The 72089-nt window shown below is 36.6% G+C and overlaps 3 protein-coding genes, 1 non-coding gene and 1 pseudogene across 7 annotated transcripts; all 5 read left to right on the forward strand.

Annotated features, from left to right (window-relative positions):
* Window positions 1-11997: 11997 nt before the first annotated feature.
* LOC113308967 (cytadherence high molecular weight protein 2-like) lies at window positions 11998-20449 on the forward strand. Of its 4 annotated transcripts, none has more exons than XM_026557407.1 (5): window positions 11998-12140; window positions 14574-19220; window positions 19344-19801; window positions 19910-20072; window positions 20144-20449. In XM_026557407.1, the coding sequence occupies exons 1-3, from the start codon at window positions 12111-12113 to the stop codon at window positions 19494-19496; spliced, it is 4830 nt and encodes a 1609-aa protein (XP_026413192.1). In that variant the 5' UTR covers window positions 11998-12110; the 3' UTR covers window positions 19497-19801; window positions 19910-20072; window positions 20144-20449. The 4 variants fall into 4 exon arrangements, with proteins under 4 accessions (XP_026413192.1, XP_026413190.1, XP_026413189.1 ...); XM_026557405.1 differs by having other exon boundaries at window positions 19910-20066; XM_026557404.1 differs by having other exon boundaries at window positions 19910-20449.
* Window positions 20450-28036: 7587 nt separating this feature from the next.
* On the forward strand, window positions 28037-34004 carry LOC113310596 (M protein, serotype 24-like). The gene is made up of 3 exons (XM_026559322.1): window positions 28037-28201; window positions 30936-33314; window positions 33426-34004. Exons 1-3 carry the CDS (start codon window positions 28172-28174, stop codon window positions 33576-33578), a joined length of 2562 nt encoding a protein of 853 aa, XP_026415107.1. The 5' UTR covers window positions 28037-28171; the 3' UTR covers window positions 33579-34004.
* Window positions 34005-42336: 8332 nt separating this feature from the next.
* LOC113311164 (wall-associated receptor kinase 2-like) lies at window positions 42337-44870 on the forward strand. The gene is made up of 3 exons (XM_026560014.1): window positions 42337-43264; window positions 43370-43537; window positions 43636-44870. Exons 1-3 carry the CDS (start codon window positions 42337-42339, stop codon window positions 44856-44858), a joined length of 2319 nt encoding a protein of 772 aa, XP_026415799.1. The 3' UTR covers window positions 44859-44870.
* Window positions 44871-51739: 6869 nt separating this feature from the next.
* On the forward strand, window positions 51740-54211 carry LOC113311165 (annotated as a pseudogene).
* Window positions 54212-66046: 11835 nt separating this feature from the next.
* On the forward strand, window positions 66047-66119 carry TRNAF-GAA. The gene has a single exon. It is a non-coding gene; the product is annotated as a tRNA-Phe (tRNA).
* Window positions 66120-72089: the final 5970 nt, after the last annotated feature.

Below are 72089 nucleotides of genomic sequence, written 5' to 3' on the forward strand. Positions count from 1 at the left end.
CTTAACTTTATTAACAACAACAACAACAATAGCAGCTGTAATTCTCAGAAACCCTAATCTCTTCATGAATCGATCAAAGCCTAAATTCTTGATTCAAAACAGTTCAAACCCCTCATATAAACCCACCTCCGATTTTATCACAGAACTTCATTTCCTATGATTTATCCACCTTCTTCAGTTCATCTCGATTTCATTAGACTCAACCAAAATCGCCTTCACTGCTTGATTTCACTTAGCAGTGTAATGAAATTAAAACCCTAACTCTCTGTATGGATTGGAGAAGAAGAAGATTAGAAGAAGAAGAAGAAGAAGAAGAAGAAGAAGAAGAAATAACTGGTGATTTTGGTGGTCATGAGAATGAGATGATGGCTGCCTCCTGTGAGTTAAGAAAAAAGAAGACTGCCAAATTTTTTAGATTTTTAGGGTTATAAAATGGGTAACATCGAATATATATCATTCACATGGGTATATGGGTTGAACCCGCAGGTTTACGGGACGGGCCGGGTTAACCCGTTTTTCAACAAGCCGACATTTCTCCAACCCTAACCCGACTTGTTTAGACAACCAGCCAAACCGGGTACGTGTTTTTACGGTCCAGTCCTGGTAAACCCGCGGGTTTCAGCTTGTTTGCCAGCTCTAGTCATTAGACTTTCAATAAAGAAAATGAAAAAACAAAGACTGATTAGATTACAAGTTAACGTGATCTAAAGGTGGCAGAATGCTTTTGTCACCATCCATGGTGCATCTAATAAATACTAATATCGAATCGCTCCAAAAACCGCCTTCTCCATATTTTGCACTCCATAGTGTGTTACATCTAATTCACCGGGGTTTCAAATCTCCACAATAACTCCCTTATATTTAATTCTCATGGAAGTTTATCGAATCATTAACAGCTCAAAACAACACTGACAGAAGAGGAAAACAAACCCCATTAACTACTTAGTTGACTTGCCTCTTTACAGAAAGAGAACAACATATTTGATTTGATTTTCTTGGTGTTGCAAACAGTGAGATGTTCTCAAGCAGTAACTAGATATCAACCAAAAATGGTACTTAATCGATTTAGGTACACTCACTATAATCGGCCATGTTCTTACTGCTGATAGAATTGTGTTCGATGATAAATATATTGTAAACAAACCGTTGTATTGAAACTTTTTCTATATGATGCTTACGTGTAAGAGTCGCAAAAAATGTATCTGGTGATCTTCAAATAAAAGTTTATAATCTTGGAATCAAATATTAGCTTGACCTTTTCAACATTAATTTTCTTCTTTCCGCCACCACTATACACAACATGACAATAATTTATTAAAAAGACCATTTGAAAGTAATCCTATGATGTGTGATTAGTGAAGAACCCTTTCTCCAATTTTCACTTATCTCTTATTCAAAGCAGCAAATATTTGTTTTCAGCTTTCTCCATCATCTCGTATTTGAATTATTTATTTTTTTGTTTTGTTTTTTTACTAAAGAAATTTTCAATTAACCATATTACGCTAGTTTTAGCAGGTGTAGGATGCTAGTTGAGTAATAATTTTGACTAGAGAATACAATAAACTTTTTACTATGGGTAGACTAATTAAATACAAAAACATCCTCATGAATCAATATATAGGTTAAGAAAACATCTAAGATTTGCTAGTCTTCTCCATGCTCACATATAAAATATTTATTTGCATGGAAATTGCACATGTAGGGAGAAAGCGACATGTCATTTCTGTAATAACATAGGTTACTTTCTTTCATCGACAATTTTAAAAGACGGAAAAGAGTGTAAGGGTAATTGCAGTGGTGCGAGTATAACTAAAGATTAAAGACCAAAAAAAACGACCAAATTTGAGTTTAGTCTGGTGTGTGACGCTACGGGTAGAAGACTAAATTTGATCGACCGTACACTATACGTTCGCCTGGTGTGGGGCGTAAACTATACGTACGCCCGATGAGAATCCAAAAAAAAAAAAATGGGGCAGAGGTATAAAACCCGCCCCATATTAAAGTGAATTAAAAAAAAGAGTGGGGCGGAGGTATAAACCCCGCCCCACCCAAAAGAAAATAAAAAAAATAAAAAAATAATGGGGCGGAGATATAAAACACGCCTGGTGTGGGGCGGGGACTTTATGCACGCCTGGTGTGGGGCGGGGACTTTATGCACGCCTGGTGTGGGGCGTTAATTATACACCCACCTGGTGGTGGGGCGTTAGCTATACGTTCGCTCGACTATATTTGGTTTTGGTCTTGGTCTTGGACCAAATATAATCTCAGATTTGGTCTTTGGTCCCGATTTTAATAAATAGTCTGTCCGTTGTGTCTCGTTTTTTGACCAAATATTTGGTTATACTCGCCCACTGTGGTTGCTCTAAGAAGCCCAAGCTCCCCGTTGAGATGCATCAAAATATAAAGTTCATAGGGAAGTCATTTGGTTATCCATTGACAAACCGTTTGTGTAGTAGATTCGCATCGTCTTTCCAAAAATATACTCTCAATGTTTCATGATGTAATAGTTCTACGACGATAGTAACATGTAATATCAATGAAAAAAAAAAGTATTCCCGAAAATTTTAGTATTATAACATGTAATATCAAACCGATCAATAAAAAAAAAGTACAGTAAGATACAATATGAAAGAAAAAAAAGTATTTATGAAAATTTTAGTTTTGATACCATGAATTCGGTAACCAGTGGTCATGAATAGTTTGTTTTTTTTTCTTTGTGAAAAAGAAAGTTATATTAAAAAGAAAAAATAGTTTACAAAGATAAGGACAAGCCAACACACGTTACATGTGAAAGACTCTATCCCAATGAAAAAGAATTTGACTCGGTGTCAAAAATCCATAAAATAATTGTATGTTTCACAATCGTAACCAATTCATTACAGTCATTTCTCTGCCTCTAAACACTCTCTAATTTTTTTCTTTCCGGATGTGCCATATAACAACATAAATGACATTCCACCAAACATCCGTGCATCTATCAAACAAATTATCAACCTCCATGCTTCAGAAAGACCTCTCAATGAATTGGGAGTCACCTAGGAAACCTTGAAAACATTTAGAATGTGAGACCAAACTTCAAACGTATAAGAGAAACTGACAAGCAAGTGCCCTACAATTTTCTCCTTCTTTTTATACTCCCCTCTGTTTCAAAAATATAGGTGTGTTTGATTTTGCACAAAATAAGAAAATCAATCATCTAATCCACTTTTTCATGTTTTTTCAAAGTTGTCCTTAGAAAAAAAAATGTTCCCTTGATATTTTAAAGAGCAAAATAGGAGAGACAAATAGTCCCTAAATTTGTTAAGAGATAGAGACAGGGCCGACCGTAGAGGTGTAAATTGGGTTGTGCCAGCACGAGCACAGCCCAACACAACACGCTAAAATCTGAGCCCAGCACAGCCCAACACGTGATTTAACCCAACACGGCCTAGCACGTTAGTTTCGTGGGCTGTGCTGGGTTAGCCTAATCGGCACAATAGCACAACACGCGGTACAGATAAGCACGTGGCCCATCCCAGCACAACACGTTAAGAAAGCACGTCATAACATGTACAAGTACACCATATAACAAGGCATAATACGTCACATTTTGTGTATATTTCACAAAAGAGTCACTATTCTCGCTAATTTTTGACATTTTATGTTGGCTTATTTTTATAATGACACATAAAATACCTAAATATTTGGAAAATATATTCCGATATCGTTGTTATAATATCGTCACCTATATTTGATGAGAACATTAATTTACATGGAAATGATCCAATTTCATATATTTGATGAGTTATTTCTTTTCATTGAATAAACTTGTTAATTTTACTTGAAACAATTTCAAATGATATGTTGTCTATTTAAATTCTTGTGATAATGTCCGACTTAATATATATTGTGTTAAGAATCTGTGTATATTATTTCATATCTTTCAAAACTTATTACAAGCATATATATATATATGTGCGGCCACCTCTTAGAGTCCTACTAGAAATACATTCCATATCAGTCTCAGTTTCCTAGAATAAGTCTTTCCTAGACTTTCCTAGTATAAACACATTCCATATCAGTCTCAAACTTTCCTAGTTTAAGTTCTAAGAGACATGTACGTCTGAGACCTTCCATATCAGTCTCAGACTTTCCTAATACCCCCCTCAAGACGGAGCATGTAGGTCACAAATGCCCATCTTGGACAATAGACCATGAAACTGAGCTTTCCCCAACGACTTTGTGAATATATCCGCCAACTGTATTGTGGTAGGAGTATAAGAAGGTGAAATAATCTTCCTTATTATCGCATCCCTGACTAGATGACAGTCCACTTCAATGTGTTTCGTTCTTTCATGAAACACAGGGTTCTTCGCAATATATAACGCTGATTGACTATCACAAAGAAGACTCATTGCTTGTGTATGGTAAACTCCCAAATCTCGGAGTAATTGTTTCAACCATTTTAATTCACATGTAGCCGCCGCCATGGAACGATATTCTGCTTCAGCCGAGCTACGAGACACAGTTTGTTGCTTCTTAGTCTTCCAAGATACTGGTGAATCACCAAAAAGAACAAACCAACCCGTCAGTGAGCGTCTAGTTATAGGACAACTTGCCCAATCCGAATCACACCAACCTCTCAATTTGAAATTACTATCAGAGCGCAACAGAATTCCTTGTCCATGATTCTTTTTCAAATATCGAACCACACGTAGTGCTGCTTCCCAATGCTCCAGTCTAGGTCGCTGCATAAACTGAGATAAGATATGCACTGAGTAAGCAAGATCTGGTCTGGTGACGGACAAATATATCAAACGCCCAACCAATCTTCTATATTTCTCTACATCACTAAGCAAATCTCCTGTTGCTAAGGCAAGACGATGATTTGTCTCCATAGGAAATTCTGCAGGTTTCGCACCCAATAAACCTGTTTCCATTATAATATCCAACGCATATTTTCTTTGGCATATGTAGAAACCCTTTTTACTACGTGCCACTTCCAATCCTAGGAAGTATTTCAACTTTCCTAAATCTTTCATCTTAAAACATTGACCCAAGTATGCTTTAAATTGTGTAAGCGCAACTAGATCATTTCCTGCAATAATCAAATTATCAACATACACCAGCACATTAAGTTGCATCTTTCCCTTTAACATAGTAAAGAGAGAATAATCTGAGTACGATTGCCGAAACCCATAATTCTTCAATGCAGTGGACAGCTTCGCAAACCAACACCGCGGTGCTTGTTTTAGTCCATACAATGATTTCTTCATTTTACACACCATATTAGGATTACCCTTAGCAAATCCAGGTGGTATTCTCATATATACTTCCTCTTCCAAATCTCCATGTAGGAATGCATTATGCACATCCATCTGATGCACATCCCATTGCTTAGCCGCAGCAACAGCCAAAAACATACGAACAGTTGTCATCTTTGCCACTGGTGCAAACGTCTCATTGTAATCCAAACCTTCAACTTGATGATTTCCAAAAATCACAAGTCTTGCTTTTAAACGTACCAAAGTACCATTTTCATCATATTTTTCCGTATATATCCACTTACTTCCTAGAGCCTTCTTACCAGGTGGCAATTCGGTTATATCCCATGTGCCTTGTTCTTCTAAGGCCCGTATTTCTTCCGCCATTGCTTTCCTCCAACCTGGATGTGTCATTGCCTCTCTGAAATTTTTCGGCTCACTTTGCCGACAATGCAGCAATATAATTTTTATGCATGTCAGAAAACCTGTCACAACAACATAATATGTCAAAGGATAAGGTGTACCTGAGGATGATGACTGTGATGATTGAGAGTGAGATGGACTATTTTCTCGAATGGTGTGCGTCACAAAACCTTTCAGCCTACTTGATGGGATCTTCTGACGCTTGCCCTTACCCAAATCGTTGTTCACAACAACGGTATTTGTGGGTTGTCCATCACCATTTACATCTGCCTTAATTTCTGATGCCGTAGACTTGTGCTAACAGCGTTATCTTCAGCATATGTCGCAGTCTGTTCTGCTGCAGTTTCTGCAGATGTCGCAGTCTGTTTGCTGCAGTTTCTGCAGATGTCGCAGTCTGTACTGCAACATTTCACCAGGCGCTGCAGTCTGTACAACGACATCTGCATCTGTCTGTCGTTGTATTTCTGCACCTTCTTCTCCGCCAGCTATGACTGAATCTTCATCACTATCATCACTCCATTCTTCACCAACACGATCTGTCTCATGTGTAGTGCCAACACATCGTTATATGAGTTCTAGTTCCATCCAACTCGGTCTTATATGGAAATTGTGTCTCATAGAATTTTACATCTCTAGACACTATAAACCTTCTTGTGTCGAGATCGTACACTTGCCATGCCTTCTTACCGAATGGATATCCTAGAAACACACACCTTCGTCCTCGACTAGCAAACTTATCTCCTTTGCTACTTTGATCATATACATAACACAAACATCCAAAGACCTTCAACTGTTTATATAGAGGTGGTTTTCCAAACAATACTTCATATGGTGTTTTTTATTTAGGATAGGTGTAGGAGTACGATTGATCAAGTACGCCGCTGTCAATGCACACTCTCCCCAAAACCGTTTCGGCAAGCTTGCTTGAAATCTCAAAGCCCGTGCCACATTCATTATATGTTGATGTTTTCTCTCAACTCTTCCATTCTGTTGTGGAGTACCTACACAAGACGTCTCAAAGACTATTCCACTAGTCTTAAAATACCCACGTAATGCATTAAATTCCGTTCCATTATCACTTCTAACAATTTTAATATCCTTGTTAAATTGACGCTTCACAAGAGCAACAAATTCACGAAATATTGATTCAACTTCTGTTTTATTCCGAATTAAATAAATCCAAACACCTCTTGAAAAATCATCAACTATTGTTAGAAAATATTGTGCTCCACATGATGAATGGATCTTATAAGGACCCCATAAATCTATATGAACTAAATCAAAAATACAATTCGATTTACTCAAACTACTAGAAAACTGCTTCTACGATGCTTTGCCCGGGGACAAATATCACAAGCATCATTATTCTTCTTAATTAATCTACTCACACCTTGCAATTTCTGCAAACTTTTTCTGAGGATGTCCCATACGCTGATGCCACAACTCATATGAATCTTCATGCACAGCCATAACTTCAACATGCGGCACACCACAGAAAATATATAGTCCACCTTGTCTCCAGCCACTCCAATCATCCTCCTCGTAGACCGGTCCTGTATAAGACATAATTTGTTAGTACATTGAATAATACAACTCATCTCATCAATAAGTTGTGTGACTGAAATTAGGTTACAGGTTATCTGTGGTACATAAAGCACGTTTTCAAGTTTCAATCCACCAGGGAGAATCACGGTTCCAATTTTCTCAGAGTATGCATATTTTCCATTAGGCAATCCAACTGAACATGCCCTAATATCTCGTACACTCCTCATGTTAAGAAGTTCATACGTAACATGATTTGTTGCACCTGTGTCAACAATCCAGGATGTTTTATTCTTTTTACCTTGTAGATGAGAACCAGACTTTCTTGAGTTTAAAAACTCCATCACCTCTTGAACTTGTGCTGCTGTAACTCCTACTAGACCCGTTCCATCAGCTGATGACGTACCAGCACCAGCACTCTCCTTTGCTGCCGAAATATGCAGGTTATGAGCACGAACAGGATTTCCTCCTTGTCCTCTACCTTCTCTTCCAGTACGTCCTCTTCCTCCAGTTCTTCCTCCTCTTCCATTCTTTGGTCTGTCTCCCCACCATTCTGGATATCCAATGATCTTAAAACAGCCATCATCAGAGTGTCCTTGTCTGCTGCAAGTTTTGCAGTACTTGTTGGGATCATAAGCACTATTAAGTAGGCGTTGATCAGATTGCACCTTAAAAGCCATAACATTCTCTTGCATCTCTGTAGTCACAACTCCATCTCCAATTTTCAGGCGTTCCGAGTTCACAATTGTTTGATATGCAACATCCACAGACGGCAATGGTTCTCTTGCAAGCAATTGTTCACGCAAAGAGCTGTATACAGAATCTAACCCAATCAGAAAATAATGCAATAAATCTTCTTCTCTCAACAAACTTACCTGAGATGCAATATTACAGGTGCACTTTCCACACTTGCATTGGGGTATCTTCATATAAGTCACCATCTCATCCCATATTTTGTTCAATCTTCCAAAATATATAACAACTTCCTCCGTTTTCTTCTGTTTGCAGTCACTTAAAGATGCTTTTAGTTGGCATATTCTTGTTCCACTAACAACACAAAATCTTCTCTTCAAGTGTGCCCATAATAGACTTGCATCCTCATAATCTCCCAGAGTTGATCTCACTGATAACTCCAGCGTGTTACTGATCCATGAGACCAGCATTGATTGCACTGCTATCCATTCTTCCAACTGATCCGGATCTTCAGGTCTTGTAACTGTTCCATCAATAAAACCAAATTTTCTTTTGGCTATTAACGATCTTCGTATGGCTCTAGCCCATTCATCATAATTATTTCCTCTCAAAGTTATTGGCGTGATGATATTTCCTGGTCCATCACTCGAACCTAGGTAATATACGGGGTTCTTCTTTTGTACATCATATTCCACCGTCTTTCCTTTGGATGATTCAATTTCGTTAACCATCTTTCGTTTTTTTTTTTTTTTTTAGGTTTCGAAACTGGCTCTTGATGCCATGTTAAGAATCTGTGTATATTATTTCATATCTTTCAAAACTTATTACAAGCATATATATATATGTGCGACCACCTCTTATTGTCCTACTAGAAATACATTCCATATCAGTCTCAGTTTCCTAGAATAAGTCTTTCCTAGACTTTCCTAGTATAAACACATTCCATATCAGTCTCAAACTTTCCTAGTTTATGTTCTAAGAGACATGTACGTCTGAGACCTTCCATATCAGTCTCAGACTTTCCTAATATATTGTACATTAAGTGATTTCAAATTGTTTATACCACGTGTGCCAGCACGGCACATCACGTTTATTCGTGTGTTGTGCCCGTGGACTGTGCCGTGCCTATTTTTTGACTAGTAAAGCACACACGACGCAACACATTTAAATCAGTGACACATCACAATACATGACACGTGAAACACGCGATTTCGTATGCCGGACCGGAACATTTTACACCTCTAGCCGACCCTGACACAAAGTACCCAAAGTTGAACTTTGGGCAGCAAGATTTTGAGGGCATCAAATTTATTTTTATTTTTTATTCTTTTGTCGGTGGTTTGTTACGAGTCTATACGCAAAAGTCCGAATACTTCAATTAAGTTCGGTGGTAATTTTGGTAAGCTAATAAAAAAGGATTTTCTACAATCTAGTTTAAGAACGAAATTACAACATGTGTCCTTTACCTATTTTTGCAACCCATTCTTTCTAGTTTTTATCTTTCTTCTCTTCTTCTAGCTAAGGTGAAAAGCATAAAGGATTAGGGCCTTACTGCTCCTCTTAGAAAAATACTAGGGAACTCATTACTTTTTTTAAAATTCAATTCTTAATTCACTAACTATCATATTTTGATTAACCAATATTTACTTGTTTTTTTTTGTTGTGAATAAAATTTAGGACATAAAATTGAATCATTAGTTATATACTCATTTCTTTGTGTAAAGTGAACCCCTCACGCTCTTCTCATCCATTTCTTCCACCTATGTTTCGTAAAATACCCGAAGATAATTTTTACACCTTATATGTAGGGGCATCATTTCTTTGATTAACTTTAGGGCATGAATATCTCAAGACTGGCCCTAGATAGAGATGTGGTCCTTATATGGGTCAAGTAGTAAAATTATACTAATATTTGACTTCCGTTAAAGGAAACTAACCTATCTTTTTTTTAACATATCCGAAGAAAGAAACAAAACCTATCATTTTGAAACAAAGGATGTAACTAGGGACGGAGCTCTTAAGGGTTTAGTGTGCCCACTAGATTTTGTGATATTACCTAAATAGTTTTAGTAATTTGCTGATTTTAGTACTTAAGCGGTCGAATTCGTATTTTTACTAATTTAAATTCAAAACATGTAAAAGCTATGCTCGCAATCGTGTTTACAGACAACAAATGGTGAATTTTTTTTTGTGACCTTCGACTGCTTAACCGGATTTACATCATGACTTTTAATGTGAACACGTAAATCACGAAGGCATCTATATGTTCACAAACAATGTTCGCATTCTATACACATGCTCGCACTGATGAGACAATTGCATTGATTCCTTGGCTCAAAACATTCGGGTTTATCATTGCCTCGTCTAATATCATCATCAGAGGCGTTCACATAGAGGAATATAAAGAAAACGAAATGTAAAAGTAAAACTCGTGGAGTGTTAAATGGATGTAAAGTGCTGAAATGTAAATAAGACTGGGATTTACGTGGTTCAGCACTAAGGCCTACATCCACGGGGTTGTCATTTTCACTATGCATTTGATGATTACAGAGGTAGTCGAATGACTTTGGAGTTTACATAGGTCTGCGAATTGTAAAAGGTAAACTTACACTAACAATTCTTCTCTCTCGACTTCTCTCTCAACCTCTCTCCTTTCCGATCCCCCTCTCTCTTGGTGGAGAGGGGGTATTTATAGGGTTAGAGTGTGGGACCCGTTTCTGAGAGCCGTTGGAACCTTATCTTCTTGTGCTTTGTGTCCATCACGCAGGGGTCTACGTTCATTGCTTGAACACGCAGAGTCATCCTCGTTCGTTTCACGGATTGATCGACACGTACACTGCTCAGAGTGTTTAATGCAGGTACGTGACTTTTAATGTGAACACGTAAATCACGAAGGCATCTATATGTTCACAAACAATGTTCGCATTCTATACACATGCTCGCACTGATGAGACAATTGCATTGATTCCTTGGCTCAAAACCTTCGGGTTTATCATTGTCTCGTCTAATATCATCACCAGAGGCGTTCACATAGAGGAATATAAAGAAAACGAAATGTAAAAGTAAAACTCGTGGAGTGTTAAATGGATGTAAAGTGCTGAAATGTAAATAAGACTGGGATTTACGTGGTTCAGCACTAAGGCCTACATCCACGTGGTTGTCGTTTTCACTATGCATTTGATGATTACAAAGGTAGTCGAATGACTTTGGAGTTTACATAGGTCTGCGAATTGTAAAAGGTAAACTTACACTAACAATTCTTCTCTCTCGACTTCTCTCTCAACCTCTCTCCTTTCCGATCCCTCTCTCTCTTGGTGGAGAGGGGGTATTTATAAGGTTAGAGTGTGGGACCCGTTTCTGAGAGCCGTTGGAACCTTATCTTCTTGTGCTTTGTCTCCATCACGCAACGCAGAGTCATCCTCGTTCGTTTCACGGGTTGATCGACACGTACGCTGCTCAGAGTGTTTAATGCAGGTACTTGAGACGCATGCTCGTGTCAGACAAGTGTCTTCTGCCCCTGTCACGTCCATGTCAGTCAACCTTCTCTTCACCGTTGATCTTGGCTTCTTTTGGGGATGAGATAAAGTAACTCTTCGGGAGTTATTTGGTGCCCCGCAGTACACCGTGCTTTTGGTACATCTTTTAACTTCTGCCCTTGGATTTGTTCGGGCGAAGATCCGACGTCGACGGGATGGGCTTTTTGGCTGTGGGCGTGTGTCATCATGTTTTGATGACTTGGTCCGCATGCTCTCCACGTATCTTCTCACATACACGTGTTTGATGATGAAATATGTACACACATTTAACATATAAATTTGTCCCCCCTAAACAAAAGTTCTGGCTCTGTCCCTGGGTGTAACAAATGAGCTTAACTTAACTCTACACATAGGATTAACTCTGCACATAAGAATAGTTTTGTTTAACAAAACCAACTTGTGCCTCAACTCAGCAAGAACGTGAAAAACATTTTTTTTTTTTTTTTTGAAGTTGGAGCCGAGCCCATAAAATTCGAACGACTGGTCAAAGTCAAGTCAAGCGTGAAAATCTATATAAATTGTGTATTTATTATCATGACTTCATTTTATTAACTCTCGAATTGGAACCCTAACCAGAACAAGACCAAGAAACAAGAAGCAGATTCATTTTTGTTTGAGAAAATCTGAACCAGGAGTTTTTCAATCAGACAGTATTGGAACTAGTAATTCAATCATGAATTCTCATAAACGCTCTAGAAAAGAGGTAATTTCATTTCACTATTAATCATTTCATTTCTCATTTTGGAAAAATAAAAAATCAACAAAATGTCTTTTAAATTATCGAATCGATTTGATATGAAATCAGCTTGATTGATTTGTTTTTGAGTTTGCATGGTGGAAATGTTGTTGGATTTGGTTGTCTAGTTCATAATTATGATGAAGTTTTGAATTAATTTCAGGTTTTAGATTCTGTTTTTTTTTTAGTTGAGATTTGTTGTTGTGAGTACTTGGAACATGGATTTCAAAGAATACTCTACATCTTTTTGGTTTATGTCCACCTAAGTTTTTCCTTATCTTGCTGGAATTCTGATTCGGATGGATTATGAGTAGATGCATTTTCTAATTGTTGGGAAGGATGGTGATTGAGGAGATGACTAACTGGGATTGGAGGTGGAAGTTTGATGTTTATATTTGGTGGATGATTTATGATTTTGCATGTTCCAGATTCCGATATAAACATTTTTGTGGTTGAGATTTTTTTGTTGTGTCTTGCTGTTTTGTGTTGTGTGCGGCTTATATCGATTCTCAGAATTTACTCCCCAAATTTGGTTAATGTCCTCTGAATTTTTCTTCCTCTTGCTGGAAATCTGATTTTGGTGGATTGTGAGTAGATGCATTTTCCAATTGTTGGAATGTTGATGTTTGGATGGAATTTGACTAACTAGAATTGGATGCTGAAACTTGATGTTTATATTTGGTTAATGGTTTATGATTTGCATGCTCTGAGATTCCATTATTAACATTTTTGTGGTTGAAATTTGTTTCTATATCTTGCTATTATATGTGCCGTGTACATTGATTTTCACATTTGCTCTCCGGGTTTGGTTAATGTCCATCTGAGTATATTTTTCCACTACTTGAGCTGGAATTTTGATTCAGATGATTTTTTTCTTTTTCTTTTACTGTTTGTTCAATTAGACCACTAACTGGAGTTGGAATTGGATCCGCAAAGTCACTGTTAATGTTAGGTGAATGATTTATGCTTGGTATCCACCTGTCAAATTAGACAAGATGTTGGTTCACCATTGCCGATCTTCCTAATTAAGCAATATGGTTTGATTGTGTTTATGCTGGGGATGCAATATGGTTTCACTGTGCTTATCTCGTCTATCATTGAGTTTCAAAATTCATGTACCTGTAAACTTCAACATTTGGTATAACTTAAATCTTGAACACCCTTAATTCAGGGATATTAAGACACCATCTAATCCTGATCCACTTGCACCCTAACAAGATTAGCAAGTCTAAAATACTATGTGGATTGCTGTTTCCGTGCATGCATCCCACGTGGAATCCCTATACCTATTGAATATGTGGTTATTACCATAAAGGGGCTGCCCCATTTATTTGGATATCGGGCTTCCACGTGGAATGTGTGCACGAGAACAGTGATCAACAGGTCAGCTCTCCTGAATTATGGATTTGCTTCTCACTGCACATTCATAATTAGGTTACTGATCATAAAAGCATTACTGCAAGCAGTTTCAGTTAGTTATCTGCGAAGATATTTAGAGATGATGGGCTTCTTCGGTTCAGTTTTGAGTATGTGTTATAGGATTGATTCAATCTCTAGCTTCAGCAGAAATAACCTCAGGTTTTGGCTTTTTGTTATTGAAAAATAAGATTGTACTTTCCATAACACAGCAGCTGTTACAGCATTCCAAAGAAGTAACAATGTTATTATGTTGAGTCTCGAAGATCAATGACTTCAGCCAACATCTGAAGTTCTCTACTACTAAATAACCCCAGGATTAGAAAACCAAACACCCATAGAAAAAAAGAAATTCACAATAAGATGCATAAAGTCTTCCTTGCACGGTTATATAGACTGTAACATCCATCCAAATCAGGAAAAATAGAAGCTCACACCTAATAATTGCTTATACACTTCCAGATGAATTTTGGCGCTATTTAGAGGTCCAATATTCCCTAGTACTCCTTCTCTAATTGAGATTTACTTCTTGTCTGATGCTATTATGAGTGCCCTGTACATAGACTTCAGAGAATTCTCCCCATCTTCACTTAACCTCAACTTGGTATTTTACTCCGTGATTCAAATGTATTTTTTTACCTTTTTTGTCCAAAAGACTCGTGAGAAGAGTATGTTGAATAACGTGACCACTAGTTGGACTTGGAATTGAACCCAGAAACTCACTGTTCATTTTTGGTGGATGATTTCTGTTTGGTTCCACTTGTCAGACCAAATAGATGTAGATTCACGAATATCCCAGAGCAATATGGTTTTACTGTGCTTATGCCATCAGCTGTTGAGTTCTGAATCCTTGTACCTGTTTTGTGCATTACCCTATCTGCAGCTGTGGTTCAATTGTGCTTATGAAAACAATTTCTTTTAGTAACATAATTGCTTAAAATTCCATTGTGACTATGTGACTAACATTATATGTTGAATTATCAGTCAGAAGGTGACACCAATGTTCAGAAAAAGGTCAAGGAAGGACACAGTAGAGCTGCTTCAAACGGAAAACTTGCCAAAACAGAAGTATTGCCAGACGATACGTTATTGGCAGTGGTGAAAGCTAAATTGAAACCAGTATTGGGTGGCATGGTAAAAGCAGATGCAAAAGCAAAACCAGTATCCAAAGCTAGGATGAAGTCTAGGGCGAAAGCAAAACGAGCATCTGTCGAGGCGAAGAAGGGTGAAGTGTTTGCAACGAAAATACGCTTTTTTTGGAAGGAAACATTAGAAGGATTAAAGGAAGAACTGAGAGAGAAGGAGCTGGAACTTGTGTTGCTTGATAATATTTCGACAAAAGAGAAACTGAAGTACTGTATTGATCTACTTGCTGAACGGGTTAGTGAGTCATTATTTGAGTCTTTTGTATCCGATTATGAGGATTTTGCTCGTAATGGCGCAGAGGAATTAACCGCCAGAATGGTAAACAAGCAGCTCGAGTTTAATAATATCGAAAATGATATAAAGCTTCTGAACGAAACTAGAACATCACTCCTGGAACTGACTGATAAGTTATGTAAACAAAAAGCAGATAAAGAAGTTGAACTACAGAAAGATATTGAAAGACTGAATCAAGAGAAGATTACACTCAGAAGTCATGTTGCAGCACTCGAGAAACAGGATTCGGAGATGGGAACTCAAATTCATTCACTGAGCAAAGAGAAGAATAAACTGGAAAGTGATAATGAATTACTTAATAAACTAAAGACGAACCTGGGTAGTTATGTTGAAGATCTTAAAAAGGAGAAGTTTGAATTGGTAATTGATGTATGTGCGCTCAAGAAAGAAAAGGAAACACTGGAAAATGAGAAGACAGAATTGGGTGGCGATATTGAAATATATAATAAAGAAAAGTCTTCATTGCAAAGTGATATTTGTTTGCTCACCGAAAGGAAGATAATCTTGGAAAATGAAATTGAGTCGAGTAACAATAAGAAGATGGAACTTGAAAGTGACAGTGAGTTACTTAACAACAAGAAGGATAAAATGGTAAATGATATTGAAGTTCTTAAACTTATTATCAAAGAAAAGTTGGCAGTCCAGAGTGATATTCGTTTGCTCGATGAAAAGATGACTATCCTGGAGAATAAATTTGAGTCGCATAATTATGAGAAGAAGAAATTGCAAGATGATTTGGAGATTCTCAACAAAGAGAAGTTTGCAGTACAAGGTGATATTCGTTCTCTCAATGAAAAGAAGACTGTTCTGGAAAGTGAAACTGAATCCCTTACCAATGAGAAGACTAGCTTGGGAAATGAAACTGAGTTACTCAACATGGAGAAGACGAAATTGGTTAGTGATTTGGAGTTGCTCAACAAGGAGAAGACTAGATTGGGAGCTGATACTGAGTTACTTAACGAGAAAAATTTTACAGTACAAGATGTTATTTGTTCGCTCAACCAAAGGAAGACTGTTCTGGAAAGTGAAATTGAATCGCTTAGCAATGAGAAGACTAGCTTGGGAAATGAGACTGTGTTACTCAACACGGACAAGACGAAATTGCTTAGTGATTTGGAGTTGCTCAACAAGGAGAAGACTAGATTGGGAGCTGATACCGAGTTACTTAACAAGAAAAATTCTACAGTACAAGATGTTATTTGTTCGCTCGAGCAAAGGAAGTCTGTTCTGGAAAGTGAAATTGAATCGCTTAGCAGTGAGAAGACTAGCTTGGGAAATGACACTGAGTTACTCAACATGGAGAAGACTAAATTGGCAAGTGATTTGGAGTTGCTCAACAAGGAGAAGACTAGATTGGGAGCTGATACTGAGTTACTTAACGAGAAAAATTCTACAGTACAAGATGTTATTTGTTCGCTCGACCAAAGGAAGTCTGTTCTGGAAAGTGAAATTGAATCGCTTAGCAATGAGAAGACTAGCTTGGGAAATGAGACTGAGTTACTGAACATGGAGAAGACGAAATTGGTAAGTGATTTGGAGTTGCTCAACAAGGAGAAGACTAGGTTGGGAGCTGATACCGAATTACTTAACAAGAAACATTCTACAGTACAAGATGTTATTTGTTCACTCGACCAAAGGAAGTCTGTTCTGGAAAGTGAAATTGAATCGCTTAGCAATGAGAAGACTAGCTTGGGAAATGAGACTGAGTTACTGAACATGGAGAAGACGAAATTGGTAAGTGATTTGGAGTTGCTCAACAAGGAGAAGACTAGGTTGGGAGCTGATACCGAATTACTTAACAAGAAACATTCTACAGTACAAGATGTTATTTGTTCACTCGACCAAAGGAAGTCTGTTCTGGAAAGCGAAATTGAATCGCTTAGCAATGGGAAGACTTGCTTGGGAACTGAGACCGAGTTGCTCAATAAGGAGAAGTCGAAATTGGTTAGTGATCTTGAATTTTTCAAGAAAGAGCAGTTGGCAGTGCAGAGTGATATTTGTTCGCTCAACCAAAGGAAGACTGTTCTGGCAAGTGAAATTGAATCGCTTAGCAGTGAGAAGACTGGCTTGGGAACTGAGACCGAGTTGCTCAACAAGGAGAAGTCGAAAATGGTTAGTGATCTTGAATTTTTCAAGAAAGAGCAGTCGGCAGTGCGGACTGATATTTGTTCGCTAGAGGAAAAAAAGACGATCCTGGAAAATAAAATTGAATCGCTTAACAATGAGATGACACAGTTGGGAAGTGATGCCGAGTTACTTAACAAGGAGAAGACAATATTGCTGAGTGATTTTGAAATACTTAACAAAGAAAAGTGTGTAGTGCAAGGTGATATTTGTTCGCTCATTGAAAAGAAGATTATACTGGAAAGTGAAACCGAATCACTTAACAAAGAGAAGACTAAGTTGGGAAATGACACTGACTTTCTCAACCAGCAGAAGAAGAAATTGAGAAGTGATTTTGAATTTCTCATCAGTGAAAAGTGTAATGTACAAGCTGATATTTGTTCGCTTAATGGAAAGAAGATTACTCTGGAATGTGAAATTGGATCGCTTTGCAGTGAGAAGACTCAATTGGGAACTGATACGGAGTTACTCAACAAGGAGAAGAAGATATTGGTAAGTGATATGGAGTTACTCAACAGGGAGAAGACGGAATTGCAAGCCGATTTTGAAATTCTCGACAGCAAAAAATCTGCAGTACAAGGTGATATTTTGTCTCTCAATGAAAAGAAGTCTCTGTTGGAAAGTGAAATTACTTCACTTATTTGTGAGAAGACTCACTTGACAAGTGATACCGAGTTACTCAGCAAAGAAATGTCTTCGGTGCAAAGTGATGTTTGTTCGCTGAACGAAGAGAAGACTCTGTTGGAAAGTGAAATTATTTCACTTAGCAGTGAGAAGACTCAATTAAGAAGTGATACCGAGTTACTCAACAAAGAAATGTCTACAGTGCAAAGTGATGTTTGTTCGCTGAATGAGAAGAAGACTCTGTTGGAAAGTGACATTATTTCACTTAGCGGTGAGAAGACTCAATTGAGAAGTGATACCGAGTTACTCAACAAAGAATTGTCTACAGTGCAAAGTGATGTCTGTTCGCTGAATGAAAAGAAAACTCTGTTGGAAAGTGAAATTATTTCACTTAGCAGTGATACCGAGTTACTCAACAAAGAAATGTCTACAGTGAAAAGTGATGTTTGTTCGCTGAATGAAAAGAAGACTATCTTGGAAAGTGAAATCGAATCACTTGACAAGGAGAAGACTAAATTACGAAGCGATTTTGAAGTTCTAAACAAAGAAAAGCTGGCAGTGCAGAGTGGTATTTGTTCGCTAGAGGAAAAGAAGACTATTCTGGAAGATGAGGTTGAATGGCTTCACAATAAGAAGACTCAATTGGGAAGTGATACCGAGCTACTCAACAAGGAGAAGACGAAATTGCAAACCGATTTTGAATTTCTAAGCAAAGAAATGTCTGCAGTGAAGGGTGATATATGTTCGCTCAATGAAAAGAAGACTAATCTGGAAAGTGAATTTGAATCGCTTAGCAATGAGAAGACTAACTTGGGAAATGATATTGAGGTGCTCAATGAGGAGAAGACAAAACTGCAAAGTGATTTCGAATTTCTCAACAAAGAAAAGTCCACAGTGGAAAGTGTTATTTCTTCACTTAACGAAAAGAAGACTCTCCTGGAAAGTGAAATTGAATTGCTTAAAAATGTGAAGACTAAATTGGGAACTGAAACTGAGTTTCTTAACAAGGAGAAGACAGAACTGCGTAGTGATTTTGAATCTCTCAACCATGAGAAAACTAATCTGGGAATGGATGTTGTGCTACTCAAGAAAAGAAAATCTGAATTAGAAACTGATTTTGGTTTCCTCCAAGATGAGAAGAATACACTGCATAATGAGATTGACTCTATGAACAAAGAGAAGGCTACATTGCATTCTGATATTCAATTTCTCACCAAGGAGAAGGATAAATTGCAGTCTGATGTCGAATTTCTCAACGAGGAGAAGGCTGAATTTATTCGTTCAGCTACGTCTGAAGTTAATGAATGTTTTTATGAACGTGAGAAAACACTGGCGGCAAATGAAAATCTGTTCATAGAACTTAAAGAGATGAACCAAACATTGGTTGCCAAGGAAAGGTTTTACACCGAAGAACTTCAGGAAGCTCGCCAAGAATTTATCAAGGTAGATTTGTCTAAATGTGTTCTTATTTCCAATGCTTTTCTCTTTTTTCGATTTTTTTTTTTAAACCTTAGGTTCATCTAAACACACGATTTTGATTGATGTTAATGTATGTGATTACTATAGGTAATGGCTTCAGAGAAGGTAAATACCAGACATACAGGGATTGGAGTCAAGACAATGAGAAAGGGAGAACAGGTGCTCTGGAACTTCAGAGAGGGAAAGAGAGCGGCGCTGAAAGAAGTAATTAGATTTCAGTTTAACCGTATGAAAAAGTAAAACAGATCAACATTCTACATCAGCCTTCGTCTGTTAATTGTGCTGAGGATTTTTTCAGCTGGACATTATGAATGTCTACTTCCTCCAATTTTCTGACATGATTGAAGACTGTAGAGATGTTGTTGTTGTTATTTAATGAAGACGGTGGAGATGTTATCGGATGGCTGCCAACGTAAAGCTAAACCTGTAAATGTTTAACATTTGAATGTAAAGCTGTTACCAAAGCTACATGTTTCAGACGAAGTCGGGGGTATAACTCAGTTTGGTTGATCAAGGTCAGATTCACTCCATTTCCTCTCCAAGAGGTACTATTGCTCCTTCCAACATTTTCATATGCTGATGACATTGTGATATTTTGTAGAGGTACTAAAAAAGATGTTAGTGGCCTAATGAATTTATTCGAATTATTACAGAAATGGAGCTAGCGAATATTCACAATCTAGTGGATGACAGCTGAGATATCCCAGATTAATGTGCCAGAGTTGCAGGAACTGATGCAACAATATATCAAAGAGGTTCAGTTCGCTGTGCATATGGAAGATAGGTTAATTTGGACCTAAAGCAATACAGGTGAAGGTACAACAAAGATTGCTTATGAATGCTGCAGACCTAGTAAGCCAACTGACATCAACTTGTCGAAATTGTAGGATTCCAGAACGGCTCCCAGAAGAGCCTGGACCGTGTAGAAGTTGCTACATAATCCAGTGCCTACTGACGATGTAGTTCTTTTTCCTGGAATTAGCTCGGCATCTTGCTGTAATTTGTATACGGTTCTGTGTTGCTTTGAAACACAACACCATCTATTCTTTGAATGCGTTTATGCAACTGCGCTTTGGAATTGGTTAGGCAGTCTTCAATGTGGCTTTAACTGCAACTTCTATTTGCAGAATGTTCACTATTATTGGTATAGCTTTGTTGGCAGCTATCGGATCAAGAAGCTTTTATGGGTGGCAGTGGTTAATTTGGCATCTCAGTTGCGCTTCCACCACAAAGTAGTCAGCATCCAGCAAGCTTCCGCGAAGCTAAAGTTGTTGATTAATCTGGTGCTTTGTATAATTTCCAAAATTACAACAAACCTGATTGGGCCTCTGATCCCTGGATCTGGACCTGGACCTGGACCTCTCCAGACCTTGGGCCAAAGTGGTTACTAACAAGTGCTCATTTAGTGAGCCAAAATTCAAAATGCAATGCAACTATGCAAGTGTTGCTATAATGAGAACCCTGGACCTGCACCCAACCTGCACCCAAGTTGTCCTTTCCTTGGCAGCTCAAAGGACTTGACATGAATAATATAAGGTGGTCATGTAAATATAAACTATTAACCAACGTAGCATTATCCTTGCAAATTAAAAGTAAAACTATTTAAAAATGATATTTTTACCTTTTCATTTTGACGTAAAATAGGTCAAATCGAAAAAGTCAGACCAGTATAATTTTTTCTGCAGTAGAGGTAGCACAAAAATAAAAGGAGCGCCGTTTGGCAAGGCCTTGCCCTCTTCGGGGGCAGAACTTTGGTTATTTTTATCACAGCTCCAATCGTCCCAAAGAGACTAAAATTTATCTTTTTACTATCTTTTCAGTTGAGCTGTAAAAATATGCATGGATTTTAGGTTTAAGCTTCGAGTAGAAAAGACTCTTTTGTGTTTGAAATTCAACTTCATAATCATTAAAATCCAAATTTAAACATGATTAGAAAATAACTACAAGTTAAATGCATTCTTAACACTAGTATTAAGAAAATATTAATGCTAGAAACTAAATTCATAAGGATTTTTGTAATCTCCAATATATAAATTTTTGTAACTTTCATATATTCGTATATGTTAACCATTTATGGGATATGTATAAAACAATCCTACGTTTAGATTCCGATTTGCAAAATGGTAACAAATCAGCCATACATCTGTTTGTAGCAGGGGTACGTCGGTGGGGATCGCAAAGTCGGAGTAAAATGGACTGGTACATTTACCGTTCTGTCCTTAACCCAACTACACTAGATCTGCTATCATAGATCATGTGTATGTAAAATCTCGAGGACTATTTAGACGGATTGGATTAGTCGCAATAGTTTCTAAACTAGGGTTCTCAGCTTCTCCTTCATTATTTCGGATGTTTCTTTCTTCCTTTCCTCTCCGAGTTTTTCAGATGCAACAATGATGGTTCAGTGAAATAAATCGAGTGAGGGTTTTGTTCAACTACTTGTGTTTAGGATTTTATAGAGATTTTGTGACATACATGTTGAAAACAAGGAGCTGTTTGCTGAATACAAGCAATTGATAGTTGAATACAAGGAACTGAAGTTGAATTGATTGTTGAAAACAAGGATTTTGTTAGAAGAAATCGTCAAAATGTTAACGAGGTTAGTAATCTTTAACCTATATTCTGCAATTCCAATTATTTTCAGAAATCCTAGTTTCGAATTTGGGGATTTTTTTCATAAACCCTAACTTTTACTGTTGTCGTTGATACAAACATGAAAGTGATGCTGATGTCGTTGTTTGATGATGAATGATTAAGTTGTGTTCATGAAAAGTTTGAAAGTTTGGGTTGCTCTCTGACTCAAATTGAGGAGAGTTTAGACATGAATTCGAAATTGGGAAGAATATAGAAGACGTGAGTACGATTCTGATGGATCTGAGGGTGATGATTCTGTCATGAATTGCAGGAATTGGTGAATGGGTTGGAACTGGAAGTTTGGGTTTTGAATCTGGTGCTAGTTGTAGCTGGGAGAACAAGTTGCGACAGAGATGGGTTGTTAACAGAAAAAAGAAACTTAGAAGGAGACGGGACTGGTAGTGTTAATGAGATGTTTTGTTGTTGAAGATGTATATGAAGAAAGTGCATAGAAACTGAAAAAGTGGGGGTACAACAACCTCACCCAATATTTCGCTTAGCAATCTGTATAGACTAACTCCAATATACTTTCAAGAGAATCAAGTAGACAGTCAGACTCAATCTTAAGAAATGTATATCAAAGAGTTATATTTCAATTTCTCGATTCCATCCTCACTCAAACAAATAGAAATCTGCGAGCCTGATTGAATACAAGAGAAATAACTTGAATGGTACCAAAGACCAATCTTCAAGGATCAATCAATTTCGATCAACAACCAAAGGTTGGATTTTCCAATTGATCGATTCAAACACACAACCTGTGATATTTCAATTATATAACAAAATATAATGCGGAAAAGAAATGACACAGACACCAGAAGTTTTGTTAACGAGGAAACCGCAAATGCAGAAAAACCCCAGGACCTAGTGCAGATTGAACACACACTGTATTAAGCCGCTACAGACACTAGCCTACTACAAACTAACTTCGGCCTGGACCGTAATTTAACCCCAATCAATATCACATTGATCCAAGGTACAATCGCGCTCCTTAAGTCTCTGATACCAGCAGGATACTAAGCACTTGATTCCCTTAGTTGGTCTCACCGACAACTAAGAGTTTCTACGACCCAAAATCTAAGACTTTAATGAACAAATATGTCTCACACAGAAAAGTCTACATGAATAGATAAATCTGTCTCCCACAAAAATACCTACGAGTTTGTTGCGTCTATTGATAAATCAAGGTGAACAAGGACCAATTGATATACCAGACTTATTCCCGAAGCACAGACTAAAAATATAATTCACCTCACAATAATCTTAATCGACTAGAGAAACAAGATATTCTGAAATCACAAACGATGAGACGAAGGTGTTTGTGACTACTTTTTTATTTTTCTATCAGAGAAATTAATCTCAAGCCAATATTACGATTGTACTCAAATATGATAGAAATAGTAAGATAAAATCACGCAATTACAGAGAAAATAGTTGGATCTGGCTTCACAATCCCAATGAAGTCTTCAAGTCGTTAACCTACAGGGTTTCGTGAAAAACCCAAGGCTAAAGGAGAATCGACTCTAACTTATACAACTAGTATCATACAGGAGGTATGGGGATTAAGTTTCCCAGTTGCTAGAGTTCTCCTTTACATAGTCTCCAAATCAGGGTTTGCAATCTAAGTTACCTTGGTAACAAAGCATTCAATATTCACTGTTAGATGATAACCTGATTAAATTCAAGATAATATCTTTCAACCGTTAGATCAAACTTAGCTTGTTATACACACGTGAAATGTAACTTCATTTAGATTTGAGTAACCGTACCTAAACGTGTACACTTAGTTGGTTCAAGAATAGTTAACCATTGGTTAGCCATATGAGCACTTTCATATCAACCTTATTCATCTTCACCATAACTAGTTCAAATGACTCAAAAGAACTAGTTAGAGAGTTGTTCAGTTGTTTAGATCTCATAGAAGTATACAAGACACAATCGAAGCAAAAAAAGTTCATGAACATTATAGATACGGTTTGCAAAGATTGCATTCCTTAATTTATAAATGTCCTAGTTCATGAATAAACCGTGTTAGAAAATAACCCATTTAAGTACGCATACTGGTACGCATATGTAAGTACCCGGCTGAGCTTGTTATCAGTTAACAAACTTCAGCGGAAATTCACGGGATGTGAACTTTCGATAGTATGCGTACAGGTAGGCGGACTTAGCTCCGAACATCCTAAACTAGTACAGTACGCATACTTTGTTTCAAGGATTTTGGACTTACACAAGTATGAGTATTTCACATACAATGTTTATATCCATTCATGGTTATATTTATATATTCTAAACTCTCAATTCAATCATTGAAACATTCTTAGTGGATGTTATAAGTTGTTATTCACAAACTATTTTTCAGCAAAGCGATTTTCAAATTATTGAAATGATCAACATGACTTTCGTCACTAGTAAAGATGAACTTGTCCAAAGCAAAATCTTACCAATACATATTTCAAGAAATAGATAAGCGAGATAAACTCGGCTCGAAATAACAAATGTGTATAATCGTAGTCTATATAGCAGTACGACTTTTGTCTCAAGATAGGAGATATAATAGATAGATTTTTGAGTGATGGATAAGTTCAAGTCTCCACATACCTTTTTGTCGATGAAGTTCCACCAGTTTCTTGAGTAATTCTTCGTCTTTTCATGATGATCGCGGTGGAGTCTAGAGCTAAATTACACTTACTAACCTAGTCCGAGACTTAGCTATAAGTAGACTAGAAATCAAGACTTATAGTTTTGGCAACTAAACTTGACAAACAAACTTGATATAACAACACTTACGAGTTAGACCAAGCAGTGCTCTAATAGAAACGATGGGTCTGGTGGTATGATTGCAATGACAATGGCTTGAGCTTGGTGGAGTTCAGTTGGTGGTTGAACAGGTGAATTTCTGAGAAGATTGTGGGAGTTTCAGAGAATGATGTTGGTGGTTAAGGAGAAGTTGTTACTGCCATGGAGATGGCTCAAATGTTTTGGATTGAGAATGTGCAAGGAGTGAAACTGCAAGGAGATTATGGAGCTAACTTGGGTAGACTCTAATGTGCAAGTGGATGGGTTTGTTGGAGGTTGTGCTACACAGTGGTTTATGAATATGGTGATGGAGATGGAGTTGCAATACAACTAAAGGTGAAGCAACATGAATGGGTTCTGGATAGGGTTTGATGGAATTGATTCGATGTTGTTGTTGGTGATTGGAGTTAGCTGTACTGGTGATGTATGAAACAGATGATAATGATTATTTCATCTAAAAGCATTGCAGGTGTTGAGCTGAAAGCTAGTGCTGGTATGTAGAGATGGGTTATATGTTGCAGTTGAAGTCAAGAAAAAGGTCTGAATTGTAGTGATGATGGTTGTAGCTGAGTTGAATTCTTTATGAAGCTAAGCTTGATGTTACTATGAAGTTGAAGTGTTGTTTTATTGAACTGCAGTATGTTTGAAATGCTTTTGGTGATGGAAGGGATATAAAGCAGCACAGTTGCAACATAGGGAAGAAAGTTGCAGGATGAAGCGCCATCATGGTGCAACATTAGGCATAGGCCGTGCAAATGGCTTAGGCCTTGGCAAGTATGGTTATTGATAGATATATTCTTTATTTTATTTTTTTTGATCTACTTTAGTAATAAAATGGTAACTAGGATGGGAAGATATCCTCTAAGTGAACATCTCTTAAAAGTATGCCATGTCATCTTAATATTAGTTTTAAAGGTTTAGGTCATAGCAATATTTTTAAGAAAATAAATGCCTTACCTATGCAGATTCTTACTTTTTTCTTCACACACATTCTGTTGGAGAAACCCTTAGTTAGATGACACCGCACTAGGTCAGTCATGCTTATTTAACATAACACCTTATCTATATTAAGCTAATCTAAATTCCTTGATTAACTCAAACATATTCTTAATTTGGCATATACTTAATCCAGCTTAAATTGGCACCAAGCAATGATCAACTTAAGTTGAGCCTAATAAATTAACAACAAGTTCTTTACCGTAAACTGTAGGCTCAAGATAAGTATATTGGCATTCGACTATAAAGGCCTACATACCATATTAAAAGATGCACCATTTCTATGATAGAAGAAAAGTAGACGTATAAAAATTATAAGTTTACTTTATTCTTGTTGTCATTATAACAAAGATCTTTTATACCTCAAAATTGAGGATTCTAAATAATCTCCTAAGAGATCATTTGTGCTAAGAGACTTCTTTACCATCATAACTAAGGTAATTATTTCTTTGATACCTCAAACTTTATGATTTTTTCATGATCACAGAACAAATTTTCCAATGTCTCGTTTAAAAGACTTATTTAAGATCAGATTATTTTTTGTGCTAGTCTACTAGTAAGTTCTTTAAATTTCATCCACGAGACATGGCTTTATATGTCTGTTAAGAGATTTTTTATGGCATCAAAAAACAAGTTTCCTTCTAAAGAGTTTTCTTCTACACCAGTGTCTCAATTAAGAGACTGCAGTAAGATCCTTTATGATTTCAACCGAGATCTGCTAATCTCTAATTTCAGAGACAACAACAAAATACATATAATTCAATATAATGCAATAGAGATTTACACTAATACCTCATCAAAGAGATTATGCAAAATGATCCCAAAAGAGATCTACATCAATATCTTGATTAACAGACTACGATCAATATTCTCAAGAGGGATCTATACCTAGGGATGGAGGCATGCATAGACAAGTGGGGTCTCTGGATCCCACTGGTTCTTAACCCTAGTGTAAAATTGAAATATTTTTTCTGGAAAATAAAATCTCTTATGGGATAAATAAGAATGACTAAACTGAAAATTCCGCTGTTTTCTAAGGTTGTATAAGTAAAAGTGAGAAGAAACTTTACTTGACCCCACCCAAAGGGAGACTTGGCTCCGGTCTATACCAATATACCGAGGGTACTGAAAATGAACTCCAAACAGATCTACACCAATATGTCAATTAAGAGACTACCACAAATGATCTCAAAAGATATCTGTATCATCATCATCGATTTCTCGACAGAAAGTCTAGTCTGGTCACTTGTTAACATTATCACCATTACCGATATAGAAAATTGTACACCAGTAAATACATCTTCCGTACAAAAGGAAAACAAGAAAATTATCAGACATCGTCTCGCACTCTGCTAGAGGGCGCTTTCTCCTTGTCATATCGGCAAACAAAATGTATCTGTTTATATATGAAAAATCCAACAAAACTTGTTAGTGTTTATAACGCGACTGTTACAGATCATAATCAGAGCTGTCAACCTGTATACATTTGTATCTCATGACCAGTAAATGTGAAGTTATTGGATGGCTAACTGAACAAGGAAATGAAGACAAGGAAATTACGGTCACAGTAGTCCAAAAAATCAATGGGTATATGACTCAATTCCTACAACTGTTAGTTAAAGAGACATTCACAATTTTGAATTAATAAATTAAGTATTTGTGGATGTCTCTTTAACTAACAGAAAAGGAGTAGGGAGATGTGAAGATGGAGACCAGTACCTTTCCTAAAATTAATTTCCAACAAACACAAAGCAGAGTTGTTAACTGCCACGTAAGCTACGATATAAAGCATCAAATACAAAATCCAAAGTTTAATACCATGATCTATGTTGACGTCCATCGAGGAAAATCCCGTGATGGTCAGCTTTTGATGGCTCAAGCATTTGGATAGGGAATGGCTAAAATGGGTCTTATTCTCACTCGGTAATTTAAGATTTAAATTTTTATCACGTATAGTATGATTTTTTGTGAAGAACTCTTGTTCCAAAAACCCGACGCTATCAACATAATATGTGACATACGTATATGATGTTACATCAGACGCGGAAACAGGCACGTGCAAGTGTCAAACTCATCGTGATCATTCCACGAACATCCTAAAAAGTTAGAAGTTGACTCCGCAGTAAAAGAAAGTTGACTCTGCAGTAAAAAATGTTGACTCCCCGGTAAAAAAAATCACTCCACAGTAAAGCAAATCTGGGTCTCTCAAATCAAACCTCAAGAACGTTACATTTTGAAAAAAAAGCCCATTACAACCGAACGACTAGTCAAAGTCAAGTCAAACGCGTGTGAGATCTTGATATAAATTCTGAATTTGAGATTACCATGACTTCATTAACTCTCGAATTCCAGAAAAGAAAAGAAAAGAAAAGAAGAAATACCTAACCCAGAAGAAAACCCAACAACAGGCGAAAAATTCCATTTCTCAACAAAGAATCTGAACCAGGAGGAGTTCGTTAATCAAGATTGGAACTAGTAATTCAATCATGAATCCACATAAACGCTCCAGAAAAGAGGTAATTAATTTCATAATTTTCACTAAATTTCATTTCCCATTTTGAAAAATTCAACAAAATATTTTTTTAAAAATTTTTGAATCGATTTGATATGAAAACGGCTTGATTTATGGTGTTTTGGAGTTTGCATGGTGAAACCTTACTAGGATTTGATACAACTTCACTATTAATGGCAGGTTTTAGATTCTCTTTTTTACTTGAGATTTGTTTTTTTTTCTTCCTGGTTTGCACATAGTATTCTCCATCTTTGGTTAATATGAACCTCAGATGTTCTATCATGATTGCGGATTTCTGATTTTGATGGATTATGAGAGAGTTGAGGGGGATTTTGAACTTGTGAGACGACTAACTGGACTTGGAATTAGATGCAGAAACTCAATGATTATGTTTGGTGGATGATTTTATTATTTCCATGTTCTAGATTCTGATATGCGTGTTTTTATAGTTGGGATTTTGGTTGTCTCTTGCCGATTTTGAGGTCGGGCATGCGTATTTTGCAGACTTTCCATCTTTTGTTTATGTGTATACCTGAGTGTTTCCACTTGTTGGACAGAAATTCTGTTTTGGATGTTTGTGTTTTTTACTTTGTGTTCAATTGGGCCACTAAGTTTTAAGAGTCGGAATTGAACCTGCAAAATCACTGTTTCATTTTTTGTATATAAATTTTGTTAAACTAGATACATGTGGATTCAGAAATGCGGATTTTCTGAAGCAAATGGTTTCAGTATTGGTGGCTGTGGTTATGATTCTGTTGTAGAATGCAGATGCATGTGGTTTGACTGTGATTATGTCTTGAGTTCCCAAATTCATGTACCTCTAAAGTGCCAAGTGATTTTGGATTTCTGATTTTAGATGGATTGTTAGTAGAGGCATTTTGCACTTGTTAGTATCTTGATTGATTAGACGACTAACTGGAGTTGGAATTGAATGCGGAAGCTCGATGTTTATATTTGGTGGATGATTGTTGATTCGCATGCTCTAGATTCAGTTATAAACGTTTTGAGCTTTTTGTTGTGTCTTGCTATTTTGTATGTGTGCTGCGTGCATAGATTTCACAGTTTTCTTTCCGTATTTTTTAACATCTACCTGAGTTTTTCCACTCCTTGAGCTGGATTTCTGATTTGGATGACTTTTTTTTTTCTGTTTACTGTTTGTTCAATTAGACAACTAACTAGAGTGGGAATTCAATTAGACAACTAATTACGTTTAGTTGCACTTGTCAAACCAGACACATTTAGGTGTCACCATTTCGGATCTGTCAAAGCAATATGGATTAATTGTGCTGATGCCGTGGATGTAATATGGTTTGCCTGTTATGTTGTCAGTTATCGAGGTCCCAAATTCTAGATTTAGTCCTGATTCACTTGCATCCTAGCAAGCTTAGCAAGTCGAATATAATATGTGGACTGCTATTTCCGTGCATGCATCCCCTGTGCAACCTATTGAATGCTTCACATTTACCATAAAGGGTTGCTTTATTCAACAGATATCGGGCTTCCATGTGAGATGTGTACACAAAAAAAAGCAATCCACAAATCTTCATGGCTAGTTCACCAATAGATGCATTACTGGAAACAGTTTCTGTTGCTGTTAGTTTTTTGTTAGGATGTTTTGAGATGAATATGCTTCCTAGGTTCAGTTTTGAGTGTGCATTATGGGGTTGAATATCAATCTCTAGGCTATAACAGAACTATCTGCAGGTTCTGGCTCTAAGTTGTTGAAAATAAGATTGTATGTATTTTAAGTATATATTTTTTCCCTAGCACAACAACTGCCACCGCATTTCAAGATATACAATGTTATCTTGTTGAATCTTGAATGTCAAGGGGATCAACCAACCTCTCACACCGCCTCCCAAGTTCTGTATTATCGAGGAACCCCAGGAATAAAAAACCAACCAGCTGTAGACAAAGGAAAATTCAAAAGAAGATGCATGTTGTCTTCATTTTGCTGTTTGCATAGATTGTAACATCCATCTAAGTCAGGAAAATTTAAGAGAACTTATACTAACCAATTGCTTATACAACTTCCAGATACTTTGGCACAATTTGCAGATTCGATGTTCCCTTGTACGCCTTTTCTGGTTGATTTTTTTCCCACCTATTGCTATCATGATTGCCATTCCCTTTGTTTGGTTGAAAACCAGCCATTCCCTTGGAAAGCGCGAGAGCAGTTCCAAGATGGTGACTGAAGTCCTCGTTTTTCCTTTCTAACCTACCCCAACTTGTTTGGATTAAAACCTTAGAAGAAGCTATTATGAGTTCCATGCACCTGGACATTTGAAAATTCTCCCCATCTTCTGTTAACCTCGACTTGATATCTTACTCATTATGTTGGAATTCTCATTTAAATATGTTGTTTTGCCGTTTAGTGAGAAGAGTCAGTATCTTGATATTCGTGCCCACTGATTGAAATCTGGATAGATTTACCAACCTCCTCGAACAATATGGTTTACTTGTGCTGATGCCATTGATGCAACATGGTTTAACTGTGCTTATTCCATCAGCCATTGGGTTCTAAATCCTTTATCTGTGGTGCGTGTGTATTCTTTCTTTGTTGCAATAGTTTGATTGTGCTTATGCTTATACTTGATTTAGGAATGTTAACCTTAAATTCAACTACCTTTGATTTCGAAGTAATACATCTATGATTCAATTTATTTTCATATGATCTCTTAGTTTCTAGTTTGAGTATGTGACTAACACTAAATACTGTATGATTATTGTATGATCAGTCTGAAGTTGAGACCAATCTTCCGAGGAAACTTAGGGAAAGACGCAATACAGCTGTTTCCAGCGGAAAACTTTCCGAAGAAAATCCAATACCAGACGATACACTATTGTCTGTATTGAAGGCTAAATTGAAACCAGTATTGGGCGATACAGTTAAGGCTGATGCGAAAGCAAAACCAGTATCTGAAATTATGATGAAGACTAACATGAAAGCAAAACCAGCGTCAGATGATGTGAAGAAGGCTGATGTGTTTGCAACAAAATTACGTTCGTTTTGGAAGGAAACAGTAGATGGATTAAAGGAAGAACTTAAAGAGAAGGAGCTGGAACTTGTGTTGCTTGAAAATATTTCGACAAAACAGAAACTGAAATACTGTATTGATCTGCTTGCTGTACGGGTAAGTGAGTCGTTATTTGAGTCTTTTGTGGCTGATTATGAGGATTATGCTCGTAATGGCATCGAAGAATTAACTGTAAGAATGGTAAACAAGCAGCTCGAGTTTAATCATCTCGAAAATGATATAAAGCGCCTGAACGAAACAAGAACGTCACTCTTAGATCTTACAAGAAAAGAGAAGCAAGAAGTTGAGCAATTATGTAAAAGAGAGGCAGATAAAGATGCTGAACTACATAAAGATACCGAAATACTGAGAAAACAGAAGATTGAGCTAGTAACTGATATTTATTCACTTGACCAAGAGAAGACTGCACTCAGCATGGAAAAGACTAAACTCGCAAGTCATGTTGCAGTTCTCATTAAACAGGAATCGGAGATGGGAATTGAAATTGATTCATTGAGCAAAAAGAAAAGTAAACTCGAAGGTGATACTGAATTACTGAACAAACTAAAGAGGAACCTGGATAGTTATATTGAAGATCTTAACAAGGAGAAGTCTAAATTGGGAGACGATATTTGTATGCTCAAAAAAGAAAAGAAAATACTTGAAAACGAGAAGATTGAATTGGGGATTGAACCTGGGTTATTCATCAAGGAGAATGATACACTAAGAAGTGATATTTGTTCTCTTAAGAAAGAGAAGAATACCTTGGCAAGTGATATTGAGTCACTTAAAAATGACAAGGCTAAGTTGGGAATTGATCGTCAGCTAATCGACAAGGTGAAGGGTAAACTGGTAAGACTCAACAAAGAGAAGGATAAACTGGGAGGCGACATTGAAATGCTTAAAAAAGAAAAGTCTGCACTGCAAAGTGATATTTGTCAGCTCAGCGAACAGAAGACAAAATTAGAAACTGACAGTGAGTTACTTAACAATGAGAAGGATAAACTGGGACGTGACATTGAAATACATAGCAAAGAAAAGTCCGCAGTGCTGAGTGATATTTGTTCGCTTGACGAAAAGAAGGCTCTTCTGGTAACTGAAATTGAATCGCTTAACAATGAGAAGACGAAATTGGGAAGTTATACCGAGTTACTCAACAAGGAGAAGACGAAATTGCAAACCGATTTGGAACTTCTCCACAAAGAAAAATCTACAGTACAAGGTGAAATTTGTTCACTCAATGAAAACAAGACTACTCTGGAAAGTGAAATTGAATTGCTTAGCAGTAAGAAGACCACGTTGGGAAATGAGACTGAGTTGCTCAATAAGGAGAAGACGAAATTGCAAAGTGAGTTTGAATTTCTCACAAAAGAAAAGGCTGCAGTACAAGGTGATATTTGTTCGCTCGATGAAAAAAAGACCACCCTGGAAAGTGACATTCGATCACTTGGCAACGAGAAGACTAAGTTGGAATGTTATACTGAGTCAGTCAAAAAGGAGAAAAAGAAATTGCAAAGTGATTTTGAATCTCTCAACAAAGAAAAATCTACAGTAGAAAGTGAATTTAGATCACTTAACAGTGTGAAGAATAAATTGGTAACTGAAACTCAGTTTCTCAACAAGGAGAAGATGGAACTTCGACGTGATTTCGAATTTCTCAACCAAGAGAAAACTACTTTAGGAATGGATGTTGTGTTACTCAAGAAAGGAAAGTCAGAAGTCGAAACTGATCTTGAATTCCTCCAAGATGAGAAGAATAAGCTGCATGGTGATATCCATTCTCTGAACAAAGAGAAGGATAAACTGATTACTTATTTTGAACTCTTCAACAGAAAGAAGGATAAGCTGAAAAAGGATACTGAACTTCTCAACGAGGAGAAGGAGAAATTGCAATCAGATATTGAGTATCTCAATGAAGAGAAGGACGAATTTATACGTTCCGTGACGTCTGATGTTAATGAATCATTCTATGAACGTGAGAAAACACTTGCTGAGAATGAAAAAATGTTGATAGAGCTTAAAGAGATGAACCAAACATTGGTTGCCAAGGAACGTTTTTATACTGAAGAACTTCAGGAAGCTCGCCAAGAATTTATCAAGGTATATATATCCGTCTAGATGTTTTTATTTTCGATTTTTTCCTTCTTTTTGAACCTAAAGAATATAAACACATAAGGTTCTGATTGGTGTAAATGTATGTGATTACTATAGGTAATGGCGCCAGAAAAGGTAAATAACAGACAGACAGGGATTGGAGTCAAGACAATGAGAAAAGGAGGACCAGTGCTTTGGAATTTTAAAGAGGGAAAGAGAGCCTCGCTGAAAGAAGTAATCAGGTTTCATTTTAACCGTATGAATAAGTAAAACAGATAAATGTTCTACATCAACCTAGTTTTCGTCTGTCAATCATGCCAAGGAATTTTCAGCTGGACATTAGGAATGTGATAATGGGCTTAATGGCTACTTCCTCCAGTTTTCTGGACATGAATGAAGAAAGTAGAGATGTTGTTGTTGTTGAATGAAGACAGTAGAGATGTTATCGGATGGCTCTCCGTGTAAAGCTAGAAAGTGTAAATGTTAAGCAATTTAATTGTAAAAGCTGTTACTGATCAAGCTACATTTTTAAGAGAAGTTAATTTTTCATTTGTTATGTGGGGAGTCATTACCTCATGCAGATAGTATACTCCCCAATTTTTCTATCATTTTTCAAATTCTTTGGATCTCTGTACACTGCAAACTTACCTGCAAGTAAGTTGTAATGCTCACATATATCTTTCCTATTCTCATCTTGAATCTGGGTGTACGACTTTTTTTTTCTTGTATATATGTTATATTAATGACAGTTCAGCAGCCAGATCATCAAGCAGGGCGACAGTTTTCATAAGAGCTACGACAAAAGTAAAAGCTGCTAGTTTTCTAGCAGTTTTCAAAATGGTGTCTGGGAAGGCAGGCACTTACATACCAGTCCAGCTTGAACCTTGAACCCATATTTTGACTGTTCGGCTTTCTTTTCTTTGTTCAACTTTTTACAGAGAGAAATGAGAAACTTTAGAAACACTAGAAATTGCAAATTTTGAACTTCAAAAAGTAATTTGAAATTAGATACAAAAACAGCAGAAAGAAGTCCTTCATATTCCCCCACCCCCAGGATCTATCACGCAACGCCAACGTTGTGGTCCATGGCTGTTCAGCCGTGACCCACCACAGGTTTCAACGGATTCACCATTCCCGGATGAAAGCTTTAAATGGAAGCCACGTTATGGGGAAAAGAAGTGAAGAAACATGGTGAGGGGTATGTAGCCGCTTTTGATTGGGTTGAAGTCTGAGTATGTGGTATTTCAGGTTTTTCTCTTGATTTTTTGGAAGCTCCCCCACTCTCTTCCCCCACTCATTTCCATCGTCAGGTGGCATTGATCTTAGCCCTTGAACCCTTAGATTGGAGTTAGCAGGGGGCTCTTTTGTGTGGCTATCTACATGCCACCTCATGGTGGACATGGTTCCTGATTTTTTTGATGTTGGTTTTGGTATTTTGAGCTTGCCGTGTTTAGGTTTTTGCTATTGTTTTTTTGCTTAACATGTTTTGGCCTTGTTTTTGTTACTGGTATAATAATCCATATTCGATCCGTAGACCATATTTGAATTCAATTTTGGTTGTCTCAGTTGCCAGGTTGGCTACATAAATAAAGAATTCTATTATTGGGGCTTACAAAGTCAAGCTTTTTTGGGGGCTTTTTAGTGTCATCAAATATCAAATGGGACACCCTCATTATATATTTCTATAAAGACTAATATGACCTCATATGATTTTAGATAATAAAACCTGATTAACATTATTAATCATGATTAACAAATGAATTAAGACTAATTCATCTCTTTAAGTGAAGTGATGAAACTTAAAATCAAAACAAAAGAAAATCAGAGGGAGGAGGAGGAGGAGAAATTATTTCTCAAACTCAAAATAACCTCTATGAACCTTACTATGATTTCGAAGGACCAACCCAAGAAGAAGAAGAAATCGAAGAACCCAATGCCCAAGATTACCAGGCATACCTCTATTCTAGCTTCGGTTTCAGTTCTTAAGCTCAAAGTGGCTAGAAGTTTCGATTTTTTCCTTCCGAAAACCCTAGGTTTCCAGCCGCCAGGTACAATAACGGCTTGGAAATAATGAATTCCTGGCCGTAAATATGTTATACGGCTCACAGTTCATGAACTCCCAGCCGTTCCGGCGTATTACAAATGGGACAATGAAAGGTTCCTGGCCGTAACTATTCAATTACGTCCAGGTTTTTTCTACGTGGATGGGTAGCATTTAATACTGTCGGCGCGGTTAGGTTTCCTGGACGAAAGTATTAAATGCTATTTAATGCTGACGGCGTCATCTGGGTTTCTCAACAGTTACCAGTTTACGGATGGATTTCTAAGCCGCAATCAGACTCATCCAAAAGACAGGTAAATAAACGGCCAAAATCTCCTATACGTAAATTATTTACGGATGGGATGTTGGGCGGCCGACTCGGCCGTTAAGTGTTGACGGCTGGGATATACCTAGTCGACCCAGACGTAAATTCTGTTACGGCTCTATCTTTACCTTCCAACCTAGACGTTTATTTACTCACGACTGGGTATTCAATATCGACCCATCCGTTTCTGTGTATTTTTTTTATTACAAATGATGTGACATATTTAAGTTTGTTATACATTGTGTCGTACGTGGTTATACAAGACCAAGAGGTGGTTATACAAGACCAAGAGGTGGTTATAGAAGACCAACCGCCACCGGTGCAAGTTTTCGAGGACACAAGTGCTCACTATGCAAACAACTATGTGTGGAAAGATTCGAAAGATGAAAAGAAGTGGGCTCGAGAACAAGGACTGAAGAAGATGTGCATCATAGTCCAGAATAAACAAGTTACAAAGAAAAGCTTTCAAATGTTTTGCGAATGTAGTGGAAAGTATGAGAGTCATTGCAAGAAGGGTAGTGAGTATAAGCCAAAAACAACGAGGAAGAGGGGACGTTATAATACGAAGAAATGTGGATGCCCTTTTAAGCTTAAATTTAAATTTAACGACGACAAGAAAATGTGGTATATGGAAAAAGTCGTCTCGGGTTATCATAATCATCCTATTCCGAATAGTTTGATCAACCATCCTTATTCGGCAAGGCTCAACCCTTTGGAAAAAGAGTTAGTACGCGTGTTGAGTAAAAGACGTACAAGACCTATTGATATTCTTAGTGGCGTGAAGGTGTTAAACCCCTCAAACTCAACCTCATTGTCGACTATATATAACAAAAGAGAAAAATTTAGAAATGAGTCATGGAAAGATAGGGTGCTTATGCAACAATTATTGTTTTTGTTTGAGGAGGCAAACTACTCTACCGCCTACGATAAAAATGACGAAGGTGAAGTGGAATATCTTTTCATCGCCGAATCCGGAATGTGTAGAATTGACAAGATGCTTCCATCAAATTCTCTTTATAGATTGCACGTATAAAACGAACAAGTACAACATGCCGATATTGAACTTTGTTGGGAAAACATCTACCAAGTCGACATTTACCGTTGCGTTTTGTTTCTTGAAAGACGAGTCGAAGGAGAGTTATTTGTGGGCATTGCAAAAAGTCAAGCTATTGTATCAAGAACGTTATACTCCTAGGGTGTTAATTACGGATAAGGAACAATCATTGATGTGGATATACCACGTGTTTTTTCCGATGCACGTCACCATCTTTGCACGTTTCATATATGAAACAATGTGCAAACTAATTGCAAGAGGGTTATTTGGCCAACAAGGAAGTCCGAAATGGAGAGGATAAAAAAACTACCAGTGGAGAAACAACAAGAAGCCAAAGATAAGTTTAAGATCGATGATGAGATAGTAGAGTTGAAATGGGCGGAATTTCAACGTGATTGGGAACAATTAATATGGTCGCTCACGCAAGATGTTTTTTTCGCAAGGGAGCGTTTTGTATTGGAAAAATGGGATAACTACCCGGATGTTATAGAATATTTGAAGAAGGAGTCATTGGATCCCCAGAAAGAGAAGTTTGTAAGTGCATGGGTAAACCGTTATAGACATTATGACAACCAAGCCACAAGCACGGTGGAGTCGTCTCACTATCGGTTCAAAAGCAAGTTAAATGGTTGTGATGGTGGATTTGTTGTTGTTTTTGAAGAAGGCATGGTTGAATATTTCAACCATGATCTTCATAGAATTAAAGGGGAATTCGAATGGAGCCGATCTAGAAGGCTTGTCGATTACAAGGAGAACCCTTGGCTCCAGGGATTACATTTATGCGTTTCCCAATGGGAAATCCTAAAAATTATGGAGCAAGTGGAGGCTTGGGAGGATAATCATATTCCACCGGGAGTTAGATGCATTTGTCCCATCAAGACGGCTTTAGGCCTCCCATGTAAGCATATGGTAGCCAATTAACCCACAAGGATGATTCCGATCGAAGATATAGATCCATTTTGGAAACAACTAACATTCAACGATCCATTACCCAATCAAGGTCTTGGGGAGGTGTTTTGCGACACGGACGCACACAAGGAACTTTTTGACAAGTATGCTTCTTTATTACCGGCCCAAAGAGCACTTTGGTTGTATGAATTGCGGAAATTCAATCGTCCTTTCACTAGAGATGATATTTTTGAACCTCCCAAGGTGAAGGGAAGGGGTAGGCCTTCGACCAAAAAAATGAGGAAAGTTGAAAGGGAGGAATCTGGGAGAAAGCTTCAAGAGGGTCCACAATTGACTCCGTCAATGCATAGAGATCTTTCGGGTTTTGAAACGTTGAACGAGTTGTACAAGGAGTCGAAAGATACGACTACAAACAAACGTAAGAGAATGGAAAAAGGCGGACCGAGCCGAGCTAGTGAAATGAAGGTAAAAGGCCCCAAAAAGAAGGTGGTTATTGCATCCCAACAATGTTCAAAAAGAAAGGTTAATGATGGAGTCAAACTTAAAGAACCGGTTGTTCTATCCCAAGAAGGTTCAACAAAGGGAAATGAAATGGAAAAAGGCCCCAAGAAGAAGGTGGTTATGGCATCCCAACAAGGTCAACAACAAAAGAAGGTAGTAGCGTCCAAAGTAAAGTTGCTAGTTCAATTGGTATGAAGCAATTAGCGAGAAGCCGAGGTAATAATGTCAAAGGAAAATCACCATTGGTCGAAGCATCGCAAATCACCCCACAAATAGTTGTTAGTGGTGAGAAAGAGACGGTTTATATGGACGTAGGATCAGGGATATCACCCCCTATAGATGATGAAGTTAATTATATCCGACCTACGTACACAATATACAAGAATTACATGCATTTTTTACCACATTTATTCATGAGTACGCCAAGTCCACTGACGATGTTGCGGGGGAAGGAAATTGTGGATACCACTTGTTCGTAGATCAACTTGGACCTTTTGAGCATGCAAAAGATTGGGGTGACGACCAAATTACTTTTGTTAGGCTAAAGTGTTTGCTTGAACTACGTGGTTTCCCCGAGTTCTACAAGCCAATGAAAGAGATGAAACGGAGGAGGTGTTAAATGAATGGTTCGAAGCATGTGAACATGACCCATTTTATCGGCCTCCAATTGAAAGAGGAATGCCCATTACCTCCATTAAGGAGTGAAAATGAAATTTCATTGAGTTGGTGTGCTAGGTTCGAAGAAAGATTTGAATTTTGGACAACATTGCAGAGGTCCAGGGATGCGCCTTGTGTACTAATGAGTTCCGATGATGATGACTATGAGACTTCCGATGATGATGACTATGAGTAAATGTGGTGTTAAGGTTAGTGATAATATGATAACAATGTTATTTTGAAGGGTCGTCCTTTATATTTTGATGCATACTAGTGCTTTTGAATGTTCTTGTTTTTTGAATCACTCATTATAAATTATGAACATTTTAATCTAGTTTTATCATATGTCAATAATTTTTTTTTTTTTTTGAATCACTCACTCATTACGGCCAGGTTTTACGCAAACACGACCTAGCCGTTTAGTATAAACGGCTGGGAATACCTGACCATTTACAAAAAAACGGCTGAAAAACCTCACCGTTAAATAAGTTACGGCCTGAAAACTCAACCGTGATTACCAATTCACAGAATTATGGCTGGGAATTCAATCCGTAATGCTAAATTAACTGGTGTTTTAATTTTTTTTCCAAAATTACGGCTGGGAATCCCACCCGTATTTCTGGGAACAGTCAAGTTTATGGCTGATATTGCTGGCCGTAAACTAATATACGTCTAGTAATCCTAGCCGTGTCACTAATTCACGGTTGGTTATCCCATCCGTTTGTTACTCTTGATTGTTAGTACATTGTGTTCTCGGCTAGATAATTAAAACACTAGTATGCATTCATTCAAGGTACATTAATATCCAATTACTGAAAACAAGCTAAATCAACGCAAATATATCAAAACAAAGTCTTGAATGATAAAATCTAAGAAGATGAACATACTAAAACAAAGTCTTAAACAAGTACATAAACCACTTATTCAGCACGACCAATATTCTTGGGAACATCGTCAGAAGATGATGAAGAAGAACTTAGGGAGTTTGGGAAAGACTAGTCCAATCATCAATTTCTTCGTCAGTATATAGATCATCCCTCATTGGACTATGTAACTCCTGAAGCCTGTGAAACAGTGTTTTTTGTTGGTCGCAATCAAAATATAAGACCTCCTCAAGGTTACGTCGCAGTCCCCTGGCTATCCACTTAGCTCGCTTAACCATCATCGTAGCAATGTCACACATTGGAAGCTCCTGGGCTTCCTTTTCCTTTTTAGGGTTCCTAAAAATGATGAAAAACAAATCAGAGTTATACAATTACGATTGGGAACTAACAAAAACCCATCCGTGGTAAACACTAACGGCTGGGATAACTGGGACATCCTAACCGTAAACATGGTCTCGGCTATAAACAATGTACATGACCTAGCCGTTTACACGATTACGACTGGGAAGTTTACCCGTACCTAACCGTAATCTAGAAAATCGGCTAAGAAACATGGATAACGGTCAAGAACTACTGGTTACGGTCAGGAGCTTTCTAACCGAAAACACTCAACTAAGAAAAAAATCAGCTAACACAGGGATTCTTACGGTTGGGAAGTCCCATCCGTGTAAACGTATAACGGTTGGGATATCAAAATTTCCTAACCGTTTACGAGGTTAACAGATGGGAGTTCGTGATGTCCCAACCGTTAAGTTAAAATTACGCCAGGACGATATGATATCCCAGCCGTAAACCCTTCAGAAATGAATTTTGAAATACCCTAAAATCATCAATCGAACTTATTTTTTCAATCTAATGATAAAATAACTTGTGGGTTTTTCGATTTTTACCTTGTAGGAGGCATTTGTGGAGGATTTGTAGGTGTTTGAACCGATTGGTTCACCACACAGGGATTTTGTGTTTGGAGAGATTGGTTCACCACATCTCCATTAAAAGGAACATCAATAACTTGTCTTGTTTCGGAATCAGGGTTCAATCCCCCGAATATTGTCACTCTTGGTCTTGCTACCATCTTGAGAATCAATGGAGAACAAAAATTTTTGAATTAGGTTTTAGAGAGTTTTTTGAGAAGATGAAGGAGAATAGAGAAAATGAATGGGGAGAGGGTTTGAATTAAGATTATGTTTTATCTAGAAGAGAGGGTAAATCAGACTTTTAAATGACTTGAATCTCCCCGTCTAATTTTTGCCTCCCAAAGAAAAGAAAAACCGAAAATGTTCAAAAGACCTTGACCCTCTAAGCCCCAATGATAGGGTTCTAATAAATTACTAATTCTTTGCTAGGTATTTGGTTATACCGATTCCAGCACTCTTAAAGGCTCAATCTGGATGTACGTGTAACATTAATAAGACGTGCACCAACTTGTTGCAAGTTTCAACGATAATATATTGTACAGAAAAATATTAAATAAATCGGTTATTAAAGACAATCAAAAGTAACTTTATCTCCTGCAGTATTTAGAGTCACGAGCGAAACATCTCGCCTCTAGATTCTTAATTTTAAGAATTTCCTCCGAACTACTCTTGACCAATGTAGTTAATATCGGATATCGGTTCATCTCGGCCGGGACCGATACACTGGTACGATTTTATATCGGGGATATTATCGTTGAAATATCGGTTTTAGATTTAGAAACTATAATTTTATATTAAACATTTCTCCACACATTTTCGGATAAGATATAATAGATAACATCAATTTTATCAAAAAAACAAAAGAGTAATTTTAGTAGACTTGCTTCGAGAGCTACATGCACCTCTACTACCATCCGGAAGACTTTCTTTGCCAAAATTACCCTTAAGCTTTATAGAAAACGACCAATACCGTCTCATATCAGGAAATGTAGGAAAATTTCGTATCGACCGATACGGCCGATATTTGACCGAAACGGCCGATATTCGACCGATACGGCCGATATTATCGAACGAATATCGTATCCCCGATATCCTTCTTATCGTATCGTTTTGGCCGATATCCGAAATATCCCCGATATATCGGCCGATATGGCCGATATTGACTACATTGCTCTTGACAACAGAAAAATAAAAATTTTGACAGTCGGATCCCAAAAGGTCAGCAAGTAGCTCGGGAAACAATAAAAGAGATGCTTACGAAACATTCTCGGTTATCTTATACTGTTATTATAGGTCATGAGGTTGATAAGTTGAATTTTGACTCTGTAATCTGTATATTAGTGGCCATAGTGTATATTTATGTGTATTTATTTATGTATGTATTTTCCTATTTTTCGAGCTATTTTTATATTTTGCCATTTGTGTGCAGGTCAACTTTGCTTGGTCAAGTGGCCTTTGAATTAAGCCGGTTAACGATTAAGCTTCTTCTCAATCGATCATTTTCATTAACCCATTTTCCTTCATAAACAATCCAAGCACAAAACATTTTATCAGGTATCAATAATTTCAATTCTTTGTAACCCTTGTACTCTAAGAAGTTGTTTGTAACTTCTTTTTCTTCTTTTTTCTTTCTTTGTAACGTTGAGGGTGGTACAAGTCTTTTTTGTATCCTCTACTTTTTTGATCAATACATTTCCTCTTTACCAATCAAAAATAAAATAAAAATAAATTCTATTCTTTGTCATGCAGATTATCTTCTCCTGGTTTCTGCTGTTGGTAATATTATCATCATCAACCTTAGCTGAATCATCGACATTCATACAAGCGAAACCCGGTTGCAAGACAAAATGTGGGAATATAAGCATTCCATACCCATTTGGTATTGGTGATGGCTGCTTCATTAATCCAGCTGTTGTCGGAGGACATTCTGGATATGATATTAACTGCAATGCTTCATATGATCCTCCCAAACCTTTCATTCGAAAAGGTTCCTTGGAAATTTTAAGTATATCAGGTACGGAAATTCGCATCAGAAACGATCGGATTGCTAGCTTATGTTACGATGAATCTGGATCCCCTGTTCTTGGATCTACTTTGAGAGATTTGAACTTGGTAGGGTCTGTGTTTACAGTATCATACACAAAAAACAGTTTCTATGGAATTGGCTGTGAAATCATTGCGAGAATAGAATGGGGTTCATCCGGTGGTCGTCAAGCCATTACAAGTACTAACTCATCTTGCGAACCAAAATGTAAGAGTAGGGAAAATATGATGGAAGGGTCTTGCACTGGCACCAGCGGTTGTTGCCAGACAACATTTCCGAAAAGCTTACAAAATGTTTCTGTAGAGGTATTGGCTCGGTTACCATCAAATGGTTTAATTTCGTCTCCCAATTCCTGCAACTTCGCGTACCTGGCTGAGCAAGGGCAGTACCCGTCTCAAGCGTCAGACCTTCTTCCTGATGGAGGCTTACATGCAGGTACTAAGGTCATACCAGCGGTGCTCGATTGGGCTATAGGAGATACGTCTTGTGAAGAAGCGAAAGCGAACTCCACAATTTACACATGCTTCAGTAATAGTGATTGTACTGATGCGGTGAACAATCTAGGATATCATTGTACTTGCCGTAATGGTTACGGAGGAAACCCTTATCTTGAACCTGGATGCGAAGGTACGTTATACATCAAAAACAGGATATTGCATTCCACAATAATAGTTTTTGTACAGCTTCTTTGATTTTTACATTTTTGATTAGTGTAAATTGCTTGATTAACAGATATAAACGAGTGTGAAGATCAAACAAACAACCTTTGCGTAGGCAACTGTATTAATACAGACGGAGGTTATAATTGTTCCTGTCCACCCGGCAGTGACGGCAATGGGAGGAAAGATGGGACTGGTTGTACCAGCAAACGAAAATTTCCAGTAATAGGGGCAGCCCTTGGTACGTATATTCATTTAGTAATAACTAGCGTCTTGTAGTCATTCTTGATATCTCTTTATGCTTTGCTTGTACATAAATGAAGTATTGATTATTTGCAGGTATTGGCTTCGGGTTATTGGTTTTTGTTATCGGAGTTTATTCCATATACGTAATTACTAAAAAGCGAAAGCTACTCAGAAGTAAAAAAAAGTTCTTTCAGCAAAACGGTGGACTGTTGTTAAAAAACCAATTATCTTCTCAAGAAGGTGGTATAGACACAACAAAGATCTTCACAGCAGAAGAGTTGGAACTGGCAACCAACGATTATGACGAAAATCTAGTCCTTGGACGAGGTGGGTTCGGTACAGTTTTCAAAGGAACATTATTAGATAATCGTATAGTTGCTGTTAAGAAGTCGAAATTAGTTGATCAAAGTCAGATTGAGCAGTTTATAAATGAGTTTGTTATACTAACTCAAATTAATCACCGAAACATAGTGAAGCTCTTAGGTTGTTGTTTAGAGACAGAAGTTCCTTTGCTGGTCTATGAATACGTTTCAAATGGTACCCTTTTTGAACATATTCATCAGAGGGGCGATATGTCGGCAATTTCTTGGGAATGTCGTTTGACAATTGCCACAGAAATTGCAAATGCTCTTTCATATTTACATTCAGCAGCATCTACACCTATTATTCATAGAGATATAAAGTCTGCTAACATATTACTAGATGAAAAATACACTGCAAAAGTATCGGATTTTGGAGCATCAAGGTTAATTCCTTTGGATCAGACTGGGTTAAACACAGTGGTTCAAGGCACATTGGGTTATCTGGATCCAGAATACTATAATACAAGCGAGTTGACAGAGAAAAGTGATGTTTATAGTTTTGGAGTAGTTGTAGTAGAACTCTTAACCGGAAGGAAACCTATTTCTTTTGAGAGATCTGAAGAAGAAAGGAATCTAGTTACATTTTTCATTTCTTCAATGGAAGTAAATAATTTGTCTCAACTTCTTGAGGATCGCGTTTTTCAAGAAGGAAAGCCGGAGGAAGTACTTCTAGTTGCAAAGCTTGCAATGAGATGCCTTAGCTTAAAAGGAGCAGATCGCCCTACAATGACACAAGTCGCAATAATTCTTGAAGAATTGAGAAGCTTAGAGACGAGCACACAAACTATTCAACTAAGCCGTGAAGATTCAATAATGAACATGCAATTTGCGCTTGAACGGGACCTCTATAGTGTGCCGTTCATGAGTTATAACAGTAGTATTTCGACTTCGGATGATTCTGCACACAGTAGCTTGAAGCAAAGTGTGGCTCTGGGTAGGGGAAACCCCCGATAAGTGCAGGAATATTGAAACAATTATTCTTGGCAATAATTTACTGTTGCTTTGTTTAGGTTTCTTTTTTGGTACAATTGCATTGTTTCTTACTTTTATTTGGACAGATGAATAAATAGGGAATGGTTTCCATCTCCACGTTCACATCATCTATTGTATTTAATTTGCACTCGTAACGAATTTATGTTATGTATTAGTATCACTTTATTTTTTTACTGGTATTTGTATATTAAATCTAGAAACGTTTATTAAAGTTAGATCCTAATTATCTTAATATTTTCAGCATTTGTAATCCAAATGAGAACCAATTAGATGTTCCTTTTTTGGTAAAATGTGTTTCTCATCCAACATTACACTCACATATAAACTAAGTGCATTTTTTGATGTATAATCTTATTGGCCATCGATTTGAGTTTCAACCTTCGGTAGTTAACATTTGAAGTACAATTAGGCTAATAATCAATGTCAACGACAAAGACTTAAACCGTTTCCTTTTCTATTCACTTGGAATCCTTGTTTACCATTTCTCAAAACCAGGTCAAATTAATCCTTTAAGAAACTTGGTAGCTAGAGTGACATCTTTGCACGACACTTGCGAGAAGTTATCCAGTCATGTTTCTACATACAACTGTTATTGCACCTGACCTAGTCAATGACCCGGTTGCCCACCTCAGTGATCGTGGTAAGATGTCTCTTAATATAATGGCATCATTCAGTCTATTATTAGTATATAAACTATATCAACTTGAATAGTGTACATACTTATTCCACATTGGGCAACAGAAATCTATTTGGGAATTCATCCCATGGTTCCGCAGATGAGACCTCGCTTATGGTCTCCCAAACCAGAAACCAAGTCTTTGCTGTAGGTTGCAATATATCAGTTTTTGCATTGATGCAACTAGTCTGTCTATATGGTACTACAAGAAATTTGACAGATAAATGTTATACATAATAATGTGAGAGCTTGAACAAAGTGATAGAAGGTTCTTCTACATGGTTTTTGGGTATGTAAGTTCAATCCCTCCAGACGCCTCACACCTTTGTGGCTGAGACCTATTAGGAAAGTTTCATATAGTCAAGTCCTGTAAGGTCAAGTCTCTATTGTCTTGACTCTGTCTGTTGTATTAATACCTCTCCTCTATGTTTGTGAAAGACACCTAATCATAACTATGTAATAACATTACAATCACTAGTTTTAATATCTTTTCATGGTATCAGTGAGGTGGTTCGATCTAGGTCAATTCTGTACAATATTTTTCAACAATTTTTTTACACAGAAGAACAATCTTTGATCAAATATTTTCTTAAAATTTTTTGATCATTAATCAATCTGTTTGATTAAATACTTCTTTCAAATTTCTTTCTACAACTTCAGATTCATTGAATCTTGTTTCTTGATTTTTCATCTTCATTCAAATGTCGCATCTCAGATCGATGACAAATCAAGCACAACAACAATCAACAGTTCAACAACAACCAATGAATCCACAAGTTCAACAACTAATGAATCCGCAAATTCAACAACCAATTTCCGCTGCTACTACTTCTGACTATGAGTTGAATCAGGGTAATCCTTGTTACTTCGCTTTACCTTTTAATAATATTGGTAACTTTGTTTCTTTAAATTTAGATCATACCAATTTTCTACTATGGCGAGATCAATTCGAATCTGTGTTGATTTCTACTGATCTTGATGGTCATATTACGGGTGAAATCGTTGAACCCCCTTCTCAGATAATGGTTGATGGAATTTCTAAAGTTAATCCCAGATGGGTTTATTGGAGAAAGGCTGATAGGTTTGTTATGAGTTGTTTAAAAACTACATTTACAGAAACGATTTCTGGTGAGGTTCTTGGAATGACTTCTGCAAGAGAAATTTGGCAATATCTTGAATCTAGTTTTCGATCTCAGTTTGGTGCTCGTAGAAACATGTTACGTAATCAACTTCATGGGATAAGAAGAGTGTCTCAATCAATATGTGTTTATCTACATTCTTTGAAGACTATTACATATTCTTTGGATGTTGTAGATGATCGTGTTTCAGATGTAGATATAGTGATGTATGCTCTTAATGGATTAGGTAGAGAATACAATAACTTTGTCATCTCTGCACAGAATCGTGAAACTCCATACTCGTTTGGTGAATTGAAGGATAGGCTCTTAAGTCATGAGCAATGGATTAATGATCAGAATCAAGATTCCAACATTTTGGATAATCTTGCAGCCTTTTACAGTAGAAATAGTTACAATGGTAACAAAAATCGGAAGAGCAAGAATAAGAACAAGAACAATCAAAATAGTTCAAAGATTGGAAATGTCCCATTCAAAAGTGGTGTTGGTTCTACAAGATCAAATGCAGAAGCTTCTGATGGTGCTAATTGTAGAGCTTTTGTTGATTTTTCTACTGTGGAATGTTAAATTTGCAGAAAGACATGACACTTTTCTTCTAGGTGTTTCTTTCGTTATCATCCTCCACCTAGTTCTGATTGAAAGCCCACTGCTCATGTTGCTCAAGTTGAAACAACTTTTAGTGGTATGCAAGTTAACTTAGCAGATTTATGTGATGATCCTTGTGGAGGTTCTTCTTCATCAACTTGGATTTCTGACTCTGGGGCTTCTAGACATATGACTGGTGACAAGGAGCTTCTTCGGAAAACTTCTAACTATAATGGGAAAGATAAGGTGATTGTTGGCAATGGTAAGACATTACAAATCTCACATACTGGTACTTCTACTTTACAAAGTGCAGATGCTTGTTTTGCTTTGAAACATGTTTTACTAGTTCCTGAAATTAAACATAATTTATTATCTGTTGCACAATTCACAAAAGATAATTGCTGTTATTTTGTGTTTGATCCATGAAGTTTTGAGATTAGAGATCTTAGATCACATGCTGTCTTAGCTCAGGGAAAAATGATAAATAACTTGTATCCTATTACCAATGTTTCTTTGAACAAAACTACTGATTTTACCTCTTTTTCTTCTATTGTTGCTTCCTCTTCCTTATGGCACAATAAGATATGACACCCTTCTCAGAAAATCATTAATCATTTGTGTTCAACTGAAGCAATTAATCTAATTTCTCCTTTGACAATCAACTATGTCATCCTTGTCAAATAGTTAAAAGTAAAAATCTTCCATTTCATCTTTCTCCATCACATGAATCTCAAATTTTATCTCTTATTCATTGTGATGTTTGGGGACCTTCACCCATCTCTTCTCATGCTGGTTTGAGATACTATATTTTGTTTATAGATGATGGTAGGTTTCATTGGATTTATCCAATGAAACTTAAAACTGATGTTGTTCATTGTTTCACACATTTTAAAACACTTACTGAAAATTTATTTTCTACAAAGATTTTATGGTTTCAAACTGACAATGCTTGTGAACTAGCTAAAGGTTATTTTAAGCAATTTCTTGATACACATGGCATTCATCTTAGACTTTCTTGTCCTAATACCCCTGAACAATATAGCTTAGCAGAGAAAAAACATACACATATCACAGAAATGGGTAACACTCTTCTGTTTCACTCATCTGCACCCATTTTTTTTTTGGTATGATGCATTTCTTACTGCTACATACTTGATCAATAGAACTCCAACTCCTGTTTTATCTATGAAATCTCCTTATGAAGTTTTGTTTAACAACATTCAGATTATGCTTCTTTGAGAGTGTTTGGTTCAATATGTTTTCCTTTTCTTGGTCACTATAGACCTGACAAGTTATCTCCAAAGTGAGAAAAATGTATTTTTATAGGCTATAGTCCTCTTCATAAAGGATACAAATGTTTTGATCCTATTGCTCATAAACTACACATATCCAGACATGTTGTTTTTGATGAATCACATTTTTAATATAATCCTACTCCTTCATCTACTGAGAGTGCTCCTGTTACTTCTGATATTGAATCCTCAGATTCAATTCTACAACCATATACTTCTGCTCCTCCTTCTTCTGTTGTTACTAGATCAATGAGGGGTATTTCAAAACCCAAACAATTTTCAGATTTTGTTTTAAATCACACTGTAAGACATCCTGTTTCATCTACTTTTACAAGTTTATTATCTAATATCTCTGAGCCTAAGACATTTAAAGAAGCATGTCAAATACCTGAGTGGGTAGATTCTATGCATGATGAGAATGATGCTCTTATGATAAATGAAACTTGGGATTATGTCTTACCTGAACCTCATATGAATATTCTTGGATGTAAACGGGTTTACAAATTCAAGATCAAGTCTGATGGAAAAGTAGATAGACCTAAGTCTAGATTAGTATCATAAGGCTATAATCAACAAGAAGGAGTGGATTTTGGAGACACATTCAGTCAAGTTGTTAAGTCAACAACTGTTATAGTTGTGTTAACCTTAGTAGTAAATTACAATTGGTCAGTAAAAAAACTTGATGTATCCAATGCATTTCGGCATGGACATCTGTGTGAGAATGTATATATGAAACATCCTCCAGGATAAATCCAGCCTTTCCCAATCATGTTCGTCTTTTTAAGAAGTCCTTATATGGTTTAAATAAAGCACCAAGGGCTTGGTTTCATAGGTTCGGTTCATTTATTCTTCAATATGGCTTACTAAGTCAAAGAATGATCATTCTATGTTTATCTACATCACTGACACAGATATGATGATATTACTTCTATATGTAGATGATATTCTTTTGACAGGCAGTTCAGATGGTTTACTAAATAATTTAATTCAAGCTTTGAGTACATAATTTTCTAAGAAAGTATTAGGGGATCTGCATTTTTTTTCTTGGAATTGAAGCTACAAGGACTTCTGATACTATTTTTCTTTCTCAACAAAAGTATACTTTAGAACTGTTAGCTAAAGCAAACATGATGGATTGCAAGCCTTGTGACACTCCATGATGGTGTTAGCTAAAGCAAGAGATATTCAGTTCATGATGGTGTGCTATTATCTGATCCTCTTAATTAGTTACAGGACAATAGTTGGTGGTCTTCAATACTTGACACATACGAGACCTGACATATGCTTTGTTGTTAATTATGTATCTCAATTTATGCATGCTCCAACAGATTAACATTTTCTTCTTGTAAAGAGAATTCTGAGGTATTTGAAGGGTACTCTAGGCACTGGTATAACTTTACAGAGAGGGAGTATTCATAGCTTGACTGCATATACTGATTTTGCTTGGGCTGGCTGTCCAGATACAAGAAGATCTACATCTGGTTATGTTGTTTTTCTGGGTGATTCTATTGTTTCTCGGTCTTCAAAGAAACAACCAACTGTTTCTAGAAGTTCAGTTGAAGATGAATACAAATGCTTAACTGTAGCCACTGCTAAGTTGCAATGGATTACTTATGTACTTACAAAGTTGAATGTTTCTGTTGCTTATCCATTGTAGTTGTTGTGTGATAATCAGAGTGCAATTTTTTTGGCCTCTAATCCAGTTTTTCATGCCAGGACCAAGCATGTGGAGATAGACTACCATGCATACTGTCAGGGAGCTGGTAGAAGAAGGAGTTATTAATGTTAGTCATGTTCCGACCGAGGAACAACTAGCTGATGTGATGACAAAAGGCTTATGTTATCCTACTTTCTCAAGACTTATACTGAGATTGGTACAATCCTCTTCAGATGTACAATCTTCTACTACAGTTGCAGATTAGTTCTGTTCTAATATGTTGTTCTATTCTACTTGTTGAGCATTTGTTGTTTCTTGTCAGACTGGCTCTTGTTGAGTTGTCTGTTACTCTGTATGTTTTTAGACTTTTATAATTTATTAAAGTGTCTGCTTGTAACAATTGAGGGGGTGTATTAGAGAAGTCTCATATAGTCAAGTCTATATTGACTTGATTCTGTCTGTTGTATTAATACCTCTCCTCTATGTTTGTGAAAGACACCTAATCATAACCGTGTAATAACATTACATTCACTGGTTTCAATATCTTTTCAGACCAATAACTTCAAATAATTCAGTGCACTAGATATATGTGCGAAGGTTATAGGCTTGCGTGGATATCCTTGCGTTTGTCATGACTCATGAGGGCTACGAAGGAAACCCTTATCCAGTAAGTTGTCAGCATGGAGAATCTATCATGATATGACAGGTTAGAACTCAGCCACGTATATCTTACGAAGTTGGAGCGGATAAGACAGCGGATAAGACAGTAATTGTGGTCCTCCTTAACTTTGTCACGTTGTGTCATGTGATGTGACTGAGAACAAGTCCAGTCTAATCAGGCTAATGATTAATTAATGTCAACCATCAATATTTAAGTATCCATCCTTTTTCATATATAATCACCTGCATAAACTTGATTACCATTTCTCTAAACCAGGTCAAATCCTCTAAACCTGGTAGATAGCTAAGAGGACATCTTTGCACGTACAACCAATAACTCACTCTCAGTCTATTACAACAGAGTTTATTATCCGTTTTTTTTTATATAAATTTTTTGTGAGCGAGAGGGTCAAGAGTTGGTTTCTACCTGAGACAATATAGCTGCAAACGCCCCTTCTTGTAGAGATATAAGAAGATAAAATTGGAGTGAATTGTCAAAGGTGGCCCTAAACTTATTCAGAATCAATCATAACAAAAGAAAAAAAAAATCTTTAGTGAACTGCTAAGACTGAGTTGCATACAGGTTAAGCTCTCGATGTCCTAAGATTCTTAATTAGCGAAGACTGATCGGTTGAATTTCTTAATTCTGTTTCTAGATCGTGATAAGATGTCTCCTCAGAAGACAAAAAGATATGCTAATGGTTTTATTCCTTCTATTTGTATATATTATTCCAACTTGAATAGTAATAGTGTATGCTTCTTCAACATTGTGCAACAAAAATATATTTATGGAACTCATCCATTACGTTGCTACAAAAAAATTGGTTCAATACAGAATGACTGTAATCATATCCTTGATTATCAGTTGCTTAATATTCGTATCTTCATCAGCTGCGGTGTTTGTTCAGACAAAACCCGGTTGCCAACCTAAATGTGGCAACATAAGCATTTCATATCCATTCGGCATTGGTGAAGGTTGTTTTCTTGACCCAACTATTTACGGTCTTGGCTTCAACGTTACGTGTGATACTTCTAATGATCCACCAAAACCTTTTCTCCATATGACGACGTCAGAATATTCATTTGGCGATGAAATCTTGAGTATATCAGACACTGATATCCGTGTGAAAAGCTCAATAGCAGAAAATTGTTTCATGGACCCTGGTTTTAATCGACTTAGTAACGATTACACTGCTTCCTCAGAAGATACCCCATTTACGGTCTCCCAAACCAAAAATAGAGTCTTTGCTGTAGGGTGCAATACATCAACTAATGTACTAATGCAATTATATGGTGCTAGAAGGAACTTCACAGCTACATGCTATTCAAATTGTGAGACATGGAGCAAAGTGATAGAAGGTTCTTGTAGTGGAAGTGGGTGTTGTCAAACACCGATTCCAAAGGGGGTGCATGAGATTTCTGGGACTGTAGAAAGCTACCAATACGAAGTTTGGCCTTACAATCGTTGCAGCTACGCCTTTGTGGCCGAGACCGACCGCTTCAACTTCAGTGCATTGGATCTCGAGGATATCTATAGAAAAGATAGAGATGCTATAACAACAGTACTTGACTGGGCGATAGGGATGGAGACTTGTATCGAAGCAAGAAAAAATATGTCCACTTTTTTATGCCAAGGTAATAGTTCTTGTATCGATCCAGTAAACAATCCTGGATATCAATGTGCTTGTGACAAGGGTTACGAAGGAAACCCTTACCTCAAACCTGGATGCCAAGGTACGTAAAATAATTGTATCATTTTCGTAGATTTCAGCAACGCCTTTTTTCTTAACTATGGTTATAAATATCATGGGAATAGATATAAACGAGTCCAAGAATGAAACTAGCAATGGATGCACAAGTATTTGCACAAATACTATAGGGAACTACAATTGTTCCTGCCCTGAGGGCATTCCTGGGGATGGAAGAAAAGATGGGAGTGGTTGCATATTCCCGAAACATGAATTTCCTATATTAGGAGTCACTTTGGGTACATTCCTATTCTTTAACTTTCTGTTACAATAATGTGTTATTTTGTATCCTTGCTTATATAACTCTGTTACTACTTGCTACGTATAATGGAAATGGTAATGTTCATGCAGGTATTGGTTTGGGGTTACTTGTATTTCTTATAGTTGGTAGTTCTTGCTTATACTTGATCATAAAGAAACGAAAGCTCGTGAAACATAGAAATATTCTTTTTGAGCAAAATGGTGGATTGTTGTTAAAACAAAAGCTAGCCTCGAATGAAGTTGGTGTAGATTCAACAAAGATATTTTCTCCAGAAGACTTAGCACTGGCAACCAACAATTACGATGAGAGGCTCATCCTTGGACGAGGAGGCTTTGGTACAGTTTACAAGGGAACTTTACCTGATAATCGTACAGTTGCTATTAAGAAATCACAAGTAGTTGACCAGAGCCAAATAGGACAATTCATAAACGAACTTGTTATTCTAAGTCAGATTAACCATCGTAACGTGGTAAAACTCTTAGGTTGTTGTCTAGAGACTGAAGTTCCATTACTTGTTTACGAATATGTTTCTAATGGTACCCTCTATGAACATATTCATCGCAATGATGGTATGTCATCCATTTCATGGAAAAGTCTTCTGCGAATAGCGTCTGAAATTTCAAATGCACTTGCATATTTACACTCATCGGTGTCCATTCCTGTCATTCATAGAGATATCAAGTCTACTAATGTATTGCTAGATGAAAACTACACTGCGAAGGTTTCAGACTTTGGAGCATCAAGGTTGGTTCCTCTGGATCAAACTCAATTAAATACACGAGTGCAAGGAACTTTTGGATACCTGGATCCAGAATATTTTTTGACCAGCCAACTGACAGATAAAAGTGATGTTTATAGTTTTGGTGTAGTGCTAATAGAACTCTTAACAGGAGAAAAGGCCCTTTCTTTTGAGAGGTCAGAAGAACAGAGAAATCTAGCTGTTTATTTCATATCTTTATTGGAAGAAAAACAATTTCTCCCATCTTCTAGACTCTCGAGTATTTAGTGAAGGAAATCCGGAGCATGTGGTCGTTGTTGCAGAGCTTGCAAAGAGATGTCTTAACTCAAAAGGCGAAGATAGGCCTACAATGAAACAAGTTGCAGCAAAGCTAGAAGGCCTCAGAAGCTCAGAGAAATATGCACCGAGTTATCAACCAGGTCATGAGGTTTCTGAGAATGTGGCAGTCGAGGTTGAAAGTGACCTCTATGTTCTGCAACAGAGCTCTTACAGTACTACATCTTCTTTCGATTACTCTGGACAAAATAGCTTGTCAACAAACATAACAGGTCCCCGATAATTGTGGGGAACTTTTCTGTCATTGTGCAACTCTTCAATTTTAATGTATAATAAGGGCTCTGTATTTATATGCGCCACTAGTATTGTGAGTCTTTTTTGTGTTGCAGGAACTGTTAAATGGTTTGCCTTATTTTCTTCTTGAAAATTTGAGGCCTGTTAAAAAAAAAGTTGTATAAAAGCACAAGGGTACAAATTTTACAATCAAAAGCGATAACAATGTAGTCATCAACTAGAAACACTCCGTCCGTTACTCGAACCAAATGCTGTCATAGTATACATGTAGTTGCAGGAAATCCCACAACTACAAGCTACACCAAAGAACAAGATCTAAAGTCTAAACAACATTCTTAAGTGCAAAAAAGGTAAAGTAGACGCATGATTTTTTACGTGGGTCGATCTATAATGAGATGTACTTCCACGGTTTTCACTACCGGTGTATGTGTTATATTGAGATTCCATCAAAAAGTGGTGGTGGAGATTTGAAATGGAAAAGAATGCTTTTTGGAGAAAGATAATTGTGGAAAAATATGGAGAATCATCAACCGGTTGGGAAATTCTGCAACCGAAAGGGACAAAAGGATGTAGTTTGTGGCATAATATTTATAATGAGCTCGAGGATTTTAATAAACATGTGAAATTTAAGATCGGTGCAGGAAATGCAATTATATTTTGGGAAGATTTTTGGATTGGAGATGACGTCTTATGCAGTAGATTTTCATTGGCATTTGAAGCTTCAAGAACAAAAGGGAAAGTGGTGGCTAGGTTATATGAGATTGCGAGTGACGGCATCAAATGGAAGTTCATGTCTCGAAGTAGATATTCTAAAGCCATAATGAGGGAGATCGCTTCCATAAACTATTTACTAGAAGCGGTGAACATTCAAGAAGGGGTTGTAGATTCTAGATTGTGGATGGTGGATAGAAACAATATGGTTGATGCTTATACGGTTAAATGCGGGTTTGGATCTCTTTGTGACCAAGGCGATATTAGCTTTCCAAGTGAGATTATTTGGAGTCGACATTATCCGTACAAAGTAAACTTTTTTCTATGGCTTTTATACCATCAAAGGTTGATGACGACGGGCAAGCTTATTAGAAGGGGTATGAATGTGGATAGGATGTGCCGGTTTTGCGAAGAAGAAGATGAAACAAGTGCCCATTTATTCTATGATTGTTGGCGAACAAAGAAAACTTGGGATTATTTTGTCGAAGGATGCAACATCAATCGGAACTATGATAGTAATATCTCCGCGACCATAAAAACTTGTAGAAAAACAAGCATGCTTAACACGACAATTTCTCAGTGGTAGTTGCAACAAGTACTAACATGTACGAGGAAAAGATGAAATAAAACCACAAAGAAAAACTTTTAAATGTTGTAAGACCTTTAATCTACCACCACTTATTATTCGCTTGATGTGTACCAAAGAAACAGTAGTTCATGAAGAGTTCCCATTAAAAGTACTAGCAATAAAGTTGAATTCAATTATCTGAGTTCTCAATTCTCCAACTTGCCTAGCTGAAAGCAGATATATCCTTTCCAAGCAAACACCACCTGCAGTGAATAAGTTTTTGTTAGTATCCTATCAATAACTTAGTCACACTAGAAATTTCTTATTAATTAGTAAGTATTACTAACCAAGTAAGGTGTTGAATTAAAACCTAGATTTCGCAAGCATAAATTAGCCGGGATAACGTTGTTGCGATAAAAGTGCCAAAAAGCTCTGGACCAAGAGACCGTCTCGCATATGCAATAAGAGAGAAATGAAAGCAGACAAGAATAGTGTAGTTGTAAGAAATCTTACGACTACAATCCACTCAATCTGATCTAATCTCTAGGTGATCATTATGAACTATTGTTTTATCAATTGAAGATTAAGATTGCTTACAAATTAGATCCAAGTCTTACAATAATTCTACTTGAGACCTAAATTCACTTTCTCTGTCTTCCTATTTCTTAATCAAGACTTACTATAGAATCCTCCCAGAAACAATGAATCTCTCCTTTATATAGGATTTTACATAGTGGATGACAGCTAAGAATCCCTTTATTTTCGGGATCACTGTGCGACGTATTCACTCATATACAATTGCTCATCCTCGCATAACTTACTTCTTCGCATAATTCTTCACACTTTACTCGTGACTTTGCTGACATTATCTGGTGAGTTATCTCAATTTGATGTTTGCGATGCTCCTCGCGTATGTTGTATTCTTCACTTCGCGTAGTTATTAACGTGTGCGATATTTAACTCCTACATTTGCCTCTTCTCATATTGCTTATTCTTCAAGGTGAGCGATATGAGAAATTCTCCATTTTCCAAATCGCACATGTTTGTCTTTTTTCATTTTACTTTGCCGACAACTTTCCATATTTCAAGCTCTCCTTATGTACGCGTGTCCTTTTAACCACTCATCTTTCGACATGTCCTTTTTAACCGTATGTTTTTATCCGTTCGTTTCTTCGCATTAATGAGAATAAATCTTGAAAAACGGGTCGCTCTTTCCTATATATTCTCTTCTACCTTATTCTTTTTATTCCTTTCATTCTTCTTCATCTTCTCTGCAAATTTATACTCTTCATTCCCATTCTTTAATGGCTCCTGCAGGTAAAAAGATGGAGATCGAATTTAACAGAATGAAGACTGACTTCAATCAGAGGGGTTATGAACTCTCCCTTCCTCCTACATGTAATTTCGCATCCAAACTTAATCTTGATCTAATCAGATCTGAGAAGTGGATTAACCGAATAATCATCGTTTCGTTAAGTCAACTTCAATGTCTGCCAATTCCTTTATATAATCCTGAGATTCCTCTTTCCTATAAAATTCTTGCTGATGAAAGATTCGCACGAGGAATATTTAAGTTGAATGGTGATGCTATCAAGATACCAGAGTATGCTCGTCGCGCAGCTGGTCTTGAAAATTCTTATCCTGATGAAGTGCGAAAATAGGATCATCGTGATAAAATTATAGATCCTGCTGAGTATACTCTTGATAATTTCTTTAAGAATTATTACATCGCTATCATGAAAAGTAATGTGATTAAATGGGTTTTTCGCATAAGGAGAATAGATGGAATCGCTGAAGATGAAAAATTATGCGAGATGTTGATTGGAATTCAAACTCCAATCGTGCTGCTCGCAGATCCAATGATTATAGTTGGCTTAATTGTCCTGTCATCTTGGTAGGGTCCTTTGTATCTGGTAGAGCTGCTGATGGTTCTGATAATCCTCTGCCAGAAGATTTCCCTCTTTACCAACCTTGGGAATTCAAATTACTCGAAAATGAGAAAAAGAAAGTAGCGGTGTGTGATCCTCTTAATCCAATTTGTAAATTTATGTAACCTTCTTATATCTTATTTCTTATCTTGATTATTCGCGTAGCTGAATCCTTTGAAAGACAAAACTTTAGGCAAAAGCAAGAGCCTCCTAAGAAACTCGCGTCAAAAACTTTATCCAAGAAAACCTCATCAAAAGAGGATATCTCTAGGAAGCGTGCGAGATATGATTCCTCTTCAAGCTCAGAATCTTCGGATGGAAATACTTTGGCTTCTGAAGAAGAGGTATTGATTGATTCGTATCGTAAGAAATTATCTGATCTTTTTTCTGGGGATGCTCTTGCTACTCTTGAAGATGATGAAACGGAGCGTGCTTTCAAGATGGTCTCAAATATCTGTACTACTCCTGATTTGGGGGATCGATCCCTTCGCGGATCTTCCTCTGCAATAAATCCATATTTTCAATTTGCAATGAATGACTTGGTAATATTTCTGCAACATTTTACTTTTATCTTTTCCTTATTATTTCTTCCTTTGCTTATGATGCTTTTATTTCTACAGAGTGCCCGCATATCTTATGTAATTTCTTTAGACAATGAGAGAAAACTTCGCAAGTTGCAAGATGGGAATACTACACTGAAACATGAGAAGTCTATTTTTTCATATGCGAATGCGAATCTTACAAGCGAGAAATCAAAACTTAAAAATGAGAATTCTACTAATTCTCAATTGGTTTTCCAAGCTCGAGAAAGAAATAAAGAACTTATTGGTATGCAACTTATACTTCCTCACTCCTTTTCTTTTATGTGATCGTTCGCACTTCTTACTTAATTATCTTCGCAGACCTGTATGACCTTTCAGATGAAGTGGCTAATCTTCCCGATGCTGAAATTATTTTAGAGCATCTCAATTCCTCTTTAATTGTTATCCTACTCGAGGATTTGAAAACCTTAGCTTGGAAGAACTAAGATTAAAATATACTACCCTTAGAGAACGCCATAAAAATGCATTATCCGCTGCTAATAATTTCAAACGACGTTTTTATGAGGAAAGAGAAGCAATTCAAGTATTAGAGGCGAAGAAGAATAAACTTATCACCGAGAAAGATGAAATCACTCTTAAGGGTGCGAAAGCACTAGAACAATTTCAAGAATCCAATATTGAGGTTAAGATAGAACGTGACTCAGCTTGTCGTGAGAGAGACATTCTTGTTGAGGAAAGAAATTTAATTCGATCTCAACTCCTTATAGAAAATGAAGCTGAGTTTAAGTGGGATTCTAGAGTTCTGAATGATGCTAGAAATAATTTAGGTGTAATGTACTTGTTCGCACCATGATCTGTGATGTCCTTCCAATTTCTTCTTTAATATATCTGCAATTGTTTTATTTGTTGCTTCTACTTGCCCATTAGCTTGTGGATACAAAGGAGTTCACTTTCCACACTTTATCTTGAATGCATTAAGTAACATTTCTATGTTCTGTCCCTCAAACTGTTTCCCATTATCAGATACCAACTGTGCAGGAATTCCGAATCTGCAAATGATATTTTCGAATATGAATGTAAAGATATCTTTGTCGCGAATATGTTGTACTGCCTTCACTTCTGTCCATTTAGTAAAATAATCTGTTGCGACTATTAAGTATCTTCTTTGTCCAGTTCCTGGTAAAAATGGCCCCACAATGTCTAAGCCCCATTTTCCAAAGAGCCACACACTGGTTGAAGATGACAATGGTGCTCCTGGTGCATGTATCTTCTTTCCATGCCGCTGACAATCTTCGCAACGTCTTGATATTTGTTTTGCATCTTCATGCATATATGGCCAGTAATAACCTTGCATTTTTGCCCTATTTTCCAAAGATCTTCATCCACTATGATTGCCAGCATCTCCATTATGTAACATTTTCAGCACCTTTTCTCCTTCCTCTCGTGTCAAACATCTGAGTGATGGTCCTCTAAAGGATTTTCGTTATAGCAACCCATCTCTTAATTCATAATTTGTTGCTCGGCTTTTTAACTTGTGTGTTTCCAATCTATTTCTTGGTGTTTCTCCTTTCGCCAAATATGCATGAAGTTCCATTCTCCAGTCTGCGACATTATTTATTTGTTCTTCTTTTTCATTATCTATGACCATCACATCCACATCTTCCTCTTCTTTATTGATTGATGGTGACAGAAGTGTTTGTATTTTTATGCATCTCGCAGTAGGATCTGTCATCATACTTGAAATGAAAGCAAAAGCGTCTGCGAGTCTATTATCCTTTCTTGAAATGTGCCTCCATTTTATTTTTGGGATTTTCGCTGATAATTCTTCAACCATCTTCTTGTATTTCTTCAGGGATGGTTCATTTGTAGTATACTCTCCTTTTATTTGGCGAATAACTAGCTGCGAATCACTAGTGATCCTGGCGTTTTCTAGTTTCATTTCTATTGCGAATTTTAATGCATGTATCATAGCTTCATATTCTTTTTCATTATTGGTGGATGCAAATTCCATCTGAATGAAAAAGTCATCTTTATTCCTTCTGGCGAAATTAAAACAATTCCAACTCCATTTCCTTCTCCATATGATGATCCATCTACCAGTATTTCCCATCTATTTGGTTCTGTTAATAAATCTTTTGGATCTCCATGTTCTTCTTCTACATCCATCATTTCTTCTACTGCTTCATCTTCTTCTAAAGGAAATTATGCCAAGAAATCCGCAACAACCTGTGATTTTGGTGAAGACAAAACTTCATATTTTATATCAAAATGTCCTAATTGTGCATTCCATCTCTCCACCCTTCCTGATCTTTTAGAATTCTTCATCACTGATTCAATTGGTACTTTTGTTAATACCTTTATCTTGTGTGCTTGAAAGTATATGCGGAGCTTAAATGATGCATAAACTAATGCTAAGATTAACTTTTCAACCTTTGAGTAATTCTTCTCTGCGGTATTAAAAGTTTTGCTAATGTAATAAATGGGTTTCTCCACTCCTGCGTCTACTCGCAGTAACACATCACTTAATGCATGCGACGTTGTCGCAAGGTAAATCAATAATTCTTCTCCTGGTTCTGCCTTTTGCAAAATAGTTGTATTCATAAGATGTTCTTTGATTCCTTTAAAAGCCTTTTCACATTCATCACTCCATTTAAATTTTGCACCTTTCTTGAGTATATCGAAAAAATATTTGCATTTGTCTGATGATCGCGAAATGAATCTCCCCAGCGAAGCTAGAAGCCCATTCAACTTATGTACATCTTTTATTGTTGATGGTGTTGGCATGTTACGAACTTCTTGCACTTTTTATGGATCAACCTGTATTCCTTCCTTTGATACAATGTAGCCTAAAAATTTTCCCGATGCAACTCCAATATTACCCTTCCCGGGATTCAATTTAATGTTATACTGCCGTATTTGTTCAAAAATCTCCCTCAAGTCTTGTACATGGTCTTTAGCCTCTTTACTCTTTACTAACATGTCCTCCACGTATACTTCTAATGTTTTGTGTATCCATTTTGCGAACACCTTCTCTACCATTCTTTGATATGTTGCTCCCGCATTTCGCAAACCAAATGGCATTTTCGTGTAACAATATAAACCTCTAGGGGCAAAGAAAGCAGTATGTTCTTGATCTTCTTCATCGAGAGGGATTTGGTTATAACCTTTGTACCCATCTAAAGATGATACCCTATCATTTCCTGCTGCGGATTCCACCATTTGAGGAATATCTGGTAATGGAAAACTATCTATGGGGCAAGCTTTGTTTAAATCAGTGAAATCTATGCAAATCCTGATTCCTTTATTTTTCTTTGGGACAATGAACATATTCTCTATCCATTATGGGTATTTAGCTTCACATTTTTGTTAATCTCCAATCTGTGGAAAGCAATTGTTGGATCTATTCCTGGTATCTCATCCATGTTTCCTGTCAAAATATCTTTATATTCTCGCAGTAAGTTGACAGTTCTTTCTTCTTTTTCTATATCCATTTTGGTTCCAATTCTCAACATTAGAGGCTCCACTACAGTCCCAACATTTATTTCTTTTGTTGGTTCTGCGGCAGTGTAACTGGGTTTAGGTTCTCCCATTGGTGTGGGTTCTTTAATTGCTTTTATGGGTCCTTCCCCTTCTTCCGAAATTTCGCTGGGTATTCCTTTGCCTTCTTTTGCCCTTATCATATATATTCTAAATTCTTGTTTCTTTTTTGCTTCCTTTACCAATTTTCTGCGAAATTGTTTCTTTTTTGCTTGTCCTTCATAACGCCTTACTTCAATTTGATGACATAATTTTGCATTGTCAACATCTCCTCTGATTTAACCTATTCCAATTGGAGTGGGGAATTCAATACATTGATGCAACGTTGATACCACAGCTTTTATCGCATGTATCCATGATCTTCCTAATAACATATTATATGGCGATTCTATATCCACCACGCACAATGTCACATGTGTTTCGATATCTCCAAGTATAATTCGTACCACTATTTCTCCTTTAGGTTTTGTTGTGGATATTCCAAAGCCGTGAACAAAATATGTTGAACTGGACATTTCTTCGTCTTTAAATCCCATTTCCCGGAATGCATGATAAAATATTATATCAACTGAACTTCCTGTATCAATTAAAGTTTTGTTCAACATCCATTCTCCTGTGGATTTTATTGCTGTCTCCTTCTCTTTTCGTGTAATAGGCACTGTGATATCCAACGGAGATGTATGGTTCAAATTTTCTTTTGGTATTTGTTCCGCCATGAACGCAATTCTTTGCTTTTCCCAATCTTTCAAGGGTGAAGTTTTTTCTACCGCCATAATTTTATTTCCTTCAAAATTTCGTTTATGTATTCTTCCTTTGATGTTTTCATGGAATTCATTAACCAAGCTTTTTGTTATCATATTACATTCCAATTTTTTGCCATTTTCATTAATTCTATTCATCTTTCCTCTAACTGACTCACTGATTTGTTTAATCACTTTCTTGATTTGAATCTTCTCAATCAACAATCTTCAACTTTCGATCTTCAATTCCCTGTTTCTAGCGCCATTATGTAGTTGCAGGAAATCCTACAATACACCCCTCATATAATTTCATTCTTGATCAGCTCATTCTTAGGTTTACACTCTTAATTTTATTGATTAAATTCTGAATGTTCTTACAAGGAAAATAAAGAAATCAAGAATGATCTCTGTTCTGAACTTTCTCTCTCCTATTTACTTGTCTCTTACTCAAAAAAGATCTCCCTTTCCTTTACAACTCGAATGACTATTTATAAGGAAATACATAATGGATGACAACTAATCTGTCCTTTATTTTCGGATATGGTTTGCGACATTCTCGCAACCTTACAAATATTAACTTCGCGAGCTCTCTAATTTTCACAAGACTATCACATCTTTCTCATGATCCTTGCTGACGTCGTTTCTGAAATTGTTTTGCGACGCTATTGTGCAATACCATTGATAACTTCGCTGATACATAATTGTTGCGAGATTCTGATCCTACACTCACGGTAGACCTTTCCTTATAGGACTATCATTATTTAATGTGTTGACAACTATATATTGATGTACACACACCTTAATTCAACCTACAGGTTACCCTTTCTGTGGAGGGGCCACGAGTCGTGGTAGTTTGCTCTGATACCAAATATTAGAGTACCGACCCTAACCTGTAATAAACTCATGGGTAGAGATTCAAATTTAAAACCGGTCTGCAAGTTAAGGGATCCCATCGACTTATAAAGTACCTAATTAAACCCCATTCAAACGATGTGGGACTAAGTTACCAACAACCGAAGACTGTTTGTCGTCCCAAGTTTACTTTTTATATCCGCATGGGATTGTCTGACGTCCAACGAGGATTTTCTATATAAATGGGGGACTATTTTCGGTGTATACCCTGTTTTATGCCCACACAACGAATATTTTTCTGTGAACATTCTCTTTTATGCCCACACAAGGGAGTATCTACCGTTTATATATGCTAATTTTTTCACACGCAATACATGACGCAACCACTCCTTCACATGACGCAATACATGAAAGATTTGGGGGGAGGAAGTGGGGTGAAAGACCCTATTATAGGCTCTAAGTTGCTTTATTTGGTACCCCTCGTTTACTTTGAAGGACGGTCGATAAGATAAATGACGTGTTGTATATTATGAATGGGTATCGATGAGGACGTGCCTTTGTTAATACTGGAGAGGCACTTGGGATGCCTTCATATATGATTGGACCTTGTTTTTACTCGATGGAAAGCAGATTCTAACCGTGAGGTATGAAAAATTAATTTTACGACCTAGCTTCGTGCCCTATATAGTTAGAAAGTCTAGCAGCAAACAGCGGGTAAGAGCCTCACATTATTGGGCCAAGAGAAAATGGTGGGAAATGTATCGAGAAGCCCACTCCTCGCATTCTACTAAAAATAGCCACAGTCTATAATTATGACTCGGGATGGAGAATACGCCGGTGACTAACCCCTGCTTACGTTGATTCTCGTATCTTTCATTTCCCTACTGAACCTCTATTTATTCTGACACATATGCAGGAATTAAAGAAATGATTGCAGATTATATTCACTAAGAAATGACCCGTAGTCTAATCGCGATCTGTTTGAGAGTCTTTGTTTTCATCGTAATCAAAAATCATTTCTTGTCAATCCTTTTTTTCCCCAATTTTGGTTCTTTTTCAGATCTTAAAAACCTACTTTTCGAAGATATCTTCCGTCTCTTCAGGATCGAACATGAATTGCAATGATTCGATAAACGACTGAATGGGATAGATGTAGATGAATAACGCATCCCCTAGAAATGTATAGGATGTTTTCTTCTCGTGCTTCTTGAGAAATAATGATTTGAATTATCAGTTCGGCGACTCTTATTATGATTTTTTTGAGCATCCGATCTAGCTGGTTTTCCATCATCCATTGATAGCCGCATAAATGACTAGATTTTTTTTTTCTATTGGAATGTCTCGGAGTTGTAATCTTCTTATTTGGGTTGTCACCGTCTCCTCTAGGTGTTTATGGAATTATCATGGAGCAGGTTGACTCCTCAACTGTTGCTGAACCTAAGAACCAATGTTCCGTGACACTTATCAGGTGACAAATGTGAAGTGGGCGCTCATCGGCTTCGCCCCGGTTCCCTCGTCAGAGTCCTCATACGAGACCACCCATGCATTCTTAAACTAAGTATTAAAAATATTCTTTTAATTTACTTAGGGATGATTTATATATTACATAGGTTTTGTGCTTCCATATATAGGTTTTGAGTTAAAAACCTGGTTAGATCAATGCGGGACACAAGCACACGAGCCCAAGGCCGTACAACACTCTCCTTTGTATAATCCAATAATAATGGTTCATATGTAGTGCTTTACATATAATACTTCAATTATTGATCCTCAGATATAATTTTTCACGTATATTTTCTCATCGATGACCATTTTATCTAAGTCAATTGCATCGTTAAAATCTCATCAGGATAACACAGGTGGACAAAACCTAAACTAAGAAAAAATGATATATACTATTAAGAAAACACAGGTTGCCTCGTTAAAACCTTGACAAGAAAGTGGAACAAACCTTGATGATAGGAAAAACAATATAGTATGATATCATAAATATAAGTACTGAAGTATGCCTTTGCCCAAAACTTGTATATATCATTCTTTCTATGTTTTATAAGTTTATGGAAAGTTTAATATTAATACACATGCAAAAATAATAGTATCATTTGTAGCTGACTTGTGTTGAAAACTGATGTGTTTCAATCCTCTTGCTTCTTGTTGATTCTAGAAGTTGATACCCTTGAAAAAGTATCATGTTTCATTTATTTGATTCTGATACCATTCAACTATATTAATGCGTCTTCAGGTCTTTAACATTTATCATATACCTTGTTTTTGTTGTCAAGCTAAAAACCTCGTCAAGTACCAAAAACCTTGTGGGAAAACTAATCCTGATTGAAGGGAAAAAAAGGTATAAAAGTATGGTGGAATAATGTACCACAAGATCGGTAATAGATTAAGGTTTCCCAAGATTATTCATCTCTCGTATGATATCTTACAACATCAAAAGTACTCATCATGTGCATTTATACCATCGACATACAAAGTTACAAACCAAATAAAGATTATTTTCTAATAAGCATGACAGAATTATTTACTTGTGCATATTTTCTAATCAAACAATTACTTAGGCAGGTATACCAAATATGTCTTTCTCGTTTTACTCACTAAATTTTTATTTATACTTCTACTCTTTTTTCTTTTCGACAACGCCCGAAAATTAGCTATATTTCTCATTCACTGTATTATTTCACAAAACGATCGGAGCAGAAAAGCCTCTCTCGTATCACAATTCTTGTGGTATATATGTACAAAGGAAACTCTATGATCAAGGAATCCCTATTTGAATCATTCACAGTTCACATCATTATTCTCAACTCTAAAAGTTTTCTTTTTTGAAGATTCCGGAAATTCTAGGGCCTGCGTAAGATTTTGTAATGCTTTTTTATTCTCTTGAAATTGACATATACCCAAGCCCTCTAGTAGGATGGGGATTGTGCCTCAAGAAGGGTTGGGATGGCTCAGTTGGTAGAGCAGAGGACTGAAAATCCTCATGTCACCAGTTTAAATCTGGTTCCTGACATTAAGTATCTACTGTTAAGTTCCTGTCATTGAGCATCCATTATTAACCACATGTTAATAATAAATACTCATACAAATTCGATATGAATCAACATACATTGTTAAAATCCATTGTAAACGTTCAATCTAATTGCATGCGAACTTCGTATTTTCGGGTTATCTCATTTGGGCGACAATAAGATACCAAACACTTTTGCGTATATCTTTACCCCATAATCCGTACATAAATGTTTCATTTCAATTCCTTATGAAGCCATCTAACTATCTGAGTAGAAAAACAACATGATATTTATTATAAGTGAGGGAAAATATGGTTTTATCTGGATTGTACATGTAGGACAAAATATGGATCTACTGGTACACAAAAATCAATAGTTAACCAACCAATAATGTCGGTTTCTAAAATGAATAAGTGAGAATATGTGTGATATTTTATATCCCCTAAGTTGTTATAAAAATGTAGGCACACATAACTTATGCCTTAGACATTATCAGTAACCTTTCATGGTAGACTGATCATATGTAAAAAATGCATAACAATTATCCTATGAAACATCCAATAATCATCTAGTCATTTTAATGTAATCCATCTATGATTAACAACATAAGTGAGTCGTTACATTGCGTTATATGCACTAGTAGGGATTTTAGATAACTATACTCCATAATGACTGTATTCTGTTTCATCACTGTTTGAACCCACCAAGCGTTGGTATGTCAAGTTTGGTTGTCATATTTTAGTGACTCAAAACTCATCTAAGAGTCGCTTGATTATGTAAATAGAGACAACTTCGTATAGGTTATACTAGATAGTCTAGTATTATGTGACATACAAGTATTACCCGAAGAACTGAAGAATGTGAAGAAGTAACGAGCTACAACGACGACATCATCCTTCCTATTGAGGTTAGTAATATTGAATTGAATTGTTTCATTCCTAACGTATTTTCAAGTCGTTCAATATTGAAAACATAACTGCGAAGCTGTGAATGATTATACTCTAGTAGTGGGACATGATCACATGATCATAGTGTTAAGGAATTAGAATACGAAGTATACCGCTTATCTTTTGAGCTTCATATATATATGACATCGACATAATCGTATGAATGATATTGTGATTATGTGCATGGATAAAGGTGAAGATTTCATCCTAGGAAACAATGTTTACATTTGTGTAAAGGAAGTACATTCAACTTGGTTTATGAATCGAAAGGGAAATCGCTAGGCATATTGGCATTGTTATTCATTGCATATCTTTGGATTACCTATATGTTTAAAGGAAGTACATTCAACTTGTTATGTATCTTGGTATAACTAATCCAAGTGCCTGACTTATGATTTGGTATGACTAGTTTTTATTAATTAGTTTAACCGATCCTAAGTAATCACCTGAGATGGTATGATCGATATTTGTAATTGGTGTGACCGATCCTAGTAATTGGTTTGACCGATCACAAAAGAATTGTGTAATCGATCCTTTGTAATTGGTGTAACCGTTCCTAGTAATTTGTATAACCGATCCTAGTGACTGGTGTGTGACCGATCACAAGCAATACCGTGCGAATATGGTAACCGGTCCTGGTAATTTATGTAACCGATCCTAGTAACTGATGTAGCCGATCTTGGTAACTTGTGTGTTCTATCGCAAGTAATCCATATTAAGGTAGAACCAATCCTTGTGACTGGTAGAACCGATTGAACCCATCATAGTTATTTGATATTTGATCAATCACATAGTTTTCTTGGAATGCAAATGAACCAATTCTAAACTTGTTTGGAAGTGTGGTGTAATCGATTCTAAAATTGTAAATATGAAAGAGGATTTACAAAGAAAAGATGTCAACATACTTTGAACACGAACAATAACTCTTATCTTTTTTTGTTCGAAGATCTTTTATTGTTCAAAGATCTTTCTTTATAATAAGAGACCCAAAGTCGCCACATGTCGACACCATAATCATTCTTAATTTTAGTGAAGCCACATCAGCATTAACCATCCCTGTCATCGTTACCTAGTTTTCCAACTATAGTTTCGGATAGAATCCATTTGGCAACTATGATGGTCACAGCTTTTAACTCCAACAGTCACTATATCGTTTGGGAAAATTTAACCACAACTAATCTCAACGAAATACCTATCCGGCTATCTGTAACACGTTTGAATCATCATACCAAAGGTTGCCTTTTTAATTAACTACTAACGGATGACATAAGTTTGTCGACATACCATAAATTATGAAACATCACAACCGCTCAAAACAAACCACTATCTTCTATTTCCGTTCCCTTAATGGATCGAGTTGCAAAATCACAAGTTGACATACGTATCCCTTTGGTAAAACGAAATTACTTCGTTGTTGAAACATGCCGATTATTGTCAGGCAGGCTTTACGATACATCAACAGGAGAAATTAATATGAATACTCTGAAGCAATTTATGAATACACAAGTACAAAGCTTCTTTAATTCGGTATCTTTGTAAGTCAAGTTTAAGAACGAGAAAGTTTCCATTTTCTTCGGTAGTGAACAAGAATGTCCTCGTGTGAATTTAGAGATATACACGATAAAAACATCTTGAATCACAATTGCATTTCAATATCATAACTTGGATTTGTATGGCGGAAATTATGCGGCTCAACTACAAAACAAGCTGATTGAAATACTGAAATTAATTTGGCGTGAGAGATGCTTCTTAGCGTTTGTCGAGTATATGGTCGCATGGTGTCTCTTTAATTATTCTTCGCAGAGGGTATATCCATTCATCAGAACTTTACAAGTGCCATCCACTTCATCCCTCAAAGACACAACTGGTCATTCAACGAAGAGAGATTAGTTAGGAAAAGGTGCAAAATAAATAATGCGCCCTTTTGAGATTTTCGTTATAGACACATTGTTTCACTTTCGCATCTTACAACACATACACGCTTTCCCTTTCATCCTATATATGTCAGTAACACCCTATTTAGATATATAATACGATAAACTGCATCAATTCTTATCAACTCCCAAATTGTTTTACTTTCACTTCCTAAAATTGTATGATACAGAATATCCTTCATGCAAGTTTACATGGAAGAAGTCATATTACAATCAAGACATAATGGTCCAAGACTCTAATAAGTATACTTTGTACCATTCAATAATATTCGGATGTGCATGCATCCAATGACAATCACGGGAAAAGTCATTTTACAATTAGCATCTGCAAAAGACTCAAAGTAGTTTGTACAGCCTAATTATTCCAGTATGCATGCGCGAACCGTCAGAATGATGCCCACAATCAAGAAGATCTGGAAATATCTCAAAAACAGAGAAGATGCTCAAGAGCCAATTGACATTTCAATGGATGTCCATTTATTGCATTTGTACGCTCCAGTCAGAAAGTTATTTACATTATATGACATATTTGTTCATATCTTAGTTTATCAAGTTCTCTCTTTTATGATCAACCTGCATTGTTGAACCACAATTTTCTATTGGCAGAGTAATAAGAGGAAGAAAGTTCCATAACGACCATGCAACTTACAAAAGCAATAATAATCATGTTTCCTTTTAACAGTATTATAATTGTCTGACTTAATTGGATCAAAAGTAAGTTATTTCTCACGGAAGTCACACGGAAAAGGTCATTTTTTAACTCGCGTGCGTATACACCGGGTAAGGAGCTTGACGTCCTTAATAACTCAAGGAGATACTGGCCTGAGATAAATTAAGAATCTTATAATTAAGGTTGTTAATTTAATACTTTATCTACCAGCACTTAAATGCATATCTCTACGAATAAAAATTAATAATGTGCATTTACTAATTGGAGGTTTTTTATTGAGAGATTTCGGAAAATATTGGACAAAGTTTTTTCTTTAATTATGAAAAACGATTTAGGCTTTTATTGCATATCTTAAGAATAATTCGCTTTTTGGAAATTCCTTGATGTCCAAACATCCATGGTCTATAAATACCCAAGTTTACATTTCTAGAAAACTATTATAAGAGCAGGGCGCAAACTTCATATTTTTGTTGTTTCTGGTGGAGCCGTTGATCTAGGGAGGAAATTATGTACCCTAATTAGGCGAAATTTCTTACGACCGCTCGTTTAAAGACTTCTGTGGGATTAAGAAGTTCTACGAGATAATTGCAGTTTATTTTAATTTTTGATTGATTTGATTGACTAATGGTTGTTGAACTTTGATTGCACCTAGTTTGTTTATTCTTGAGAATCTTCTCTTCTGATATATGATTCACTCAAACTAGATCGAAGCGTCGACGGGATCTTTAGAACTGTTTGTAGATCCAAATACATCTTGTGCTAATCTATTGTTAAGAGCCTACGTTATGTGCGTGATTGATCACAAGAGATTAAAGTGGTGTTTTGCAGGTATTTATTGAAGATTAAAGAAGATTTGAAGACAAAGAAGATTTCTTATTTGGTTTCTATATCTTTGGGTGTGCACAAACCTTGATCGGCTGGGATCCACCTAGAATCATATTTATTCGATTGATTGGTTTCATGAGATCGGCATCACCTTATAGTTTCTTGTTAGAATATATATTGATTGATTGCAGATCTAAACTCCGCTACTTCGGTAGTTGTTGGATAGATTGATCTAACCAGGCAAAGGAGTTTATTGTTTAAACGGAAGATACTTTGCATATGTCTTGAGATATGTTTATCTTAAAGAATCAAGAGAGTTGTTACCAAACATATTTGTTGTTCCTTTACTGTTTGGAATACGATCCAAAGGAATTTTTCCAGTGCGTGCACTTATTGAATGTTGGAAGCGCGGGGAAACTGAAGAAACTCAGTGAACTAGGTTTAGTTGCTTGGTTTCAGCTATACAAAGTTTTGGTTTAGATTTTTTATGGCGGCTTAATTATAACACTTGTTGTGTCATTTACTATTCTTTTCCGTAATTATAATAGTTGTTAGTATAATTTATAGTGAATTACAAAAACGTTAACTTCGTATTACTTGACAGTGATCCTATATAGTTTGGTTAAGGCCGAACCTATTATCAAGTAATAACACTTTGATTGTTGTACTGTCTCGATATAGCATCCATAGACGTCCGCACAAAGCGTTTATACCGATTTGTAGTATTGTTTCTACTTTGTCCGTAGACAATCACTTTCGGTATGAGGAATTATAGATGGATAATTTAAAGATTGTGGTGTATTTGGGTACCCTCGTATTTTCAATCACCCCCATCTAAATTGAGTATACCAATAGTAAAAGTCTAGTTGAAGCAAAACAAGTTTCTGTTTAATTTCAAAACATTATATTTTATATTTATCCCTACTGTAGTCTACGAGCCACATACATCCGATAATTTCCACTCTGTCAAACTAAACCAATTGTTTACGCACCAGTAATTTCCACCCAGCTCACTTGTAGCTGCAGGAAAACCTACAACAACACCAAGATAATAACTCTCGCACAAAGATACTAAAGATAGTGAACAAGATAACACTCATTCCATTTTATTAAGTTTTCATAAGATTCTTACATGAATGATCGATGAAGAAATCTTTCAAGGAATACAAACCCTAAATATCTCTTTACAACTTATTTTACCAAACTTATCTATAAATTAACAACAATGGCAAAGAAGAAGAACACAAAATCTTTATCGTTCATCATCATCTTTATCGTCAAAAACCTAGAAAAACGGAATAAAAAGAATTATTTTCATCATCATCGTCGTTATCATCGTATTCATAAGCAAAAAGAAGAAGAAACAAAGTAGATCTGAAAAAAGAGGAGAGGGAAAACAAATCAGAAAATAATTCCCTTCTATTTAATTAAGTATATATTTCCTGGCTGAATTGGGGCCTATACCCCTTATTACGGTCCTATCAAATTTCCCTTCCCATTCCACAAAATTATTATAGGCTACCAAACTTTTAAAAAATACTAATTTATCTCCACATTAATTCCTAAAACTATGTTATATAAATATTAATCTTTTCA

The sequence above is a fragment of the Papaver somniferum genome, chromosome 9, assembly GCF_003573695.1.
Source record: "Papaver somniferum cultivar HN1 chromosome 9, ASM357369v1, whole genome shotgun sequence".
Classification (NCBI taxonomy): Eukaryota; Viridiplantae; Streptophyta; class Magnoliopsida; order Ranunculales; family Papaveraceae; genus Papaver; species Papaver somniferum.

What these genes read in the sequence shown, in the direction of transcription:
- LOC113308967 (XM_026557404.1), top strand. Translation starts at nt 12,111, where the DNA reads ATGAATTCTCATAAACGCTCTAGAAAAGAG. An exon ending in ATAAACGCTCTAGAAAAGAG is followed by an intron (nt 12,141 to 14,573) that starts GTAATTTCATTT and finishes TTGAATTATCAG; the next exon opens with TCAGAAGGTGACACCAATGT. An exon ending in CTCGCCAAGAATTTATCAAG is followed by an intron (nt 19,221 to 19,343) that starts GTAGATTTGTCT and finishes TGATTACTATAG; the next exon opens with GTAATGGCTTCAGAGAAGGT.
- LOC113310596 (XM_026559322.1), top strand. Translation starts at nt 28,172, where the DNA reads ATGAATCCACATAAACGCTCCAGAAAAGAG. An exon ending in ATAAACGCTCCAGAAAAGAG is followed by an intron (nt 28,202 to 30,935) that starts GTAATTAATTTC and finishes TTGTATGATCAG; the next exon opens with TCTGAAGTTGAGACCAATCT. An exon ending in CTCGCCAAGAATTTATCAAG is followed by an intron (nt 33,315 to 33,425) that starts GTATATATATCC and finishes TGATTACTATAG; the next exon opens with GTAATGGCGCCAGAAAAGGT.
- LOC113311164 (XM_026560014.1), top strand. Translation starts at nt 42,337, where the DNA reads ATGCAGATTATCTTCTCCTGGTTTCTGCTGTTGGTAATATTATCATCA. An exon ending in TCTTGAACCTGGATGCGAAG is followed by an intron (nt 43,265 to 43,369) that starts GTACGTTATACA and finishes CTTGATTAACAG; the next exon opens with ATATAAACGAGTGTGAAGAT. An exon ending in AGTAATAGGGGCAGCCCTTG is followed by an intron (nt 43,538 to 43,635) that starts GTACGTATATTC and finishes GATTATTTGCAG; the next exon opens with GTATTGGCTTCGGGTTATTG.